Genomic DNA, 72,089 nt, shown 5'->3' on the forward strand with positions numbered 1-72,089 from the left:
TTTATAAAATAATTAAGAGCCTTCAATAAACGAGAAATTTATGACTATAAGCAGAAAAAATAATAAAAGCATGAGCAGCGGAAATTTCAGTGTTTCAAATAACAACTTCTTGCGTGATATCTTGGAAGCAATACGTTAAACAATAATGACATAAAAGTTTGAAAAAAATAATAATAATAGATTGCAATTTTGAACATTTGAAGTTTAAAATTGACCTTTAGATCTGCAGATTTGATGACGTCATCGCTGGAGGAGCGAGAAGTTGAGAGGTTCTCGGAGACGGAATCAGATGTCGATGACGTTTTGTGTGGCGAAACGACGAAGGAGTCACCGTTTTCGAGCGAAGGTAACTTCACTTCTTGAGAAGTTAACTTTGTTTTCTTTGATGATAAGCTTGCGTTTGAAGCTTCTGCTTCTACTGCTGGCGCTGCTTCTTCTCCCGTTTTCACTACATTTCCTGCAATTCGCTTCGTACTTTTCGTACAATCTTCCATATCTCTCTGTCTCTCTGATTTTCTTCTGCTTTGTGGTTTTAGCGTGAGCGAGGGGGTGGGGGGGAAGTGGGGTTAAAAGGAGGGATTTTGGGATGAAGATACGGTAAGAGCCGTTGATTTACTGGACGGTTGAGATATGTTTTTAAGGAGGATGTGTTTGTTATTTGTTACTTGTATACGTGGTCCCTACACTAACGAACGGTGACGTACAGTGTGGTTACTTGTGTGCAATTTTTGACTACGGATCTTAACCAAGTAATTTGAAAATATTAATGTAAGGTTAAAAAAATCAATATTGTGGCTTAAAATCAAGATTATGATTAATGAAAGTACGAAAAATTAGAATAAAAACAAAGAAAATTTATTTGCAGATGTGAACTCAACCCGTAATTTATGCAATCGATCTAAATGCGATCGCATTATCTATAGATTCGATCGAAATGCGATCGCGTTATCTGATTGGATATTTTTAGTCAAGATACTATATATGCGATGTTGGAGAAACTTTTAGGTATTTTTGTTGTATAGATCTCATTTTCTTAAATTCTTGCCACGTGTGTTTCTTAAATAGTTATATAAGTATGAATACTCGTGAAATAATAATCTAAGAAACAAGATAACACACATCGAAAACGACTAAAATGTTTAAAACAATAATAAATGGTATCGAAACAGGAAGACGGTAATAGAAAATTAGAATTATTAGTATTAAGGATGAAGAGTATAACAATATATACGAATACTACGTATGAGTTAGGTTTGTTGAATTGGTTCTTCATAATGTCCAAACCGTAGGGGTCCGTTGAAGTGTTGATGTTGGTGAAATTACAATAACCGTTGTACGTATATACGAGTCGTTGGAGTTAGTTACCTTGGGAGATGTGTACATTTTTTTTTTTAAAATTCAAATCAAGGATACTTATTGTGTATATTTTTATATTATCATATACGGTTGCCACATAAATGGAAATAATTATTGTATATACTGACTTCATTTGAACCACAACAAGCGCCCCTCGTATTCGCCGTTTTATTTTTATGTATCGTTTTCATCATAAGATTGTGTATGTGCTCAGCAGGATCAGATCAACGGACCAGATGACGAGGTCTAAATCTGTGTGTTCATTACCAAAAATGAAAGTAAACAAAAGCAGTTAGTTAATAAGTTTTAATTACTAGCCAACCAAACATTACACACACACACACAAACGCACACATATATATGGAAAACGATACATTTTAGTTAACCAACAACTCATACAACAGCGTTTATTTTGCTTTCATGAAAAAAATTCATTAACTTCTTTCCTTCTCCCTCTTTTTTATCACACAAGATTTTAATTTGTTAATTAATTTATTGCAAAATTTAATCATTCAACCACCTGCGCAACTCTTTATTATTATGGTAGTGCTAACGGTCATTTTTAAAATTAGGAAAATTTGTAATGTTCAGAGGATTTGTTTGAATTGGTGTCCGAACAAGCACAATCTAAAACGACGTCATTTTAGCTTGTGCCCGTTCGGGGCGAAATAAGACTTTTTTCTGATCTGAGCTCTATTGAACTTTTAAAAATATTTTGTCATGTGTTTTTTAGTGACAATGTATGGGTAAAATTTAATTTCTTTTACTTTTTTATTTATTAACTACCAATCAGCAATTAAATTATTTGCTCAAAACATGATCAGATCAGGAGAGAATCCTGATCCGTTCAAGGCACCAATACGGGCAAATCCTTTAGGCATTGTGGCAATGCTTCAAAATTTTATCCGACTAGTTCATTTTTTCTTTAATTATTAAAAAAAAAAAGGAAAATTAAGCCTCAACGCAATTGAGGCATCGATTACCATTCGACAACTAGGTCTAGTGGCCTATTCCACTCTTTATATGATAAACGTCATATCGTTTGAGATGCATTTTTTGGAATAATTAAATTTTACATGCTTGTAATCTATCTAAAATAAGTTAGAGACACTAGAGAAAGTACTTGCCTAAATTAGTTTCAATTGCAAGCAGTAAATGTCTATCAATACACTTCCCAGTTTCGAAATACCCACTTTCCAAATTCCACTCATGATATCACAATGATACCATAACAGGAGGTTGAGCAGCAGCTAGCTAAACGTAAAATGGAAATAATTAGCTTTAATTTGTTTTGTTCAAACATTTATGTACAAAGAGTAACAAAGCAATTGCTTATTAGATGATGGCCACGGGTGGTGAATAAATGGCAGTCTCATTATGTTTTGTGCAAGTATCGAAAAAAATTTACCAACTAGGGCCAGGGTGATGGGCGAATTTGATTACGGTAACATTTTGATTGCTGTCTATTCAGGTAAATACTAAATACTAGGGTTGGTCCTAAGTAGTTTTTGCAAGAGCAAGGACCACGTTGCTCGATTCGCAAATTATTACCCTATTATTGTTAGTTGGCAACAACAAGGGTCGTGCCCCTACATCATGGTCCCCCTTCTTTCTGTATATGCCTAGCCATTTCATTTTCACTTTCAAGTTCCCTTTTGTTTTTAATCTATATTAGATGGGAAAAATGGGACACTTCTCTCCCCTAATAAAATGTAGAAACAGTACCGTTTTTTAATATCAGTAAATTTTAGTATAACAAGCCATGAAAAAGAAGCCAATATTAGAGTTACTATATGTATACATAAAGATTGGGTTTTTTAGAATGTTGGTAGAATAATAAATGAGCCCTATAGTCATAATTGTGGAACGACTCACTGGGGAAATTGAGCGTTGTAACCGCTGTTACAGTTATTGATCATAATTGGTAATGAAATTACATATTTATGAGTTTCACAGATTTGTTAACGTATGGAGCTAACTTTTCTTGTGAATTTTAGTACCACGTTCACAATTCACATATAAATGAAGAGAAACAGAATCGTTAAAACCTCTCTCTCTATATATATTTTTATATATGCTGGGTGATTCATGAATGTCTAGGGCAGGCAAAGACACTATATCTTCAGAGCTTGTGTTTTGTTTTCAGTTTTTAGTAGGTATTGCCGTATTGGAAAATGCTGTAAGAACTAATAATCTGAAATTTGAGGTATGCTAGCTGCTGCTTCAATGACAGTATTATAATGGTTAAAATATGAGGGTAGTTGAAGTATCAATACATACACTAATTTAAATTATAAAAAAAAAGGTTACATTAGGTTCACCAGAAAACAAAGATAGTTACATTGTTGCCCTTTTTTGGTTTTTGTCAAATGAAAAATGATATTTGGACATTACGGCAACACTGAGCCGATAGAAATGATATCATTATGTAATAAATATGGGAAAAGTTATTTACCCCGAATTCTGGCCCGAATTTGCACCCGAAAGCCAAAACGCACCGTTTGATTTGGTTTCATTTGCTTTCCACTTTCCCTTACCAAACCAAACAGTACGTTTTGGCTTTCGGGGCACAAATTTGAAGCCAGAATTCGGGATAAATAGCAGCACTCAATAAACATTGCGTAGTTTTGGCTGTTACATTGTTAATGTGCACTCAACAGTAACACTAATTTGGTTGCATTGGGGTCACTCCACTGTTCAAATATCTGTACTCCTTTAAAATAAGTATAGAGGTACTTAAACATAATAAATTATAATATGATGCACATGCAAAACATATGTATCATTGAATATTTATCCATGATGATTAGAATTCAGAATAAATTTGCTGGAAAAGTTAGGTCGAGTTTATTAATTCTTGGTATGGTAACTTGTGGATTCAACTTCGTTTTAACACACCTCCAAAGTTCAGAAAACTATTGGAAGTTTCAAGGTTTTTACGGACTCTGAAGAGGTCTTTCGGTAAACTATCAATATTGGTAAGAACAGTGTGAATATCGTATGGCTTTGAGCAGTTGAGCTCCATATCTTGGGCTTGATTTCAGCACCCTTTTTGTCGGACTGAAAATTGTTTCTGCAAAATCTTTATGTTCGGGTCTGGATTTTTTTCTAGGTCGCATGGATTGAGAATGTACTTCGGCTTGAAAATGTTTGATGTCTGAAATAAAAAGTCAGTTAACAAATAAATAAACCAAACAATTAATGCGGATTATAGAACAAAATTTACCCAAACCCAATTCAAATATATATCCGGAATCATCATCACATATGGTGAACACAAAAGCTAGCTAATTCCAATTATTGAGGATAAAACCTTTTTACTTTTAATTGATTGAACATCAATACTTTGGCTAATTAATTATGTTATATATTATCGCAGTATTTAAACTATACAATTTCGCCTTGTTACGAATAAGTGATGACTCGTCACTAAGCTGCCACGTTGGAAGGTCGTTATGCAAGTTGATCGGCTGTTGAGGGTTTGTTAGTTTCCCTCCAAAAGTTTGTTGCTTGTAGCTGGATGTGTGCGCACGAGTTTATTGCTTCAAGGAATATTCTACACACAGCTATACATATAGCATTGTAATGTCAATTCATTCTGATGAAAAGATAAATGAATTCAGTTTTCAATTTTCTCTCCGAGTCAATAAATTTTCTCTTTATTTTCTGATCAAACAAACAGAACATACAGAACATATTTTCTTTAACTCAACTTTTACCTTTCAAAAAAAAAAAAACTCAATTTTTTTTTTCCCTTTTGAGCCGGTGGCAATAGCATCATATACTGCCACTAGCATCACAAGAGAATGAAGATGGATATGGCAGAGAAATTGGTGCTGCTACTTTGCCTATGATACCTATTAAGTTGTGTCTTACATTGGGTAGTAAAAGGGAGTGTTATTAAGGTTTATAAGTAGCATAAGTTCTTTCACCCAATAAGTTAGTCTTTTGGATTGAACGTCTAAAATTCCTAAACCTAGTCTCCTAACAAGTGGTATCAAAGCTAAACCTTAGTAACCAGAATGTGATAGTGAAAAACTTTAGATGTGTCACACGAAAGGAATGGACGGTGGTTTCATCTAAGGAGAAGATTGTTGAATTGTGTCTCAAATTGGCTTGTAAAGGGGAGTTACTTAGGTTTATAAGTAAGATGGATTCCTCCACCCAATATGTTAGTCTTTTGGGTTGAATATCTATCTAGTCCGGAATTTTAAAATACGGAAAAATTCAGAAAATCTTTAAATTCATAGGGTTTAGGAGGCTTAAAACTTAAACCCCATAAACTTCACATTTTATATGTTTTCTCGAACTTTTCCATACTTTAAAATCTCGGGCTACATATATATATATATATATATATATATATATATATTATCTTCGATCTCTTTTATTCAAAATATTATCCAGCATTTTCTTCATGCTTTCCTTCCACTATATATTATCCTTAACAAACACCTAGAAAAAAGATATTAATGCAATAGAGCCTAAGAAAAATTGATTGCCGACTATTCTTTTAGCAATCTTTTTGGGTAGAAATTGCTAATTAAGGTTTAAATTATGAGGTCGGCTCCTAACTACTTAGAGTAAGGACCAGAAGCTATAAGCTGATCACAACATGCATGGGCCATGCATGCCAGTAGTTGTCGTAGTCATTTCATTTTTTTTTTTTTGAAAAATAGAAAAATTTAATGCTAAGGCAAGCAACGATCAATCAACTGAATTTGAGATTCTGACATACGCTGCTTACAGCTTCACTAGTGTTTGATAATACAATGTGTGGGTCTAACGAGAGTAGATGAAAGCTTAAATATATATTAAGGATTGTTTGGTATTAACATGCTGTAATTTTTAAGTTATATGGTTAAAAAAAAATTATAATTATGAAATAAAAGTTAATAGTATGTAGTAAATATAAATTTTTTAAATCATAAATTTAACAAAAATAATAATAATATTATAGGTTTTTCATCGTACAAACAATAGATCAAATTAACTTAATTTTCAAGTTATAACAACTAGCGTTTACCAAATACTTTAGAGAAGTTACAACTGTTTAACTTCAATACTAAATAGGGCCTAATATATTTAGTTGATCGGAAAAAGACTTAAATCTTACTTGCCATGTATATTTTGTTACACTAAAATTATTAACTAATCAAAACATTGCAGCGAAGCCAAAAATATATAAATAAATTGTTTAGTGTTATGAGCATCAGACTGTGTCCTTCGTGCATTCATACTGCCCTCATCTACGTGCGCTGCGGTGCATTCATAATTGATCATATTTTCAGAATGAGATTATCACACTTTAATTTAGAATGAGATTTAGCAACAGTTCAGATGAGATATATTGTTGTTTGTGACGATATGAAATTACTACAATATCATAGTTTTTTTGTTAAATCATTATTCCCACTTTTACTTTTTATTTTATTTCAGTAACTTAAATGAGACACTAGAGAAAAACTGATAATTTAATGTCAATGTTATTTAAAAATTATAAAACAATCAACAGTTGGCTGCCAAGTTTTCATCTTGCTTGAATTGAAAACCTCCATTGATGCAATTTATTTTTCATATAACAAAAAGTATTTGGAAATATTTTGTTGGAAGTCAGGATTCATTATTGGAAACGAGATGATGCCCCATTAGTAGGGATGACAGCAGTATCCGCGGGCGTGCAATTAATTTGGCGTAGGTATAGACCCTCGGAAAACTTGAAAAATAAATTCTGGTTCATTTTAGGATGGGCCCAAACTTTTCGATTAGGGGATTTTGTCAAGGGATCATGATTATCTCATTATCTGATCATGTCCTGAGTAAATAACTCAATTACTGATTGGTTGTTAATAAATAAAAAAAAATAAAAAAAAGTTAAATTTTACTCATACACTATCACTAAAAGACACGTGGCAAAAAATTCTTAAAAATTTAGTAGTGCTCAGATCAGAAGAGAATCCAGTTCCTTTGTCAAGGCCCTGAACCCGACTAAAAAATAAATTAAATATATCTATTATCTAATATTTTAAATTTCTAATGCCCAATTCCCCTTGATGAGCCATTAGCAATATACAGGTTAATACTTTGTGAAAAATAAAATGTTACTTGTGAAACAAATAATATTTACTCATTTCATAATTCACGACCAAAACAATGCGAAAGTTTAAAAACCGTTTATATATATTTAGGCAACATATTTCATTAGTAGTTTTTTTATCAGGGATTTTAAAGTGTGAAAAAATCCAAAAAAAACTTTAAAACCGCACAGCTTTTACGGCTTACAATTTTAAACCTTTAAAACCGTATGGTTTTAAAGATTTTTTGCATTTTTCCGTACTTTAAAGTTTTGGACTGAAATATTTTTACATATTTCATTTTATCAGCAAACTATGAATCTAGGCGTTACTTGAATATGTAAAAACACTTCGTCATCGTTGAAAATTGAAGTTAGCTTTGGAGTTCATTTCTAAAAGAATTTTTGATAGGTCTAATTAATTCTGCCAATATAGGAAAAAGATGTGCCGAACTTTAATTTTCACACCGTTGTTAAATAATAAATTTAATCTTAACAACTAATTAAATATTTTGTGGTTTCAAGAAATGCATAATAATTTGTTTAACTGGATCTTTTCACAAAACTTTCCTCCAACAACTTTTCATCTTTTTCTTACCAAATCATTGGCGAGGGAGTTCCTTTTCTCCCTCTCCAATGGCCTTTCTTTTCTTTTTTTTTTTTCGTTTTTTTTTTGCAGCCTCCTCATCTATATGTATTGAAGATGGTCGTCTTGTTTTAGCTTCCTCCACCTTCCAGTGTGAGGATGGAAGATCTACTTCAGTTTCTGCTTCCTTTAGCTGTGAGAAAGCTTGCTGTGTGGGATCAAGTTATACAGTAAATCTATTTTGGTACCAGTCAGAAAGCTCGACAATATTGATGGAGATTATGTCAAAAGAGCCAAGAATTCCCGATTGACAATCGAACCATCTGTGTACTGTGAATGAAAGTGTTTACTTTCTGGGTACAATTGTCTCTTCTTATTCTTCAGCAGGAATATTCTATGAGTTAATCCAATTGGTTTCTGTAAAAGACTTTTGCATCTTGATCCCTATAATATGTACTGATGATATACTGCAAATTATTGTACTGTTGTTATTTGTTTAATGAAATCTTATATCTTCCTTTAAACAATTTTTTTTTTTACAATAGGTTAATAAATAGAATTACATTAATTAAAATTTTGATAAATTTTAAGATTTTTTATACAAACTATTAAAATAATTAAAATTATCTATTTTATTTATTTAATTTTATGGTATTAGTTAATTTTGAACTAGTCAAAAGTAGTTGCACTTATTTTGTGGAATTACATGTAATTAGGGGAGCATTATGTGAGAACATGCTTAGCGTTACTAATTTTTAGGTTGTAATCCTAAATAAACTTTTATTATATAAAGCTTGATTTTATTCAACAAAAAGTATCATGAGTTTATTATTTTGGCAACATAAAAGTTGTAATTGAGAGTTTATTGATTTCTCGAATAACCAATACTTATTTGGAGGTTTGGGTTTTCTCGAATTAACCTCATTTGTCATCTAATTTTTCTATTTCATTTGATTTCTTCTTATAAACTTTAGTGTTCATATCATTGTCGTACATTAATTCAAGTTTTGATAAATTTTAACATTTGTCGTAATTTACACTAGTCTCTTCTCCTCATTTGCATTGCAAAAGCAAGATAATAAAATTTTCTTATTTGTTAAAAGACTTAAACGTAAAATTATTTTTAAATACATAAATTAATTTAATATAAAGAACCTCAAAATATATAATCAAAATATGCTAAATATATTTGATTTGTGACAAATTAAATGCAAGTAATTTTTTTTGCATAATATTTTTATTTTTCTGTTTTTAATATCTAAATACAAGTGGCATCGTTTTTATTTTTATAAATTAAAAAAGAGTTAAGCTATTTGAACCTGTTAAATTTTTCTCCATACCCTTTTTTAAAAAATCAATTCATTATTAAAGATTTAAATTTTTAAAATTTCAAAATTACCTTTTTCTATTCTCTTTCTCTCTCTACCGTACAATTGCGTGTTCTCTCTTCACTTTCATATTATGCAAATTAAATGCTTAATTTCATTTTCTTTTGATTTTTTTTTGTTTTTCTTAATATATCATGATCTTTATTAGGGATGACAAAAAAGTTCAGGCCAGCCCACCCCTTCCCATGGGCTTTGGCTTGGACCTCCGACGCGAGGGTCTGGACAATGAGTTAGGAAAAAAAGTCTAAGCCAAGTCCAAGCCTTCTATTTTTTTTAAAAAAAAATTATAAATTAAAAATAAAAAATAAAAAATAAAGCTTAAATCCCTAATTTATGTATTAATAATGAATCAAAAAATTTAAAATTATAATTCTAAACTCTCTTTTAAGTGTTAATTAATTAAGAGAGTGGTTGAATTAAAGAATTAAGTACTAAAAAATTACATCTCTAAATTTTTATTCGATTCATTTTATTTATTTATTATTTTATTTTAAAATATTTATTTCTTTAATTCATTGTTGATTATAATAACTTAATTATTATTATTAACTCATTTCAAGTTTACGATAATTTTAAAAAATTAAAAAAATAAGTAAAAGTCCAAGCCCAGCTTAAACCCAGCCCAAACTCGCAATGGGCCCAACCCTTGCACTTCTACTCTTATGGGCTTGGGTCTAGGCTTGAAAAAGCCCGACCCAAGCCCTTAATTTGCCGACTCTGGTTTTTATTTCATACTTTCATGGTTACTTGATTTTGTGTTTAATAAGAATTAATTTCTGTATGCATTAACTTTCATGGTTGATAAAAGTTTGTTGATATTTTTTTTTAAATGATAGATTTTGTTCCTCTTAGTGATATTATTTGTAGTTAAAAGAACATATCTAAATGACTGATGAGAATTTGCGACATTGAGAAGAGCAAGAAAAGAAAATGGTTAATTAAGTAAATTTTTTCCAAAATTACATAATTAAATTCTTAACTAAAAATAGGGTTAGATTGTAAAGAGTAAATTGGTGAATTCAAATAACTCCTCCATAAAAAAGAATAAAAAAACATTTTAAACATGGTTACTTGACTTTTGTATCCTTATAAATCAAAACAAATAAAATGATTGCATTTTATAGTATAAGAAATAAGTATATTTAATTTAGATAATTTTAGAATATAATATTTATTTTTCATTTGGTTCATTCAAATAGAAGTAAAAAAAAAAATTCACCTTTTCTACTTAAATACAAATGTCTAAAAACCACACATAAAATATAAAAAGCAAACAAGTAACTTTTTTGAAAAAAATGTGAAATTCAAAATATTTCAGATTTACGAACGTATGACAAACTAGCCCATAAGATAAGCGCATCCTTTAAATATATCAAATATTCAAAATTAAATTGTACAATTTCATGATCAAGCTGCCCATAAAACATAATTCAATTTTAATGTCATTCATGTTCCCACCTCTTAAAAGAATAAACTATAATTCATTTCAGAATAGTCATTCATACTCTATACCCATTATGCTATGCAGATCAATCAGTTATCAAAATGTAAAACCGAAAAAGGTTTAAAAGCAGACTTTCAAGGGTTAATATATTAAACTCCTTTTAACACCACTGAAATGGAGCATATATCTCATGCTGTAAACACTTGTTTCCTCTTTCCCATTATTTTTCTACTGATTGCTGTGAAAAATTTGGAAATGCTTCAAGCATTTCGTACCCGATGGGAAAATATTGGGGTAAGAGCATCACTTGCCATCAGAGCAATTTTCCAGTCTTCCAAAACCTTCCAGGGTCTTAGAGGGCTTTCTTCACTTCAAACAAATTGGCACGCTCTTTGTTTGCAGCATCAACATCATCAGGAGACGCCACCGCAACTGCAACTCCTCTATCTTTTATGGCCTCCAATACATCAGCAAATTCCTTGAAGTCCTTCAAACTGAGGTGAAAGAAAGAAAAATTACATATATTTCGAAAAAGGTTGATGCAATCCATTCAACCAGAGATTAGATTTTTTGTCAATGAGCCACAGACAAACAAATGGTCAATTCAGCCTTATGTAACGTTGAATTGCACTTAAAAGATCCTGACATCAGACTTTTATTTATAGAAGACCTAATAACTCTGCATTATGTAAGCACTTCTGTACCTTTCCGATGCTTTTACAACTTCAATATCTAAGATGTAAAATAATAGCAAGTTTTTTCTTTACCTTGTAGATAAGATCTCTTCTCGCCTCCTTTGTCTTTCTTCTTCTGTGATTCCTAATAAATGGCGTAGCAAACTGAAAACAGAAAAAGAAAAGGTGAGTATTATATTTGATAATATCAGTAAAACACAAAAAGGCAACAAAAGTAATCATAAGATACATTCAGAAGCCAACCCCAAGGCTTATAACTAACTGTGCCACCATCAGGTTGTGAACTTATTGACTCATAAGTCAAATAAAATTCAGAGTGAACACTTGAAATACTGGGAAAAAAATAAAGAAAGAAAATTTGTGAGGTTTCTCCTTTCTAGCAATTCTTCCCAAAAGTTTAGAATGACACTCATGTCAAAGGTCTACGACATAAATATTCAAATGATTTAAGGTAAAATAAGGGCCAAATTTTGTCCTGATAACGGAAACAATAAGGAAGAGAATAACCATAAAAAGAAAGAAAGCAGACAATTCCATGAAGAAGAACAAAACCAGCCGCCCACATACCTACTATAACCTTTGGCATCAGGCAGCTGGTATGCATCTACATCTCCAATGGTCCCAATAATTGCTTTAGTTAATGTATCATCATCCATTTCCAACTCCCGCAAGAAATCCACAGTTCCGTCATATATGTCGAGTGTTTTTAACAAGTTGGGGTCCCGATAAGATAAAAATGAGAATACTCCTACATAAACACATCAAGAGTTTAGATTCAAAATATTACAACTAGAGCTGGGTGCCAAAATAAATAGCATTACAACACACCTGAATGAGAATCAAAGTCGCAGAAACCTCCATAAGCCCCACCACTGACACGGACACGGTCCCACAACCATACATTGCTAATGTGTTTTGATATAACATAGGCACTCCCGTTGAGTTTGTAACCAGTCTCAAATATGTTAGCCGCTTTTCCAACATAATTTACCTGCAATAGGAGAAAGTTAATATGCAGCTCTTTGGAAAATGGGCATAATTATTTTATTTTTCAAATTTAAAAATAAACTTGTACCTGTGTGGGTATCACAATAGCTTCATTTGCTGAAGGAAGATGAGCTTTCCACTTAACTCTTTCAACAGGAGAGTTGGTAGGAAGCATATCAAGAAATTTGCCAACAAATCTTTCTGAATTTTTGAGATTTTTCCCATCAGCGGTAATATTTATCAGGCAACCTTCCCTTGAAAGAAAGGATCTGCGAATCTCCTCAAGAGATGATGAAATCCCAGCCCAGTCTTGATCAACCTTTTCTTCGAGAGCTTGTAGGAATTCTAAGTAGCTATACGCACACAGAAATACAACTTATATCAGCCAAATCAATTAGGCAAGAATAATAATGTCAAAATGGCTTGTTCTAGAAATGGATCTAGATACACAATGAGACCTCTAACAAACCAAAAGCAAAATTGTAGTTCATTATTGCAAATATCAATTCAAGACAATGTTTCTCATTTTGTTGATAAGATACAGTCCACAGAGAGGGGAAAAAAAAGCATTTAGTGCCATCCAATTATTCCAACCTGACACCACCCATTTGTTCTGAAATCCACCCAGCTGTATTTAATTTTGCATCCATTCTTGCTGCTGCAATTCCATGCCCACTGCCTCTTAATCGATTCTGAAAACAAACATGAACTCTGAGATTCAATAAAGATGGATTCCTGATTTTACATACTAGTAAATGTAATTATTACAAAACCTACCTCCATTCTTGCTTTGCTTTGGGAAACAAACTGCTTGAATCGCTGCTGGTCCGTTAGCTGGACTTCTTGAAGAACACAGTTAAACTACATTTATATATCATGCATGAATGGATCAATCAGTCAGTGACGAAATCATAACAAAATAACAGGGTCAATGGTATAACATTAAAAAAATTAGCTTCTATCACAAAATCACTATACTGAGAGAGGAAAAACTTTTCCTAGTTTACACTAAAAGCAACAGAGGTAGAGAGGGGTACAGAGAGGAAGAGAGAATAGAAACAATATCAATAATTTATACAGCGTAATAACACAGGTCTCATAGAAGAGAGATATTTTCATGCTTCTTAACTAAAATGACTCCTTTGAATCATTTCCCGACAGACAAACTATATCCTTTTCAAGGTACAAGACACAAGCACATGCCAGTTTAATGACAAACAAAGCAAATATCTAAGAATAGTGAAGAAATAACATGACTAAAAGCATCATTAAAAGTGATCCAAAAACTTTTAAAAAGTGTGTGCTGACTTTTCCTGATTATATGCGGAAAGAACCAAGTGATAAAACAGAAAAAGTATCTCTGATGTCTACATGATGAGGAATTTTGAAAGCAATTCTTAAGAGTCACCATAATGTCCCATGGAATGGGGACATAAAACACAAAAAGTTAAATAGAAACATAATAGATTCATTAGCAAATTCTGCCAAAAGTATTACCAGGTTAAAAAGATCTTCAGCTTGCCCTGCCATGGCCTTGCCTCGAACAACCATGCAACAGCAAGGATCCTCTTTGCCACGTATGGAAGATGTGAATGGATAAACTGAAATTCCTCCAGTCTTTCTTCCAATCAACTGATCAAGTTGCACAAAACTCAAGTCTTTGGTACCCATCTCCTTCAATGACTGACTGTGAAGTTTATTGTAGAAGTCAAAAGGTGTTAGGTCCATCAACTTGGTAAGATACACATAAAGAGAAGTAAATATTTGATATAACCACATAATTCATAAACACAACAGAACTTTGCCACTTTAGCAAGTTATAAGATTTGAATATAGGTTTTTCTCTTCTTTTCAATGAGATGATAAAGCAGAAAGTTTTGGACAGGAAACAGAAGTACCAGGATATCAGTTGGAATTCTTGCAACAGAGAGTGCCAAAGAAGCTATCTATGATAAGATTTACAAACAAACATGCAAATCTCTAGATGACATGTAGCATGTGAAGCAGTTGTAAAAAATATACTCTGTGTCAGAAGATTTTTGAAGTTAAAATAAATAACAATGATTGGGATCACAACAGTTGAGTCCCAACTTAAGTCCCAATTGTTATGTGGCATTCATTTATTGGTTAGTGAATTTCATTATTGATAAAATTAATATTCTACCATCCACTAGATGACTGTCATATAAATTGGGATTCAAGTTGAGACTCAATTGTTACGATCCCTAGCATTACTCTAAAATAAAACCAATTAATGAGGTAGTAAATTAGGACCACAAAAGTGTTCAATATCAATGTATAAAATAAAATAAGCAAGTTTACAGCATAATATCAGTGATTTAATCTTTTCCAAAATAATATAGAATAGACTATGGAGTAGAGGTAGAATTGGGAATAGGTGGCATTGGCCGGCAGATACAAAAAATGAAAGGGCACAGCAAAAGAAACAAAGTAGAATAGATGGTAGAATGCACTGACCATCTGAACACCAACCAAATCCCCACACACAAAAAACCAAATCCGAACACCAACCAACCTGATCTTTCCTCAATGTAGCATTCAATTTGAAAAACATCTTGTTACATGTAGAATTAGAAGGTAAGAAGAAGAGAACAGGAAATGCATAACAAGTAATTGGCCAGTACCAGAAAAGTGGTATCAAAGGAAGAAGCTCTTGCTTAAGCGAACTCATATCGAAGACAACTTCTGTATAAAGGACGTCATTTGTGAAAAGGTCATGCTGCAGAACTTTTACTCCATTGATATCTCCAACCTACACCAAATCAATAATAAAATGAGACCAGCTCTTCAACTCAAATGGAATACCAGTCAAACTTAATTAAAGCAATGATAACCTCTGTGGGAACACGTATAGGTTCTTTGGGAATGTCACGCAAAGATAGACTTGGAACACTTCGCAAAGCTTCTGGAGGGTCAGGAGTTTCTTGCTTCAACCTTAGCTCCTCAGTAGCACGTGCTAGCTCAGCCAAATCTTCCTTTGTCATGCTTGATTTGACTTTAGCCAAAATTTCTTTTTCAGCTGCTTCATCACGAGAGGCTTTCTCTGGATCAGGCTGACATGAAATAAGAAAATGTTGAGCATCTGATAAGATACAATAAAAACCATAAATGACAGATGGTAAAATACTTACCTGCATTTCTACCGTAACACAGTGGGGATTGTTTAAAATATATTTCTCAATTAGAGGAGAGAAAACAGCTTTGGGGCCCTCCTCAGCTAATCGTGCTTTAAGGGCCATCAAGGGTTTCTCATACTTCAATGGCTCAAATGGATTCATATCATATATCCATTTACCCTACATAATCAAAACAACATCAACTATGAAAAAAAAAAAAAGTGCATTCACAAAAAAAATTTAAGAAGGAAACGTTATCCAATATCTAAAACAGTAATAAACGGAAGTACATCTTACCATGGATCGAAGCATCAGTGATAAGCCACGAGGAAATGACCCAGTATTATTTTCCCTGAGAGAAAACTCTATTGTATTCATGGATGCCTCTACAGCATCACTATCAAAACCTTCGTCTGCTAGTTTTTTTAGTGTATCCATGATTAATTCTTCTACCTTTTGAATGTCATCTTCAGAAACATTCTTCAATCCGATACTAAATTGAGGCTGAAGGAGTTCATCTTCAATCCCACCACCAACAATGGCATCTCCAAGACCACTTTCTAGTAAAATTTTCCTCAAGGGAGAAGCAGGAGTTCCCAGCATAAGATGATCCAAGAACCCAAGGGCAAGTTCCGTTTCCAAGTCTAAGGGCTTATCTGAGAGCAACCAATTAAGGCATACCATGTTCTTCTTCTTAATATCACCAGCATCACCAGCAGGGTATTTCTCAATTATCCTGACTGGTTCTGAAAATAGTTTCTGTTTTTCAACTATTGATTCATTTGGGGCTGAACTTGCTTCAAACATATTCAAATACTCTGTGACAGAGAGAGTGCAAGTAAGATGGTAGTGTACAGAACAACTTGAATTAAGACCTTATCATTCAACTTACTATCAGAATGGTAACATTTTGACATGCATGTGCACAAGAAAATGTTGGATTTGCATAGACAAGTGAATATTGGATATGCATTGGATTTTGGACCAAATATAATAAAAAAGTTGCAAATCATACTGGATATGAAAACTTCCAGTTTTGGTTATATATTGGTCTTTTGACTGAAAATAGTAAAATACTTCATATACCAAGTAAAGATACGAAGACAAGCTATAATTATAATGCATCTTTGTACCGAAACTAGTTCCTCTAGAGCAAACTCAAACAAATCCATTTTAGGAAGGATTTTAGTTTCCATTATTTAGTTGCTCAACCAGGCATAGTTTTCAAGGACCACTCATGTATATGCATCACTCTGGGACCAGCACCCATAAGCTTCGGGGGACAACCGAAAGTGGTAATCCAGTGAGAAAAAAGAAAAAAAAAATTAACAAAGAGCATGGATACTCAATTCATCATCAATAGAGATGTCATTTATTACCACTCAGGATGCGTAAGCGTTCATTTGGATCATCGTCTCCATAGAACCATATCCTGGCATTGCTGGGGTGGTAATATTTACGGTGAAATTCCTGCCATCAGAAAGACACAGCCTGAGAAAAATAACTAACACAACATTTAAGTTAAAAAATCCCCATACCAACATAAACTGAAAAAAAAAAAAAATATCAAAATGCAGTAAAGAATATACCTTAAACTCCTCAAATGTCAGCTTTGGAATAACTTTTGGATCACCTCCGCTATCTACACCATATGCATTGTCGGGAAATAAAGCCTGTGAAGAAGTTTTGTAACTCAGTTGCAAGAGCAAACAAGATAGCTTTATCAGAAGCATTCAAAAAGAATGAATTGGAAGCATCAATAAATGATCCATATGGGTATGCAATCATAAGATTCAGGCACTTTGTGAGTGAAACTTCAGAGGAATAAACTATGAACCAGTTTTCCATTGTTTCCTGATTGTAAGGAATCTGAAAAGATATACAGTCAGAGGAATGGAGAACTTGCCTGTTGAGCAGCCCGCCCTAATATATTATCAGGCTGTGAATAGACACCTTTCATCTCATTGAAAACAACACCTTCAATTAAGAACAAAAAAAGGAAGGTCAAAGAACTTAGTTGCAAGTTGGATGAATCATCACCAGGGAAAACCAAATAACAGCAGAAGTTTAATACATACATATATATATATATAGAGAGAGAGAGAGAGAGAGAGAACAAATATCTGCAGATATCAAACCTTTATAAGTTATATCCTCTGAAGGATTATCCAGCTCAAAATGCCAACCCTCCTGTTGAAAAGTCTGGAAGTCCTCCACACACTTTGGGAAAAAGACAGCATCTAAGTAGACATCGACCAAATTATAAAAATCCTGTTTAGGAAAACATCTCAGCGTAAGTAAAATCCAAAAAAGATGTAAGAGTTTCCAAGCTTAGGTTCCCGTTCCTCATAACTCCAACTCATTTTCTTACCTTTGTATTCGTAGAAGCAACCGGGTAACATGTTCTATCAGGATATGTGAATGCATTCAGAAAAGTATTCAAGCTTCCTTTCAACAATTCAACGAATGGTTCTTTCAAAGGATACTTTCTTGAACCACACAACACACTGTGTTCCAATATGTGTGGAATCCCAGTTGAATCCTTCCTGCATTATCAAATAGGTAAGGCATAATGATAAGACCTTTTGCAACCCAAAAACGTGTCCCGTTGTCCAGAAAACTATAACTGCCTGAAAATTATTTTCTTGTATTCTTAGCATTTCAATGATAATATCTAACAATGTATCTGATTGAAATTAATATAATCAAATAAAATGAAAGAGAAAAAAAAAGACGTTATCAAACAGTGAGACAGAGTACATTTACAATACTTACGGAGGAGTTCGAAAGACAATGCCGAAGACCTTGTTCTCATCATCGTTGGATACAGACATGACCTCAGCACCGGTTTTCTTGTGCTTGAAAAGCACAGCCTTTGATTTACACTCTCCAATGAACTCTTCCGAAACCTTCTCGAATCCAAGCTTCTCCGCCACTTCATTGCTGACTTCAGCAACCTCTACACACACAAAGAAAACCAATCACAGAGCTCAATTCAACACACCAATCACAATAACTTAAAAGAGGAGTTTCAATTTTTTTTCCAAATAATAGATCATTTCTAACGATTAACAAACACAAATTTACAAGAATTGAAAATAATTGTATTATTTTTTTTGCCGGTAATCATTCAATGAACCAATAAAATTACTGCTTAATTAAACGTAGGAGATTAATTAAATAAATAACGGGAAAAGAGCTGAAATTTAGAAAGAATGAAACGACAAATTTGCACCTGGAGATGAGGGAGTGGAAGGAGAGGCGACGGCGCGAGGAGAGAGAGAGGAGAAGTGTTTGTTGAATTGAAGAGAATAAGAGGATAAGGAGAAGCGTAATCTGCTGTCGCCGCGGAGGAGGGAGCGCCTGGTGAGGTTGTTGATCAGACGGTGGTGATTCCTCCTCGCAACAGCAACTGATGATGATGAAAATTTGGCGCGAGGTACGAAAGAGCGAAAGTAGAATCTGTTGGAAGCGAGGGAAGTACAAGAGAGAGAACGAAGCAACGCGGCTCGCTCCATTGTTAGAAGAAGGATAGATACTACGGAGAGAGAGCCCGAAGCTATATAGAGCGCTGAAGCGTTTGAGATTTCGTGATGTGGCAGTTTTCTATTGGTTGGGTTTTGTGGGGGGTTTTTTTCGATAAAGTGAATTGAAAGGCATGGGAATGGAAAAGAGGGAAAAATATCAATCCATCAATCAACTGAAGTTGAGTGCTTGTGTGAGCGCCAAGTAAGTTGTTTAATTTCTGCCCTTAAAAACTTGGATAAAAAATAAACTAAAATTATGTGGGCAATTGATTTTTTTTTTTTTTCCCCATCGGTGTCAATTACTTGAGTTTGCTTGTCGTGGAGATCCATCATTTGTTTTTGTCAATATGAGAAATGAAATTTAGTTTTTTTTTTTTTTTTGAAGAATCGAGATAGGTAGCCAGAAAAGGCCAAAATTTTTCAAAGAGAGTATTAAATATTTAAGATGCAATTAAGACACATTGAGATATATTTTTATAAGAAGAGAATTTTGTTTCTCATATTTGGTGGACAGTAATAATCATTAGCATATTTTGTAATTAAATGTGATTGTAGTGACCAAGTTAAATATAATATCTGTTTGGTATAACTTATTATTTAATCTTATAAATAAAAATATACTAAACAAATAAGTTTTATTTACAAAAACTCTTCTAAGAAAATTTCTAATTAGATAAACTCTATTTAAAAAATTATATTAAAGAAACAAATATAGGAGGAGTATTATAAGTTTATTTGATATATAATCACTACTAGTCTAAAAGCAAAAGCTCTAATTAGATAAGATTTATTTAAAAAATTAGACTAAACAAACAAATATAGGAGGAGTGTTTGTAAGTTTATTTGATATATAATGACTACTAGTTTATTATGCTAATGTGTCACATGAGCGTATACACCCATATTTAGGGTGCGTTTGTGATTAAGGTGTTGTACCTTTTAAGCTGCATCTGTTGTAAAAAAAAACTGTAACTATGACACAAAAGTTAATAATATATAGTAAATATAAATATTTAAAAATAATTTTGATGAAATTATTAAAAATATTATAGATTTTTCATTATACAAGTGAAAAATCATATTAACATACCTTCCAAGTTACAGCAGCTAATGCTTTCCAAACACTTTAGTGCTGTAGCTTTTAAACTATAACTATCCAACCTCAATCTCAAACGCACCCTTAATGGTATGATTTTGGAAAGTTATGGCCCTAGTCATGGACGGATTAGCATAGAGATGAGTAGCAAGGGCGCGACACTTGTAAGAAATTAAAAAATAATAATAATATCCAAATATTAGGTATTAAATTATAATAGAAGTTGAAAGACATTCCTAAATCAATTAGTATTCTCAATATATTTAGTCTTTTGTATCCTACTTTTATTGTAAATGGTTTAGTCATTAATATCTCTAAAATTCTATAAATTTATTATATTTAATACAATTTATCTTGCCTCATAGGTAGTAAAAATCATAATTCTCTTCCCTAATTTAATATTCCATTCAAAAATATTTTTTTCTGTTTGTTTTTAAATTTATTGTTGTTACAATCTTTGACAAAATTAACTCATTATTTAGTTTGTTTCTTTAATTTCTCAAATAATATTTTCTTTCCTTTTTATTGTTTGTGGGATGATAAACCCTATCCATTAACCGCGAGCATTTACTTATATTCTAACTTGAACTAGTGGGCACATGTACATTCACAGTCAGTCGAGCTACACCTAAGGGATAAGAAATAATTAATTTTAGAAGTCAATAATAAATAATTCTTATTTATTAGAAAGACATCAAATTGAAGTTTAAGATATTTTTTGATGTTTGTTTATCTTTTTTGGTGTATATCTAAATCTTATTTGATTAGATTATTTCATAGACTATGAATAAATTTATTAAAAGATGAATAAACTAACATATTTTCATTTTTTTAAAGTATATTATTTTTAAATGATGTCAATAAATTGTTATATTATTTTATTTTATTTTTTTAGCACTTTTCACGCAGCTCCTGCAATTCCACCCCTAGCTTTAATGTATTTTATGTTAAACTTATGTAACCAAACAACTCTTTTAGTCTTTATATATAAGAAGGTCTGTATTCTCACTCTATATACAAGTGAGGTTTGGTTTATTAAATTTACCAAACACATATACACTGATTTTTAAACTCATAACAATCACAACAACACAATTTACTAAATGACAAGTTGTTTTTTCAATCAGTAGGTTATTACCTTACAACAACCACAATAACACAGTTTATCAAACGTCAAGTTGTTTTTTCAATCAACAGTTTATTACATTTGCACAATAAAAACAACTTATTTTAATCAGCAACCGCAATTCCAAACTAGCCCTCAATACATTTTATGTTAAACTTATATAATGAAATAGCTCTTTTAGTATTTATACATAAGAAGGTTCGTATTCTCACACTATATACAAGTGAGGTTTGGTCTATTAGATCTCACTCTTCTAAACTCGTGTTTTGCATGAGCTTCGAGGATTTTGTGTTCTATGTTTATGAGTTTTTCCATTAATACATGCACTAAAAGCGGATAAAACTAGCTATAAAATTATAATTGGTGCACTGGATGCCATATCGTATGCAAATTTAAGAAAATTTTACTCAGTAAATTCGTTTGGAGATATGATGAAGAATTCGATAATGATACATAGGTAAAAAAAAAAAAAAAAATTGAGATGCCACATTCAATCCCATCTCACAAATCTTTTGTGTATTATTTCCATAATACATGCACAATTAAGTCCAGTAGTTAAAGTGGATTGGAAATAAAACATTTTTAAGTATGAAAAAGGTTTTTTTAAAAAATATTATAACAATCATCATTTTTTTAGTGATAAGATATAAAAATGATTCTAAATGGGCTATTGCGATCTGATTATTGGTTCGTTGCTTCGTTGCAGAAGGCCTGGTTCTTGAACCTGAATACAGACTACATAATTCTGAGGACCAATTATTTCCATAATTTAAAATATCACTTTCCGCTCAGCATGAAGACGTGACCCATCACAAATTATGTCAAAGAAAAATCAAATGAGAAATTGTCACGAAACTCACAACCGGACACGGTAATAAAATTTCTCAGGAAAAACGTGGGGGGTGGCTTTCCATACTTTAGCCTCTATTACCAACCCACTTTTGGAATTCCCTTCAACCCGATTACTACACTTTTATTATTAAATTCCATCCATTCAAAAGAATATAAGAGCTTCATACTACTTTAATCTTTAAGGTAGTTGGGGATTGCTTTAGCTTTTCAAAAAATCAATTCTAAAATAGATTTCGAAATAATCATCTTTACAAATATTTCGGTAAGGTGTTTGGCAAAATAAAATTAATATTTTATTTATATAACATAAATAAAATAAAATCACTAGGTAAATAAAGTGCATCAATTTTTTTGTTTGTTTGACTTATAAAACATAAATATTTTCCATCCTAACAGACGAAATTCACTAGTAGAATATGGTATATGTGGATGTTATTTTTTCAATACGATAAGATATATGTTAGGATCTTATGTTCCGCATGGCGTACATGGACTAAAAAATATGACAATTTAAATGAATATATAAAACTCGCGAACTCAATTCTTTTATAAACCAATTTTTAAAAGTGAGTTCTATCTACGAGGTCTTATTGTTCATTTGTGTATTGAGTGGAACTTTAAATCCCACATGAACTATAGCCATGGGATTTTAACTTGTTCAGGATATTCAATTATACGAACGACACCTAGTTGGTTTTATATTTTCTTTTTTATTAAAAAACAAAACAAAACAAAATGTTTTGTATCAAACCTTTTTGAACAACTACATGAGAAAGCACTACGAAATTTTGCCTTTTTTTCATTAAAAAAAAGATATTTTTTATGGGGTAAAATTGCGATATGTAGGAAATGAATTGATGGGATAGCTGGAAATTTATCCTTTTTTATACCACTATCTTAATACAAAGAACGACCAAACTTTAGCCCCATTTTTGTCTCGGACGAAGAAATAAAAAAGAAAAAAGAAACCAATAATCAGACTTTAGTCTCGCTCGCAAACCGAAGAAACGATTACTGGCAATATATCTTACTACTGTTACTCTCGTTATTTAATCATCATCACTAGAATTAATAATATGCAACAAGCAATAATGGATTCAGAAACAAGAGCAATTGCGCATGAGTTTCTTCCATATTTTCGTGCATACAGAGATGGGCACGTGGAGAGATTCTTTGGCAGCCATAAAGTTCCAGCATCAATGGATTCCTCAAATGCTGTCTTCTCCAAAGATGTAGTTATTGTGCCAGAGAAAGGCGTATCAGCAAGAATCTTCATCCCTTCAGCCGCCATTAAAACAAACCAAAAGCTCCCTCTCCTCGTCTATTATCACGGCGGAGGCTTCTTCATGGGCTCACCATTTTGTTCCACGTACCACAACTATGTCGGCTCTCTTTCAGCCAAAGCAAATGTTATTGTAGTCTCAGTTGATTACAGATTAGCCCCCGAACACTTGGTCCCTGCTGCTTATGAAGACTCATGGGCTGCCCTCGCATGGGTAGCTTATCATTTTAATATCAATGGTCATGGCTATGAAGTTTGGTTAAACGATCATGCTGATTTTGCTCGTGTTTTCTCGCCGGTGACAGTGCTGGTGGCAATATTGTGCACAACATGGCCGTTCAAGCGAGTTTGAAGACTTAAATGGGATAAAACTGGCAGGAATTTGCTTGGTTCAGCCATATTTTGGGAGAAATGATGAAGTTGTTGATAGGTGTTGGGTATTTGTATGTCCAAATACAAGTGGGTATAATGATGTGAGAATAAACCCAGCTGCTGACTCTAGGCTAATGAGCCTGAGGTGCCCCAGGGTTCTCGTTTGTGTTGCCGAGAAGGATAATTTGAGAGATAGGGGATTGCTTTATTATGAGACTTTGAAAAATTGTGGGTGGGCCGGAGAAATTGAGATTGTGGAGACAGAAGGAGAGGATCATGTGTTTCATTTGTTCAATCCAGGTTTGAAAAGGCTGTGGCCTTGATGGATAAATTAGCTTCATTCCTAAATCAAGATAATGTTTTCTGATGTGATCACCAGGAACTTAGTAATCTGTGTACTGTTAAATTTAATGTTGTTCAGCATCATATTTCTCTTTGGTTTCACATTATGGACATCATTTCTTTTATCAGAAATTTCAATATGTATATATAAGAACATTCAAATACTCCATCGATGGGTGTATAATTTACAAGTGATATTGTGTACCTTACCTTAAGAACAATAAGGAAAGAAAATGAATAGAGTTTAATTGTAGGAGCCATTGTTACTGTTGGATCCAATTCAATGTGATTATCAAATCAAGAAGAGATCAAGAAAGAATTCAGGATCTAAATCTAAAGATTAATCAATGAGATCATAGGGACATGCAAAATCAAATCAAAAACATCACAAGAGCAATTTATGTGGCTTGACAAGCTTGCTTATATCTGCAAGAGAAAACAACCACGGCAAGCATCATTAACAGATGCCGATTAAAAGATTACACTCAGCACTCTGCAAAGAACAAATCCCATGTTTACAATCTTGGCTAACTCTCTCTAAGTTGCAAGAAAATTTCTCAGAAACAACTGTTTCAATTCTGTTCAGCTGGTAACCTCAATAAGCTGCTAGCTCATCTGTGCCCTGTCAGCAGCCTAGTAATATCACTAGCAGATTGTAAACCATCATTTCAATAATGTTACCCTGTCTGGAAAAAGCACGACTTACCTGAATTTTACTTGCAATTAATAAAATAGCACTAAAAATAAAAATCATATTTCACCTTTTTTTTCCCCTTCGGAAGTAAAAGACCAAAAGTTCGGTAAATAACTCGCAAAACATTTGGGGTCTTTCCAACATTTCAATCATGCTCTTCTAGCTACAAAATGAATTTGTTGAATATATATTTGCTGTTAATTGAGTGATATTATATTCAGTCAAATTTATGGAGGCAAAGAATCTTGTCAATTATTTACAGAAAGCACTAATTAAGTTTATTATCAATCCCATTGACGTGTATATGAGACCGAACCTGAGCAAGATCTTTGTTGACTGTTGTTATTAATATTTTATTAGAAAGGCTAATTCAGGCTTGCCGGCGCTCTGCCGACATTTTCTGCTTCAATGGGTTCCACAGAGCCATTATCAGAAATCGCCCACGATTTCTCTCCTATGATGATAATATACAAGGATGGCACAATAGAGAGGCTTGTGGGCAATGACATCGTTCCCCCATCATTTGATCCAAAAACAAACGTTGATTCCAGAGACGTTTTGTATTTACCTGAAAATACTCTATCCGCTCGTCTTTACATTCCGAAAAACCCAAAAGATCAAAACCGAAAACTTCCTCTTGTGGTTTATTTTCACGGTGGAGGCTTCTGCGTCCACACTGCCTTTTCTTCTACTTACAATAATTACCTCAACAACTTAGTTTCTGAAGCTAACATCATAGCAGTCTCGGTTGATTATCAGAGAGCCCCGGAGATTCCGGTCCCCTGTGCTCACGAAGATTCATGGACTGCACTCAAATGGGTTGCTTCCCATGTTGATGGGGATGGCCAGGAAGACTGGCTTAACCATTATGTTGACTTTCAGAGACTGTTTTTCGCTGGTGACAGTTCTGGTGCTAAGATAGCGCACCACATGGGAGTAAGACATTGTCGAGAAATTCTCGACGATTGGGATTGTTTTAACTCATCCATCCTTCTGGGGCAAGGACCCTATTCCTGACGAGACAACTGATGTTAAAACAAGAGAATGGCGTGAGGCAATGCGGCAATTTGTTTATCCTAGCATGATTGACTGCGATGATCCATTGGTTAATCCAGCGGTTGGTTCGAACCTAACGAGCCTGCAGGGATGCGCCAGGATGCTGGTTTTTGTTGCGGAGGAGGATATGCTAAGATATAGGGGATGATTTTATTGTGAGAAGTTGAAGGAGAGTGGGTGGAAAGGCGATGTGGAGATTGTTGACTCTCAAGGAGAGCAGCATGTGTTCCATTTGCGCAATCCAGATTGCAAAAATGCTGTGTCTATGCTCAAGAAAACTGCTGCTCTCTTTAGCCACGACAAGGCTTGAATTCGAATTTATATGGGTTGTTTTCGTCTCTTGTACTCTTGCTCCAATCTCCTAGCTTATCTTTACTTTGTATTACAGAAACTATCATCTCGAATCGATTTGCACAAATTTTTATTATGAATTTGAAAAAATATGTATGCCTGGAATTAAAAATAAAAAATAAAAGATATAGTTTAACTAGGTGTTTGATGAAAGTAACTAAATGTTTGATGAAATGCTTCAAAAAAGACATTTGGCTACAACTACGGAATTTTGAATATTACAGGCAGTCCTTTTGTAGCACATGTTCTTGCGGCCTTAGAGTACTACCCAATAAAAAGCCACACATGGCTTGATTGATAAGAAGTAGCTAGCCGCATGCTTCATTGAATTACCTGCAGCTGGCTCACATGCATGTTTGGATTCGGTTCGTACATAAAATCTAAATTTCAAAGTTTCTTGACAGTTTGAATCATTTTGCATACCAAGAGCGAAACAGAAGAGAAAAGCAGAAGAAATAAGTAGATCTGAGAATGCAAATGTTAGTAAAGAGAGAGAGATCTAGAAGGAAATTAAGGGTGCGTTTGGTATTATTTTTCACCAATCATTTTTTCGTTGTACAAAAACATAAAAGAATGCAAAATGCTGTTGGCTTGAGAATATATTTTGTGTGTGTATGTACAGTAGAACCTCCGAATATGAATACTCTATATAAAAATAACCTCTTCATATTAATAAAAAATTGTGGTCCTAACTTGGGACCGATTATAATTAGGAATAAACTCTACATTATAATAAGTTATATTTTGTTTAGTTTCATCTTAATAAACTTACCTTCACATAGTAATAATATTTCAAAAATATATAGCATGTTACATTAAATAATTAAGATGGAACAAAATATATTTCTAAAGTTCCTTATGACAATGATTTGTTCTTTAAAGTTGCAACCACACCTTTCAACTTGCGGGTATATATTAATTGGTCAGCATATACATCTTTTTGTTGAAGTCAAAATATTTCTAACTTCTTAAGTATGTTTGTAGCTTCTTGGCATGAAACTTTTTGTATTAATTTTTTGAAACTATATATCTTTTTTTATTAATATCTATCCATTGAATTTGACTCACTTACTAATTAATTTATTAATGTCTATACATTGAATTTGACTCACTTATTAATTTATTAATACATGACATAATTTACCTCTATATCACTTGCATTAGGGATAATTAAGCAAAGACAATAATTTTTGTACTATACCTCTATTGAATTATAACATCTTTATAAGAATAAATTTCTTCAGTCCCACCAATATGACTATATAGAGATTTTACTGTATATATAATCATTATGCGGGGGCCCTAATACATATACTTTCTTAAATCATGGGGTTTTATAAACTTATTTTTTAATGAGTTATAAAATCATATGGTTTAAGAGAGTTAAGATCTTGACTCTAGTAAACTCTATGCTTTAAAAGTGTGTTCACATAAAAAAAAAAAAAAATTAGGACGACACATGAATTAAAGAATGAGTGTATATATATAAAGTAAACTACCTTGTTGTAAATTGACTATCCTTAAATTATTATTTTATTTTTTACAATCTCAAGGTACCCTATTTTTATTCAAAAGGTAAGAGAATAATGAAGTTGAGTTGATTTTTTTTTTTTTTTGGGTCTTCTTAACAAAATAGAAGGTAAATTGAGATTTTTCAAAATAATGGGAGATTTGAAGACAGTAAATTTATGAGGAGATAATATGAAATTATCCCTAAAAAGGAAAAAAGCAACAATTGATTCTTCGCTTCATAAACTAGGAGTATCGTTAAAGATGCCAATTTGGTTGGGTTCTCTTTACCTTGTTCTAGGCAAGCATTTGCTTATTTTTCAAATTCATTATATACTATTTGTTCGCAATGTTTTGTCAACATTTAAATGTGTTGAGCAATAGTTTGAAAATTTACCCTCACAATTATTAGGGAGAAATCTAGGAAAATTTATAAAAATATCCCAATAAATTTATAGAATTTCAAAATTAACGCCACAAAATTATATCTATCATAATTAGTCAAACAATATCCTTTTAGACTTAAACACCCCTACATTTCACGATCCCTATTCCCTTTGTTCTCTAACTTAACAAACCAAAACTTAGTTTCACAACATTAGCATTGTCGGTGATGGTGACGAAGTACGGGGAAGGAATACATCATTGGTGATGGAATAGAGCACGTCTATGGCAACAATGATGGGAAAACCAAATCCGAACAAGTCCAAACGAATCCAAACCTTACTTTATCATTATTCATTTTTTAGTGACATTAATGAGCTTGAATGGAATTGTAGGTGAACTGAACTCAACCTAAACACACTCAGTTTAATTCTGAAGGCATCGATTCACATTTATAATGTCTTGGATTTGGAGACTCCTCTAATCCAAATCTAGATTGAGTTACTTTTCGTTTTGGAGTGACATCAAACGCATCTCAGAATCTTACACTCCTTTTTCATCAAAGCATAATCTTAGAAAACCCGCAAAATTTCCATGATGAAAAATCACTATTGGCTGACCAACATGACCGCGACACAAATTATTTAGGGGCTATTTAGTATTGTTTTCGAATTTGTATTTTATGAAAACAAAAAATGAGAATGAAGATAGTGTCTTGCAGTTGCTGTATTTTGAATTCTAGTATGCATCTAGAATCATTTTCTGCATCCTATATTTTAAAACTAAAATCACTAATATGCATTCGGCAGACACAATTAAAAATGATAAAAACAATGAATAAGTATTCGACAGTACCATTTTTAAAAACAATTTTTACTAAATATTTAAGTCATACTTATAGTTGGAAAATAATTATTCAACTAATACATACACAAACATACCATAAATAATTTAAACAAAAACAATTATAAAAAATTAAATGATGATAAAGTTTTAATATTAGAATTAATAAAGAAAAGTTTTACATTATTTGTTTTTACACTATAATTAAGATATATATTATAACACATATGATTTAAATAAAATAATTATAAAAATTACGTGATAGGCATCATGCCACAAAATGTAATTTTATCTTTTGTAGTATTCATCTCTACAACACTTAATATTAGTAAGTGGCCTCCTAATATCTCCTTTATTTGTAACCATATCTTATACATCAAAGTCCTCAAACAATCTATCACTGGCATTTTTTCGTCGAATAAAATTATGTAAAACGCAACATAAAATTGGAATTAGATGTTGCTTACGTAAACTATAATTATGCTCATCAATCAACATCATGTGGATCCATATCTTGTTACTAAAAAAATAGGAAAAGAAAATCACATATATCAAATATTAATCAAATTAAAGAAACTGCTCCTACACATACATAGCTCAAACTTTTGGAATTAATCAAATTCAACATAGCATGAAAGCCATTTCAGCAATGTGTCATAGATTAAAAATTGAACATATCAAAATCAAATATATTCTACTACAAATTGACCAATTCAAATTAAGACCAAGCTCTTGTCAAATTTTTTTTATCTTTAACTCATTTTTTTGCAGCACAACAAAAAATTAAGAACAATAAAATCATACAAATTCAAGGCAATGTACACTAAACCAATCGCATCTAAATGAATGCAACATGATATTATTACGGTCAATTCATGCTAATCTCTATAATTTTTGCATTAATATGTTTTCGGTCCCTAATATATTAAATGAAATGACAATGGAATTAGACAAAACAACCAATACTGTCAATAACTCACAACACCCACATGCTTTGCTGTGAAACTCTGCATCAAAATGGTAAATAATATGCCTTTGCACGATTTTCCAGCACAAAAAGACAACCAATTCCAAATAAGAACAACAAAATCATATCTACAAAATAAATATTTAATCGGTCTCTATTTTATGTTCCATCTCCTAGAATAGAACTGATGAAATCTTGGCTAGCAATACAATCACGCTAGAGATGACAAAAAAGTCCGACTCGAATTTTGGTCCGATTGACCCGACCCAAATTTAAGGGTCAAAATTCGAGCTCGGGCTAAAAAATAAAAGCCCAATCAAATTCGGGTCAAGGTTTGGGCCTTAGCCGACCCAACCCAACTTGACCTGATTACTTTATAATTAAAAAAAATTGTGTGTTTTTATTTGAATTAGACATGGTTTTTTTTGTTTATTTTTAGTTATTTATATGATTTTATGGTTGAGATATTTATTACAGTAATTTTTATATTTAATTTTAATATATTAGGTGAGGTAAATTTAAATTATTTAAATATTAAAAAATATGTTAGGGCCAACCCGAAGATGAAAATTTAGGCTTTTTATCGGGCTCGGGCCCTTAATTTATATTGTTGGGTCGGGATCGGGCTTTATTATCTATACTTTTTATTTCACGATCATGATCACAAAAGAAAACAAAATAGTATGATAAAATACCCAAAATACAAAAATAAAATTTAATTTGATATTCTATATAGGTAATGTTTTATTTTTTTATAACATAATATTTAATTAACATACTAAATTATTTAATTATGTAGTAAAAATATTTTAATTTACTAATAATAATAAAATGTTAGTTTATGAATTTCTAAAATTATTTTTGTTTGTTTGAGTAGTGAGTTTTGTATTTTTGGTTGAGTTTTTGTCCTAAAATAAAATGAGTAAATTTAATTGCACACTTAAATAAATTTAATTGAGTTTTTGTTCTGAAAATTGTGGCTGCCGGAAGCATTAATACAACTGAAAATTTGTAGGTGTGGGACTAATATGTAAAAATTAAAAAATTTAATTTTTTTTGTTTTTATAATAAATTACAGGACTCCATTATAATTGATTTTAAAAAAGATAGAAAAGATATCAAACTCCTGTTGCAAAGTAGTTTTGCCCTTAATCATATTATGTTCTAAAAAGTAAAAACAAAGAGAAAGGTGAAAATTTTTATGATCGAGACCAACAGGAGATTTGGTTTCTTTCATTAGGGAATTCAAACAATTCATAAAATTGAGTTAGGTCAAATCCGCAATAAAACTCAGAACAGTTCCTTCACTCTTACAAATTTTTTAATAAATCTTTATCTTTTTTTATGAAAATAAATCTTTATCTTAATCGATGGACCATTGGGTGGGTTTTTGTGAAAATTGTCGGTTTTTCTTTTTCATTTGTGTGGTTGTTTTTGAGTGTGTATGTTACATTAATTGTAACATAGGGACTCCTTAAAAGTTATCGTAGTGGGGGCCATCCACCTCAGAAAGCCACAACAAGAAGAGCTGTGCTGGCCAGCTCAGCACAAGGTTTCGTGTCTCCCCTTTCTACTATTTTATTTTGTGCTTAAAACTTTTGTTATTTAGTCTTGTCCTCATGATAAATTAACAACGCAAAACAAAATTAAGAATCTATGTGGCTCCGTAAGGTTGCCTGCATCTATGAGAGAAAACAGCGTAATGTCACGCTCACCGCCTGCTCGAATTTGTCACTAACAAAAACTAAATTGACTCACAAGGATTTGTTTAGTAAAAGTTTGTCCAAAGATAGGATGCGCTCAACAGTAGGTATGCTAAATAGTGGGCCGCCTCATACAATTAGCGATCAGTGGTGTGCCAACAAATTTACAAACTAAAGTGAGCGAGTCCGGCCTCATTTTAGAACTCTTTATAAATCTATACAACTTGTATTGTCTAAATAATTATATACTTATGTATTCTAGAATCTACTAAATTTTTAGGCGACTTACGAAACTTGTATGGAACCATCTAGACCTAGGCAAGTCACTCTATAAATAGGGTATGTCGTCAACCATTTTGCTCAACACCACAACACAAAACACCACACCACACCACACACAACACACCAAGCAAGCAACTCAAGCATTCTTGTAAAGCTCTCTTTCAAGTAATAAAATTTATTTTGGCCATATGGCTCTCTTCTCTCTAACTTTCTCTTAAGTATCCTTGTTTGGCTAACTTGAGAAATTCTTTAGGCTTACTTAACAATTTTTGTTCTAAAAATTATCTAAATACCACATAAGTTGCTGCGCAAAATACTTGTCCAGTAACAATAAGCATGCTTCATCAAGGGATGCCAACTAAAGATGATATTATACACTCTTCAGAGAACAAGTTCTTGGTTTGCAATCTTCTTTAATCTCACTCAATAACAAGAAAATTGCTTAGAAATGTGCACTGGTCACCAACTTTTAAACCCATGTTTCAAGTCTATTTAGCGTGTAACTAAATCACTGTTAGCCCTAGTAAGTTGCTAGCTCAGTATTGTCATGTCAGGAGTCGAGTAATAGAATTGGAAAATGATGTTTGATCAGCCCGAACCCCTTATGTTAACGGAAAAATAAAAATAAAAATTAAGAATAATGTTATTTACACACAAAATTACGCATAAAATTGCATATGTCAAATAGAATGAGGAACTTATAGCAACATATTATTATGACTATTATTTATTCAATTATTTTTTTAGCTTTGTATTTTCTAAATTTTTCTCAATTGTAAATATCACAGAACTAGTTTTTTAGGGTATGTAATAATATTTTGTCAGCCTCATATTGCACATATATGTTCATTGATCAATGAGAAATGTGAGTCATTCCCCTAAAAATTCAAGCTCTGTTATGGTATCAGATCAATCTTAAGTGGTAGCCAATCCTCTCTTCTTTGTCTTTTATCCAGTCACCACGACCAATCCTTCATCCTCCACCACCATTCACAACACCAATGAAACTCAGAACACCAGTATCACTATCAATGTTACTGCTCAAACTCCTCTTAAGCTCACATCCGGTAACTACATCTCATGGAAGTTGCAATTTAATATCTTATTCATTGGCTATGATCTATTTGGTTTTATTGATGGATCTAAGTTGGGTTTGCTATCTCTTATTTGATCTTGGTGTTAGTTTTTTCTGTTGTACAATGACATAAACTGTGTGACAATACTAGGGCCAATCAACTCTGTTAGAGTCCCATTTTTCGTTCAAGAATGAAGCATGTTGCAATTGACTTTCATTTCATAAGAGATAAAGTCCAACGTGGTGCTCTTCATGTCACTCATGTGTCTTCTGCGTATCAGATAGCTGAAGCTCTCACCAAGCCTCTTCCATGAGCCAATTTTCTCACTCTCGAGGTCAAGATTGGACTTCTCTCCCAAGCTCCGTCTTTAGGGAGCATAACGGCAAATTATTTTCCTTAGCTGTAAGTATTATTTATTCAAATATTTTTTAATTTTGTATTTTCCTATCTTTTCTCAACTATAAAAATCACAACACTAGTTCTCAGGATCTGTAACAATATTTTGTGAGTCTCTGATTATACTAATCAATGAGAAATGTGAGCCATTACTCTAAAAACTCAAGCTCTGTTAAATTGTACATGTGGATAAAATTAAAGAGAGTAGTGTTATACATCATAAAATTTCACCTCAATTAATTTGACATTCATTCATTATTTGATGAGATAATGTAATTAATTTGCTTAAAATTTATGAAAAATCATTAACAATTTAATGAATGAACATCATATGCCACATTGTTTAGAATGAAATTTTGGGAGAATATTTTATGTCTATGTAAATGAATTTATTTTTTAGTGAAATGTTTCTTGTCTTTAGTGGTGACGTGTAATTTTATGTACAAATAATCATTCTATGTTGAGCTTTTTTCTTTTTTCTTTTTTTGACTTTTTAGACGTATCTCGGTCCCTCCGGCCATGCGGTGATTGTACCATCACTCAATAGAATTAGGAGAAACCAACAATTATGATACCTTGCACGAAGCAAAGCAGAATAAAAAATACATGAATTATTGAAAGGACTCAAATGTCTTGCATTTCATTAGCAATAGAATAGTGATATGTGCACAAAAAATAGCACAGCATTAGTATAAGCAAAAAAATAAAAAAATAAAAAATTTCAGTGTTAGACAATATTTATTTATTTTAAAGTCAAATATATATTTTTTGTCTTTTGTATTTTTGTGTTTTTTTCCCCCGAGTATCATTATTCTTTATGATAATAGATAACAATAATGTAAAAACTGAAAATGTGCCAAAGCTATAAAATGGCTTGCAATTAAAACCTGCATTCATATGGGTCTTCTTTAACATTTTGGTCATACTGATTGTAGTAGGGCAAAGTAGCATTATTGCCATCATTTTTGTTATAGAATTATGTTATCATCGATTGAGTTCTATGATTAATAACTATCGTTTTAGTCTCCTCACCTTTTCACTCATTGCTCCCCCTTCATTGTTAGGTGGTAATCTACAAACGCCAATTCAATATCTTACCTATTTTGATCTATTGCTTCAATTCATATCAAAATCATAATATGTGACTATTCTCAATGTGTATCAACACTACTTTTGCTCGTTTTACTAATTGTTAGTCATAATTTTAATAAATGAGATTTTTTGGGTTGGCGGGTAAAATTACCATGCAAGAGAGTGATCCATTAAAAATTGGGAGTCTCTAAATTGCATTTAATGTAACATACACAACTTATCTCAACCACACAAATTTTGAGTCCCATAATTTTATGTGGTTGAGATAAATTGTGTAAGTTACATTAAATGTAACTTAACACTTACCTAAAAATTGGGTACATAATTAAATATTTAGATAATGTTTCATTTAAGACTTTTATTTACACCAACCCTAGAGGCTACGCAAGTAAACACAAAATTCTAGCCCATGGACCTTTAGCTGGTGCCTGGTTGTATGCACTGTTCAACCGGTATAAATATGCTCACCAAACTTTCCGTCCTCAAGTTTCTTTTATTTTTTAAAGGATAGGATGAACAAAATACAAATTAATTTGTAGTCCCTAATATTTTTTTCCGATTCGAAATTTAGTTGATTAGTACAAGAAAATTACTTGAAATTATCAAATTGAATGACAATAAAATTAATTTTTAATTTATTCCCGACAATGAAACGAAGAGTGATTAAATATGCACATGTAATCATCAATAATGCCAGGATCTTGACATTTGATAAGATCTTGACATATTTGAACATATTCAACTGAATATCTCATTCATATTTTCTTTTTTTGTCATGAATATGACATTCATATTTAATCACTCTTTATTTGATCACCAACCCAACATTTGCTTATCGTCATGCTAACCAACTGGACTGTCATATATTATGAGCTATATTCAAAGTAGCATTATTGCCATCATTTTGGTCATAGAATTATGTTAGCATTGATTGAGTTCTATGATTAATAATTGTTATTAGTCTCCTCACTTTTTCACCCATTGCTTGCCCTTCATTGTTAGGTGGTAATCTACAAACACCAATTCAATATCCTGCATATTTTGATCTAAACTATTGTTTCAATTCACACTACAAGAAAAATGATATTTCATTACAAAAAATTTAGTCACTAAAGATAACAAATTAGTTACTTTATATTTTCTACGACAAAAAATAAATTGTCACATTTTAGTCATGGAAAGACTATCTTAAAATGTTTTAGTGACCACAATTATTTTGGTCATGATAAAAATATATTTTTATGACAAAAATTATTGTCTTAAAATTAACTTAAAATCATCACAAATGGTATTCAAAATGGTCAAATTAGAGATTAAAAAATGCAATCAATGACACTTGACATTTGTCATGATAGATGATTTATAGTGACTATAATATTTATCTCAAGATTATGTAAAATATAGTTGCAATAATTACTAAAAGTCATCATTTTAGAGGTTCGAAAATGTAATTAGCAACACTTTTTTCTATTGTTGAAGTTTATATATCACAACATTACATAATCATCCCAAATAATTGTCGTTTGTGACCATTTTTATAGATACAGTTGGTAACAAATTTAGTTTTAAATTTGTTTTAAGGACAATTTATTTTGTTATTTCATGACCAGTTACATTGTATAAAAAATATTTATATGACCTTTGCAACAACTACATTTAGTCATAAAAATTAACATTTTGTGACAGATCCATTCATTGCAAAATATATGTTATGGAGTCTCACATTATTTTTAACCACAATATATTTTATTGTTTGACTACTATTTATATCGTATCCAAAAAATTGAAGTGACTTCTCTCAATCATCATTAAAAAAAAAAAAATCCACAACATATTGTAGTGGCATAAATTGAAATTTAGTGACCAAAAAATTTGTAGTCACGTGAAAAAAAATTTAAAATACGTAATTACAATCCAAAAGATTCAAATACAAAGTATGACATTGAAATCCAAATAAATATTGTTCCTTGCAAAGAAATATAAAGATAAAAATCATAAACCAAAGTCTCTATTGTTTTAAGTACCATTTGATTTAATGTTGCACATGAGAGTTGATCAACCACGATAAACAGAAGACAATTTACAATGATTCTACTTGTTTTTCCATGATCGTTTCTGTAAAGTAGCTGCAATAAACAAAACTCGGCAACTATAAAAACCTACGATAGTAGGCTACAATAAATCACAACTAGCAACTGTAGTGATCCAAAACCAACATAGAAAGATCTAGAAATAGTAAAAAGTAATGCACGAAATTAAGAGAAAATAGTGCCAAAAAAATGCAAAACTCAATAAATAAAAATAAAAGTGTGCAGGAATACAACAGTAAATTAAAGAAGATTAATTCATTATTACTGTGTTAACATAGTTTTTTTAGTAGCAATGTTGCCTCCAATTGATTTTGTAGGGGCTACACGTAATTGATAATTTCATCCAACACGAAGGCCTTTCAATTACCTAATTTTATGCCAAACCATATGAAGTTTATAAGAATTATTATAAGCATGAAAACTCATTATTTGTTTTAAAACAGGAAAAAGTGAATAAATAAATAAATATGCACATCAAATCATCCATCTACTGCATATGTCGTTCATATATATATATTTTCTTTTATTGTGTATGTCATTCATATTTAATGACTCTTTATTTCATCACCAACCCAACATTTGCTTATTGTCCTGCCAACCAACTGGACCATCATATATTATGAACTCTATTCAATGTTATTTAATTATATATCTACTTGTACTCCAATGTTCTCTCTCTATCTCTTTTTTTTTTGGCTTTTTAATAACTATTTTAATTAATCGAGCTTATGAATAATGAGGATTGAATATTAAAGAGTTGAATTGTATAGGAGCCAATTTGTGAAAAAGAAACTACAGTTTGATTCGATTTAACCTAGCTCTAAATTCACATTTCATTGTTATTCCGCCGTCTGCAAGATGGATGGATACCCCATGCCCATTATTTCAAAAGAACTGACTTAAGCGACCACACTGCAAAGTAATTTGCGACGAGACACAATTAAGCATAACTTTTCAACATGTTTCTAGATGTCAAAAGTGTCTATCAATAATTGAATGACACTTATCACGTCATCAGTTTTCATTAGGTCACATCTGTGATTCGCGAAAGCCCTTGCATATGGACAGGGATTAATTAAGTTTTGTTTTCATCGCCTCCAACGTTACTAGGGATGGCAATGGGGAGGGGAGGGGAGGGGACCGATCTCTCCGTACCCATCCCCGATATTTTGCATATGTCCCCGTCCCCTCCCTGTCCTCGTCAGAATTACTTGAGAGAATCTCCATCCCCTCCCCGAATAATAACAGGGGATCCCTGAGGATCTCCGATCCCCGAATAACTAATACATTTTTTTTTAATTTTGAGTTAATCATATATTAAAATAAAAAATTCAAATAAAAGTAAAGTTCGAAATATATCTTACATTAATATCTATTACAAAAGTCACATACATTAAATTAGTAAGTAACGCAACATACAAGGAATACAAACTTCTTTTACAAACTATCATGAACAAATTAATAGTTTAATACAAAATTGTTACAAATAAAATCAAATTTAGATTCAAAATTAACTTTTTCAATGGTGGCGTGGGTACTTTATAAATGTGGACTATTCCCTTTACAATACAATAGTTAAATCGGAGCAAATCAAAAGCAAATATTAGATTAGATTAGATTAGATATTAAAATTGTGATTCGCTGTGGGCAATTATAACATCTAAAAATAAATAAAAAATAGATTTAAGTTTAAAATATTTAAAGAATATTAAAATTATAAAAAAATGTTTGGCTAATAGAATCTACTCGGTCTTTTTAATGTCCTAAATAAAAATTTAGGACTTTAATTAGTTAATTAGGCCTAAAAGTTTAATAATATAAATATTTTGATATTTTTTATTTTTACCAATATTTATAATTTTATAATTTAAATTTTATTATTTATTTACTAGTAATTTTAAAAAATTAAAATGGGGAAATGGGTAGGGGATGGGGATTCCACCTCATCCCCGTCCCCTCCCCGAATAAGAAATTGGGTATGAAATTATCTCCATACCCTCTCCGAATGGGGAAAATCCCCGAGGGTACCCGTCCCCGTGGGGATTTTTGCCATCCCTAATCGTTACGTACCCAACGCCAATCGAGCGAGCTCCCCCTACTGTACGCGCACCCATCCCATCCCACCCAATATTGGGTTCACCGTTCACGGATTCGAGTTCCATTCTTATGATAGGATTCTTGATATTTTAAGTAAGAATAAACAATTGAACACACACACAAATTATATATACACACACACATTTAAACAACTTTTACTTCTTAGTAATATTTAAAGATAATATTAATTGAGATATTTATATTTACAGATAAATAATAATAATTTTTTATTTTTAATTTAAATAAAATTTTTTTATCCTTAATACATTAATTAATATACCAACTAAATATCTCAAATTAAAAGAAATTTTAGAATACGTATCATATCAGTCATATAATAAGAATAAACAATTGAATACACACACGTTTGTATGTATTATAATTATATATATATATACACACTTAAACAACTTTTACTTCTTAGTAATATTTAAAGATAATATTAATTGAGATATTTATATTTACAGATAAATAATAATAATTTTTTATTTTTAATTTAAATAATAAAATTTATCCCTAATACATTAATTAATACACCAACTAAATATTTCAAATTAAAAAAAAAATTAAAAATATATATTATATCAATCATATAATAAATAAATAATGTGATAACACGTGTATATTTATTTAAAAAAAATATCATATAAATAATAATTATATTAAATTTAATTAGATATATCGTTCATTAATTAATTGTAGTACATCAAATAAAAACGGTAATTCTGTCCTGCAAAGGCCAAATCCTTTCGTTATCACCTTTACAAAAACGAACGCCCTCCACATTTTGTGCTCTGCTTCTTCTCCATGGATTCCACCAACCCATCATCAGAAGTCGCCCATGACTTCTCACCTTTGCTAAAAGTACGCAAAGACGGCAAAGTAGAAAGGCTTATGGGCACCGATATTGTTCCCCCATCACTTGATCCCAAAACAAACGTTGATTCCAAAGACGTTGTGTATTCTCCTGAACATAATTTATCTGCTCGGCTTTACCTCCCGAAAAACACAAATCAAAACCAAAAACTTCCCCTTCTTGTTTATTTTCACGGCGGAGGTTTTTTCATCGAGACTGCTTTTTCACCAACTTACCATAATTACCTCAACGACTTGGTCTCTGAAGCTAACATCATCGCAGTATCGGTCGACTACCGAAGAGCCCCAGAGCATCCTCTTCCTATCGCTTATGAAGATTCATGGGACGCAGTCAAATGGGTTGCTTCCCATGTTGACGGAAATGGCCCCGAAGATTGGCTCAACCGTAATGCTGATTTTCAGCGAGTGTTTTACTCTGGGGACAGCGCTGGTGCTAATATTGCTCATCACATGGCGATAAGAAACGGTCGAGAAATTATCGACGGCTTTAATGTTGTTGGTATTGTCTTGATTCATCCATACTTTTGGGGTGTTGAACCTGTTGGTTCCGAGCCTACTGATGTTAAAATAAGAGCTGGAACGGAGAGATTTTGGCTATTTGCTTGTCCAAGCACAAGCGGGCTCGATGATCCGTGGGTTAATCCGTGTGCCGACGGTTCGAGCCTCGCGAGCCTGGGGTGCGCCAGGGTGCTGGTGTTTGCTGCGGAGAAGGATTTCCTGTGCCCTAGAGGATGGTTTTACTATGAGAAGTTGAAGGAAAGTGGGTGGGGGGGCCATGTGGAGATAGTTGAGTCTAAAGGAGAGCAACATGTGTTCCATTTGTTCAATCCCACTTGTGAAAATGCTGGGTCTATGCTCAAGAAAATTTGTTCGTTCTTCAATCAGGATAAGCCTTGAAACTGAAGAGTTATTTGCTTTGGTTCGGCAAATATTTGGGAGGAAAGATGAATAAGGTAATTATAATAACTCTAGTGTGTGTGTGTGATTTTCTTTCCTTTTTTTTTTTTTACAAGTGGGATTCCGTGGAATCAGAATTCGGAAAAGGTTTTGGCATTCTGGAATCATTGATGTATTAATAATTAGAATCAATCGTAAATCAATTAAGACAACTTGATGTAATAGTAGTACTGTTCACGGAGTCCATCGATTTCTCTTTGATTTCGGATCAGAATATATCCAATATGAGCTCTGTTTCTTTCAATTTTCAGCAACTTCATTCATTTCACTTAGCAAGTTATCCTACTAATCCGGTGATTTGCTGATAAAAGATGATCATGCTAACGGTCGGACACAGTTGACTGCCGGTCTTCATAATTGTTTTATTAATTGATAAAAATAAGTTAAATAAAATTAAAGTATTAAATAAATATGACTTGTATGAATGTCAATAATCTATAATACAAAGATAGAGAAATAAATATTTCTGCATGCCAACGTGAGGAAGATGAAAATTTACTTTGTCATGTCTGTCTTTCAGAAGAAAAAAAAAATATTGTGATTTCTATTGGATGGAGCAAGAAAAAAATTATCAATAGTTTTATATTGGAAATGCCACAATTTCTATGAAGTCGAAAAATATCTACACAAATATTTGGAGACAGCAGAGTCTAAACGAGAGCCGCACGCAATGCTGTGGCTATGCTCAATCAAGATATGTAATGCCTAAGCATAAAATATTCAATAATTTGGTTGTTGATCAGAAGGATAATTTGCTTGCCACTTATTCAAGAGACGTGGAGCCAAGCCAAATCAGAGTTGGTGAGAAATAAAGAGCGTGGTTTAGATAAATCCACAAAGAAGGCAGTCCTTACCAAACAAAATTTTCTACTATCTTCAACAAAAACTGATACGATTTTTGAAATTACAGTTTCGGTTATGATAATTCAAGGATTAAAATCTTACCAATCCTCATATTATCTTGTCCCAAAAAACAAAAACAAAAAATTGAAAGAGTGGTTTGGTACTTACAAAACTATTACAAGGTGACGTGTCAATAATCAACTCTGCTAACTCTTTTAATTTAATTTGCTCAATTATTGTTAATTATTTAATTATGTATTTCACTTCAAAACTCCTTTTTCATTTTTTTCTTAATGAGTTATCGTAACATTTGTCTTGATTTATATGGGCCTAATTGTATTTGTTTGGACACCATTTTTGTCCCTTTATCATTTTTTTTTTATTTTTTAAATTGTAAACGTTATCCACTCTTGCTGCCTTCCACATACCAAATCTTGTCTTCATCTCTGCATATTTTTCTGCTTCATTTTCCTTTCTCCTTCTCCTGGAGACCAAACAAAGCCCGTCAATATTTTTCTGCACTTTTTCTCTACACATGGATTCCACAGAGCCGGCAGCAGAAATAGCCATAGACCTCTCTCCCACGATAAAAGTATACAAAGATGGCAAAGTAGAAAGGCTCAAAGGAAACGACATCGTTCCTGCATCATTTGATCCCAAAACAAAAGTACATTCCAAAGACGTTGTGTATTCACCAGAAAACAATCTATATGCTCGGCTTTACATTCCAAACCAAAGACAAAACCAAAACCAAAACCAAAAACTTCCCCTTCTTGTTTATTTTCATGGAGGAGGCTTTTGCATCGAAACCGCCTTTTATCCCACTTACCACAATTACCTCAACACCTTAGTCTCTGAAGCTAACGTCATCGCAGTCTCGGTTGATTATCGGAGAGCCCCGGAGAATCCTGTCCCTTGCGCTCATGATGATTCATGGACTGCACTCAAGTGGGTTGCTTCCCATGTTAACGGAGAAGGCCCTGAAGATTGGCTCAACTGTTTCGCTGATTTCCAGCGAGTGTTTTTTTCGGGTGACAGTGCTGGCGCTAACATAGCTCATCACATGGGCATGAGACATGGTCGAGAAATTCTCGGTGTTAATTTTATTGGCATTGTTTTAATTCATCCGTATTTTCTGGGCAGAGAAGCTGTTGGTAATGAAACAGCTGACTCTAAGAAAAGAGACTGGGTCGCGAGATTGTGGAGATTGACTTGTCCAAGTAGCACAAGTGGGTGCGATGATCCGTGGATTAATCCTGCCATTGCGGGTTCGGACCTAGCGAGCCTGGGATGCGCCAGGATGCTGGTATTTGTTGCGGAGAATGATTTTCTGAGATCTAGAGGATGGTTTTATTATGACAAGTTGAAGGAGAGCGGGTGGAGGGGCAATGTGGAGATTGTTGGGTCCAAAGGAGAGCAACATGTGTTCCATTTGATAAATCCCATATGTGAAAATGCTGTGGCCATGCTTGAGAGAACTGCTTCTTTCTTGAATCATCAGGAGAAGACCTGAATTCATGTGCCTCTAACTATATTTATAATTTTCAATTTCCTTTTTTTTTTCTGTCAGCTGCTATTTTTACGGGTATATATATATATATATATATATATATATTTACCAACTTCAACCGTTCAAAGGAAATTTATTAATTAAAAAAAGTATGGCAATTCTCAGAAAATCAATTGAACACAGAAATTAATATTGGGTTGGACTATTGTCATCCCTCGAATGTCCTCGTAAAACCACTTTTAAGAATAATCTCTATTTAATTCCACAAAAAACCTTCCAATTATTTTTCTCAAGAAAATTTCAGTGAACCTCATCTCTCTCTCTCTACGAAACTCTTCTAAACTCAATGACATTTTTCTTTCATTTTAAATTTATAATGATTGCTCTTATTCAACACCGCAAGTCCAGAGCTTGAACTTATCAAATTCAGTTTTTGAGGGATTTCTTTTCACACCACTAAATCCATATTTTTATTCTTTTAACAAGAATGAGACCTTTTTTTCTTTTTCTTTTTTATCACAAACAATTGTATACTTTTAGAGTTATTTTGTTTTACATTAGTCTTTGTCTTTTATTTAAAATTGTTCTTTTGAAGAATTCGTTTGATGATAGATAATGAATGGTTTGTAACTGAAATTCTATATATGGGTCATAAACAACAAATCTGATTGCTGCCAATATTCTTGAAGAAGATGATTGCATTTAATTAATTTTTTTTTATAAAATAACTCAAATGAAAGGTTTGATAAGATTTTTAAAGGGTGCCAATAGCTCCATTGCTTATTTTTATAAAAGGGTGTCTGTACTAGGAAGGATATTGTTTAGGGGAAGAAATTGAAGATTAATAATGTGGCGCTGTGCGTTGATGAAAAATTTTATGATTAAAAATAATCACAGAGGGTACCTAACTTACACTGGGTACACTTGATAATTGAGCTGGCACGTGGAGTATTCCATACTAGAAGTAAGATGGTAAAGAAAAGTCTCTAAAATATCAACCGTGAGAAATGCCTCCATCACCCTGAGAGAATATTTGATTTGACAAGATCAAATAGGAAATATCTTGCTAGAAAAGAGGGGGCAGCTTGCTGTCACACCTATAAAAAGCAAAAGAAAACACACCAAGACAATGGTCCTTAGCTGCCACGCATAGAAGCTATCAAGACAACCTTTGTAGAGGTGTCCTAGACTACTCTGCAACGCACAACACGTGTACAAGAAAACAAACCATACCAAATGATGTCCTTATTGCTCCTCAAGCATGCTACTAATGGCTCAAAATCATGATACTGGTGAAAGGATAAAATAAACTTGAAAATGACAGCAAATCACCACTGTAATATATGCCGCGTGGCAGGGTAGTCAAGGTGCTCTATATATAAAGACACTAAAGTTTTATTTTGCTCAGGTATACAACAAACTCACACATAAAAGACTAAGGTTTTCTCTAACCTCCAGCAATCATTAAAGAGAGCTTACAAGCTCTCAAACGCTAGATAACCCAACTCTGACTTAAGCATCGAACCATGGTCGCTGGCCACTTCCGGCTTCACCTATGATATCCTTTTTATTGTTTTGCTAGTTTAAGGTGTCCTTTCAAGCTCTTTCACTCCAGATTTGGACCTCTCACCATTATCATTGTCTTCTCACTCTTCTTCATTTTTTTAAAATGCACAAAACAACGCACAAATTGCAATTAAGTGAGGTACCTTATATCCCGAAAATAAATTTATTATTTTAGCCAGGTTTTCCTTTTTTCTTTTGCACCCAAAATCTACCTGAAACAATCATCTTCATCTTTATCAAGACTAAACATCTCTATATAGCTATCTAGCTTATTTTATTCATCTTGTATAATGTAGAATCTTATATAACATTTCATTTATATAACGAATTGATGATTACTTGCTCCTATAGACGTAGGCTAAATGGCGAACCACGTAAACATTGTGTGTTATAATGGATTGATGATTACTTACTCCCGTGGACGTAGGTCAAAGGCTGAACCATGTAGACATTGTGTGTTCATTGCCTTTATGTTTATTTTGCTGTATTTTCAATTTACAGTCGTAATTATGTTCATGTGTAAGCATACTTGACGTACCCCAATTACACTAAGTATTTGGTGAGACACTTGAGCTATCCCTCAAGTATACTTGAGCTACCCTAACTACGCTAAGTATTTGGTGGGACACTTGAGTTACTCCCTAAATTAACTCCTATATATTATTTTGGCTCACCACCTAGGGTACCTTAGTTAAACCACCTATCACAAATATCAGAAAAAAACATCTAAGCCCAAACTTAGCACAAGCTCCCTCAAATGTAAATTTATTTATTTGAGACAGATTTGATCTGGTAACTAGTACGAATCGGATCCTAATGAAAATTTGGTGAAAACGGGTATTATCAATAATCTGCCCTACTAACATCTAACTATTTATTAAGATAACATTTATTCTTTTTATTTGAAATTTAAATTAGTTTAACTGAAGTTTAAATAAATCTAAATGCATTTGTCTGTTTTCATTTTTTGATGCCTAAGTATATAAGTGGTAAGTTGTTTGCTTTTATAAACTCAAAATATCTTAAATCTAGTATTTTATACTTATATCCTTAGATGTATTATACATTTGGAAGTTTAAATAGGTATATGTTTACCGGGTTATTTAGTATAGTAATATTTATATGTTATGAATAATTATAAGCTAAGCATTTGATATACAGAAGAAATAAACTATGAAAAAATAATTTTGATAACAATAGTTTTTACAACTTACAGAATATTTCCACATAAAAAATTGCTATCTAATAATAAAAGAATAGTGTAAAATTCAAATTGAATGTATGTTAGGTATTTAATAGCAAATAAAAGTTTAGATCAAGAGAAGTTTTAATGTAGGATAAGAAACTTAAGACTCTAAATTTGAGTTGTCCTCGGACGTACACCTGCTTATGGCACCTCGGAATTATAGACTTACTATGGTAAAAGACTTAGACCCAACGTATTCGTTGGAGTCGTGGGAGCAAAGCAAGGCTTGTTAGACAGAAAATATGAAATATTCTAAAAAATTCCTTCGTCTGCTAGTTTTTTTAGTGTATCCATGATTAATTCTTCTACCTTTTGAGTGTCATCTTCAGAAACATTCTTCAATCCGATACTAAATTGAGGCTGAAGGAGTTCATCTTCAATCCCACCACCAACAATGGCATCTCCAAGACCACTTTCTAGTAAAATTTTCCTCAAGGGAGAAGCAGGAGTTCTCAGCATAAGATGATCCAAGAACCCAAGGGCAAGTTCCGTTTCCAAGTCTAAGGGCTTATCTGAGAGCAACCAATTAAGGCATACCATGTTCTTCTTCTTAATATCACCAGCATCACCAGCAGGGTATTTCTCAATAATCCTGATTGGTTCTGAAAATAGTTTCTGTTTTTCAACTATTGATTCATTTGGGGGCTGAACTTGCTTCAAACATATTCAAATACTCTGTGACAGAGAAAGTGCAATTAAGATGCTAGTGTACAGAACAACTTGAATTAAGACCTTATCATTCAACTTACTATCAGAATGGCAACATTTTGACATGCATGTGCACAAGAAAATGTTGGATTGCATAGACAAGTGAATATTGGATATGCATTGGATTTTGGACCAAATATAATAAAAAAGTTGCAAATCATACTGGATATGAAAACTTCCAGTTTTGGTTATATATTGGTCTTTTGACTGAAAATAGTAAAATACTTCATATACCAAGTAAAGATACGAAGACAAGCTATAATTATAATGCATCTTTGTACCGAAACTAGTTCCACTAGAGCAAACTCAAACAAATCCATTTTAGGAAGGATTTTAGTTTCCATTATTTAATTGCTCAACCAGGCATAGTTTTCAAGGACCACTCATGCATATGCATCACTCTGGGACCAGCACCCATAAGCTTCGGGGGACAACCGAAAGTGGTACTCCAGTGAGAAAAAAGAAAAAAAAATTAACAAAGAGCATGGATACTCAATTCGTCATCAATAGAGATGTCATTTATTACCACTCGGGATGCGTAAGCGTTCATTTGGATCATCGTCTCCATAGAACCATATTTACGGTGAAATTCCTGCCATCAGAAAGACACAGCCTGAGAAAAATAACTAACACAACATTTAAGTTAAAAAATCCCCATACCAACATAAATCGAAAAAAAAAAAAAATCAAAATGCAGTAAAGAATATACCTTAAACTCCTCAAATGTCAGCTTTGGAATAACTTTTGGATCACCTCCGCTATCTACACCATATGCATTGTCGGGAAATAAAGCCTGTGAAGAAGTTTTGTAACTCAGTTGCAAGAGCAAACAAGATAGCTTTATCAGAAGCATTCAAAAAGAATGAATTGGAAGCATCAATAAATGATCCATATGGGTATGCAATCATAAGATTCAGGCACTTTGTCAGTGAAACTTCGGAGGAATAAACTATGAACCAGTTTTCCATTGTTTCCTGATTGTAAGGAATCTGAAAAGATATACAGTCAGACGAATGGAGAACTTGCCTGTTGAGCAGCCCGCCCTAATATATTATCAGGCTGCGAATAGACACCTTTCATCTCATTGAAAACAACACCTTCAATTAAGAACAAAAAAAGGAAGGTCAAAGAACTTAGTTGCAAGTTGGATGAATCATCACCAGGGAAAACCAAATAACAGCAGAAGTTTAATATATATATATATATAGAGAGAGAGAGAGAGAGAGAGAGAGAGAACAAATATCTGCAGATATCAAACCTTTATAAGTTATATCCTCTGAAGGATTATCCAGCTCAAAATGCCAACCCTCCTGTTGAAAAGTCTGGAAGTCCTCCACACACTTTGGGAAAAAGACAGCATCTAAGTAGACATCGACCAAATTATAAAAATCCTGTTTAGGAAACCATCTTAGCGTAAGTAAAATCCAAAAAAGATGTAAGAGTTTCCAAGCTTAGGTTCCCGTTCCTCATAACTCCAACTCATTTTCTTACCTTTGTATTCGTAGAAGCAACTGGGTAACATGTTCTATCAGGATATGTGAATGCATTCAGAAAAGTATTCAAGCTTCCTTTCAACAATTCAACGAATTGTTCTTTCAAAGGATACTTTCTTGAACCACACAACACACTGTGTTCCAATATGTGTGGAATCCCAGTTGAATCCTTCCTGCATTATCAAATAGGTAAGGCATAATGATCAGACCTTTTGCAACCCAAAAACGTGTCTCGTTGTCCAGAAAACTATAACTGCCTGAAAATTATTTTCTTGTATTCTTAGCATTTTAATGATAATATCTAACAATGTATCTGATTGAAATTAATATAATCAAATAAAATGAAAAGAGAAAAAAAAAAAGACGTTATCAAACAGTGAGACAGAGTACATTTACAATACTTACGGAGGAGTTCGAAAGACAATGCCGAAGACCTTGTTCTCATCATCGTTGGATACAGACATGACCTCAGCACCGGTTTTCTTGTGCTTGAAAAGCACAGCCTTTGATTTACACTCTCCAATGAACTCTTCCGAAACCTTCTCGAATCCAAGCTTCTCCGCCACTTCATTGCTGACTTCAGCACCCTCTACACACACAAAGAAAACCAATCACAGATCTCAATTCAACACACCAATCACAATAACTTAAAAGAGGAGTTTCAATTTTTTTTCCAAATAATAGATCATTTCTAACGATTAACAAACACAAATTTACAAGAATTGAACATAATTGTTTTTTTCTTTGCCGGTAATCATTCAATGAACCAATAAAATTACTGCTTAATTAAACGTAGGAGATTAATTAAATAAATAACGGGAAAAGAGCTGAAATTTAGAAAGAGTGAAACGACAAATTTGCACCTGGAGACGAGGGAGTGGAAGGAGAGGCGACGGCGCGAGGAGAGAGAGACGAGAAGTGTTTGTTGAATTGAAGAGAGTAAGATGATAAGGAGAGGTGTAATCTGCTGTCGCCGCGGAGGAGGGAGCGCCTGGTGAGGTTGTTGATCAGACGGTGGTGATTTCTCCTCGCAACAGCAACTGATGATGATGAAAATTTGGCGCGAGGTACGAAAGAGAAAGTAGAATCTGTTGGAAGCGAGGGAAGTACAAGAGAGAGAACGAAGCAACGCGGCTCGCTCCATTGTTAGAAGAAGGGTAGGTACTACGGAGAGAGAGCCTAAAATAGGTAGCTTATCCTTTTAATATCAATGGTCATGGCTATGAAGCTTGGTTAAACGATCATGCTGATTTTGCTCGTGTTTTTCTCGCCGGTGACAGTGCTGGTGGCAATATTGTGCACAACATGGCCGTTCAAGCGAGTTTTGAAGACTTAAATGGGATAAAACTGGCAGGAATTTGCTTGGTTCAGCCATATTTTTGGAGACATGATGAAGTTGTTGATAAGTGTTGGGTATTTGTATGTCCAAATACAAGTGGGTACAATGATGTGAGAATAAACCCATGTTAGGGTGCTGTAATTCGAGTCAATCTTGTACTTAACTGGCATAATATTCTTGTGATATTCTCTCTTCCATTCTTGGTATGTAAATCAATTAGTTTAGGAAGGTTGATTGATTATAGGAGGTCTAGCTTGATTTGTGGAGAATACTCGAAATATAATCTTGTATATATATGTATAGGATGGAATAACAGAGCAGGGTTTTTCACACCAAAATCAGTTTGTTCATGGTATCAGAGCTTTGCCATGGAGACCAAATCAGACACATCAAAGGTGAGTGATGAACATGTGAAAAATCAGATTTCACCATATTACCTCTCGGCAAGTGATAATCCTGGGAATATTATCACACAAGTTCAACTAAAGGGAGACAATTACGATGAATGGGCACGAGCGATAAGAACGGCGCTACGAGCCAAAAAGAAATTCGGCTTTGTTGACGGAAGCATGAAAGAACCTGCGAAGGAACCTGAGCTAGACGATTGGTGGACAGTCAATTCCATGATAGTGTCATGGATCTTGAACACAATCGAACCAACCTTGCGCTCCACCATAACCCACATGGAAGTGGCGAAGAAGTTATGGGATGATATAAAAGAGCGGTTCTCGGTTGGAAACAGACCACGTGTTCATCAACTCAAATCTGAACTGGCTGAATGTAAGCAATGAGGAATGACCATCTTGAGTTATTATGGCAAGCTGAAACTAATTTGGGAGGAATTGGCAAATTATGAACAATATCCGATATGTAGCTGTGGAGGATGTGCATGTGAATTGGAAGCCAAGCTTAACAAGAAACGTGAATAAGAGAGGCTTCATCAATTTTTAATGGGCCTGGACGATACAATATATGGGTCCGTTCGTTCTAATATTTTAAGCACCGATCCCCTATCGCCATTAAACAGAGCATATTCCTTGGTTGTTCAAGAGGAGAGGGTGCAGACCATAACTCGGGGAAAGGAAGGACGTGGAGAACCAGTAGCATTTGCTGTTCAAGGAGGAGTGAAAGGGCAAATAGAGATCAGAGAAAAATCTAGTGTAATCTGTAAACACTGCAGAAAAACGGGGCATGATGCGGATTCGTGCTTCCAATTGATTGGGTATCCAGAATGGTGGGGAGATCGATCACGGACTGGTGGGCGTGGAGCAGGTCGTGGTCAAGGTGGACAACGTCAGGGCATAGCACAAGGAGGAAAAGGGAGAGGAAGTCAGATTAAAGCCAATGCAGCCCACGTGACAAGTGAAGGAAGTGGCATACAGGGCCATGTCTTAGATGCAGATAAAACTGGACTCAAGGGGCTGAGTAACGAGCAATGGAGTATGCTTCTTAATCTTTTGAACTCACAGACGGAAAAGAATCAAGAAAAACTAAATGGTAAGTATAATATGAGAGCTTGGATAATTGATACCGGAGCCTCTCATCATATGACAGGGAGCCTCAAATTGCTATGTGACGTGAAGACTGTAATCGCATGCCCAGTTGGTCTACCAGATGGGAAAGAAGTAATGGCAGAGAAGAAAGGGAACATTGTCCTTGATGGACGTCTAAAATTAACCAATGTGTTATATGTGCCTAGTTTGAATTGTAATCTGATTTCAGTGTCACAATTGGTCGAAGAATCAAATTGTATTATCCAGTTCACTAATAAATTTTGTGTTATACAGGACCGCACTTCGAGGATGCTGATTGGTGCGGGTGAACAACGCGGGGGGCTCTACTACTTCCGAGAAATTGAATCTACAAGAGCATTGCAGACTGTTGCAAAAGGGACAATTGATCTTTGGCATCAGAGGTTGGGCCACCCTTCTGAAAAAGTTATTAAATTGTTGCCAATGGTTGATACTACGAAAAATAAGGCATATCCCAAGAATTGTGATGTTTGTTTACGTGCAAAACAATGTCGTAATGAATTTATTTCTAGTAATAATAAAGCTTCTGCTGTTCTGGAAATGATTCACTGTGATTTATGGGGTCCATATAGGACGCCGACTTTTTGTGGTGCTTATTATTTTCTGACTATTGTGGATGATTTTTCGAGAGGATTGTGGGTTTATTTGGTAAATAACAAATCAGATGTGGGATGAATCATTCGCAATTTCTTGGTTATGGTGGAAAGACAATTTAATGCTTTTGTGAAAATAGTTCGTAGCGATAATGGTACTGAGTTCACTTGCTTAAATGGATTTTTTGCTACCCGTGGGATAATTCATCAAACCTCATGTGTCGGAACACCCCAACAGAATGGAAGAGTTGAACGAAAACATCGTCATATTCTTAATATTGCTAGAGCACTTCGTTTCCAGGCAAACTTGCCACTTGAGTTTTGGGGAGAGTGTATATTGACAACAAGTTATTTGATAAATAGAACTCCAACTCTTATTTTAGAAGGAAAGACACCGTATGAAGTTTTATTTGGGAAGACACCTTCATATGACAATTTGCGAGTGTTTGATTGTTTGGCTTACGCTCATAACCGTGGGAATAGAGGAGACAAATTCGATAGTCGAAGCCGAAAATATATCTTTGTTGGGTACCCTTTTGGGAAAAAAAGGGTGGACCATGTATGACCTGGAGACAAAAGAGTTTTTTGTCTCTCGGGATGTGGTATTTGTGGAGCATGAGTTTCCTTATATGAAGGATGTAATTTGTGATGAAGAAACAAGGAATATGACAGGATATAATGATGTTTTTGTAGACAATGTAGAATGTAGAGCATATGCAGGTGAGCAACCTGTTAGGGAGGAAAATAGCATAAATGGACAAATAAAGGAAACAAGGGAGGAGCCTGTTGATAGTGTGGCTCCTGAGGCAAGGGGGGTTGCTGGTATAGAACCACAATTGGGACGAGGACATCGACAACGCCAATTGTCTACAAGGCTGAAGGACTATGTGATCCACACCACACAGGTGTTGCACCCCTCTATTCGGCCCCTTGCATGTTCACTTGGCCATATGCAATCCTCAGGTAGCCTCTATCTTATAGCACGTTATGTGAACTGTGATAAATTTTCTTTGCGATATTGTGCTTTCTTGGCAGCCATAATTGCAGGTGTTGAACCCAACTCATTTGCTAAGGCAGTCAAAGATAAGAAATGGAGGGAAGCAATGCAACAGGAGATACATGCACTAGAAAATAATGGCACATGGATAATGGAACCATTGCCAGTTGGGAAACGAGCTATTGGGTGTAAATGGGTGTTTAAGATCAAGTATCAAGCTGATGGGACGGTTGAACGTTACAAGGCTCGTTTGGTGATACTTGGCAACAAGCAAGTTGAGGGAATTGATTATAAGGAGACGTTTGCACCCATGGCCAAATTGGTGACTGTTCGAACCTTCCTCGCAGTAGCTGCAGCTCGAAAATGGGAACTTCATCAAATGGATGTACATAATGCTTTCTTACATGGTGATTTGAATGAAGAGGTGTACATGCGTATGCCTCCTGGCTTTCATTCTCAGCAACGAGGAATGGTGTGTCGCTTACGAAAGTCATTATATGGTCTTAGACAAGCTCCTCGATGTTGGTTCGCTAAGTTAGCTGCTGCGCTGAAAAATTATGGCTTTTCACAATCATATTCCGACTACTCTCTCTTTACTCTTCATCAGCATGAGCGGCAGATTCATGTTCTTGTCTACGTTGATGATATCATTGTAACGAGAAATGATCATGCTGCTATTCAGAACTTTAAAACATACTTGAGTGATTGTTTTCATATGAAGGATTTGGGGGTGCTGAAATATTTTCTTGGGATTGAGGTGGCTCGAGGTCCAGATGGGATTTTTCTCTGTCAACGCAAATATGCTTTAAACATCATTACTGAAACTGGTTTGCTCGGGGCAAAACCTGTTTCCTTTCCATTAGAGCAAAATCACAATCTCGCTTTGACAGATGGACCTTTTCTTGATGATCCTGAGCGCTACCGGCGTCTGGTGGGTAGGTTGATTTATCTTTCAGCAACTCGTTCGGAATTGTCCTATGCTGTGCATATGTTGGCTCAATTCATGCAACAGCCATGAGAAGCTCATTGGGATGCCGCCTTACGGGTTGTACGGTATTTAAAAGGAAATCCTGGGCAAGGTATTCTGTTAAGGACTGATTGTGACTTGACCTTGTATGGTTGGTGTGACTTAGATTGGGCGAGCTGTCCGTTGACACGTCGGTCCTTGACTGGATGGCTTGTTATGCTTGGTCATTTTCCTATCTCTTGGAAGACTAAGAAACAACACACTGTCTCCCGGTCATCAGCAGAAGCAGAGTATCGTTCTATGGCTACCACTACATGTGAGTTAAAGTGGCTGAAAGGATTATTAATGTCATTGGGTGTGCATCATACCACTCCAATGAGACTTTATTGTGATAGTCATGCAGCCTTGCATCTTGTTGCCAATCCCGTGTTCCATGAGCGAACAAAGCACATAGAAGTTGATTGTCATTTTGTTCGCGATGAGATTCAAAATGATTCCATTCGCCCATCCTATGTTCCTACTCAATCTCAATTGGCCGACATCTTCACTAAAGCATTGGGTGGTCGACACTTTGATTCATTTCTTCGCAAGTTGGGCATACGAAACTTGCATGCTCCAACTTGAGGGGGGGTGTTAAGGTGCTGTAATTGGAGTCAATCTTGTACTTAACTGGCATAATATTCTTGTGATATTCTCTCTTCCATTCTTGGTATGTAAATCAATTAGTTTAGGAAGATTGATTGATTATAGGAGGTCTAGCTTGATTTGTGGAGAATACTCGAAATATAATCTTGTATATATATGTATAGGATGGAATAACAGAGCATGGTTTTTCACACCAAAATAAGTTTGTTCAACCCAGCTGCTGACTCTAGGTTAATGAGCCTGAGGTGCCCCAGGGTTCTCGTTTGTGTTGCCGAGAAGGATAATTTGAGAGATAGGGGATTGCTTTATTATGAGACTTTGAAAAATTGTGGTTGGGCTGGAGAAATTGAGATTGTGGAGACAGAAGGAGAGGATCATGTGTTTCACTTGTTCAATCCAGATTCTGAAAAGGCTGTGGCCTTGATGGATAAATTAGCTTCATTCCTAAATCAAGATAATGTTTTCTGATGTGATCACCAGGAACTTAGTAATCTGTGTACTCTTAAATTTAATGTTGTTCAGCATCATATTTCTCTTTGGTTTTACATTATGGACATCATTTCTTTTACCAGCAATTTCATATATGTATTAATGTCTATATAAGAACATTCAAATGCCCCATTGATGTGTGTATAATTTACAAGTGATATTGTGTACCTTACCATAAGAACAATAAGGAAAGAAAATGAATAGAGTTTAATTGTAGGAGCCATTGTTACTGTTGGATCCAATTCAATGTGATTATCAAATCAAGAAGAGATCAAGAAAGAATTCAGGATCTAAATCTAAAGATTAATCAATGAGATCATAGGGACATGCAAAATCAAATCAAGAACATCACAAGAGCAATTTATGTGGCTTGACAAGCTTGCTTATATCTGCAAGAGAAAACAACCACGGCAAGCATTAACAGATGCCGATTAAAAGATTACACTCAGCACTCTGCAAAGAACAAATCCCATGTTTACAATCTTGGCTAACTCTCTCTAAGTTGCAAGAAAATTTCTCAAAAACAACTGTTTCAATTCTGTTCAGCTGGTAACCTCAATAAGCTGCTAGCTCATCTGTGCCTTGTCAGCAGCCTAGTAATATTACTAGCAGATTGTAAACCATCATTTCAATAATGTTACCCGGTCTGGAACAAAGCACGACTTACCTGAATTTTACTTGCAATTAATAAAATAGCACTAAAAATAAAAATCATATTTCACCTTTTTTTTCCCCTCCGGAAGTAAAAGACCAAAAGTTCGGTAAATAACTCGTAAAACATTTGGGGTCTTTCCAACATTTCAATCATGCTCTTCTAGCTACAAAATGAATTTGTTGAATATATATTTGTTGTTAATTGAGTGATATTATATTCAGTCAAATTTATGGAGGCGAAGAATCTTGTCAATTATTTACAGAAAGCACTAATTAAGTCTATTATCAATCCCATTGACGTGTATATGAGACCGAACTTGAGCAAGAACTTTGTTGGCTGTTGTTGATGCGAGATTCTGGTTACCCTCCTTACACAACCAGGATCTCTGCTCGATCAACTCTACCAAGATCAGGATCTCTCCTCGTAATGCTTCTTTTCTAGAAGTTCCTGCGTACACAGAGACAGGTCAGAGCATGCCGGTTGTTTTTCCGGCGTAAATCCTCCGACGCTCAAGTCAGAAATGAAGGTTTTTGTGTTCCTGGGAATGCTAGCCACAAATCTTATGGCGTATCAATTCTTTAGAGCTCTTTTTTTTTTCTCAGTTCTAATCTCAAAAATTCTAACCCTTTTACCTTCGTTGGCTGCCTTTTTATAGGCTTCTTCTGAGTTCAGATCTTCCCCACCATCACGCCCGTTACCTTCCCACCTCTCGAAAATGGATGCTCCGTTTCTGCAATCGTGGGTGGTTGCATGGCCTTCGTGCCTTGATTCTCGGATTGGAGAGGACGTCTCGCTAACTGTCGTTGATCGAGTCTCTTTGCCTCGACCGTTAGCAGGAATGGCTTTATGCCTCTAACAGGAGTTCGACCTCGTGGATGGCATATTCGTGGACGAACAGAATATTCCTGCTCCTGTTCCCCTACTACCAGACTCTTACAGGATACACCTGTTCGCAGAACTCTGCCACCAGATATCTGCTCATCACGTCTGGTCTCGTCGAAGTACTTCCCCCAAACACCGGTCCCCCAGTTTCTAGTGTTGGGTAATGTAGTGGACCAGCAGTAGAAACTCATTAGTTCTGATTTGCGCGGGATAGGAAGAGGTCTTGAGGAGTCGTGTCGCATTAAATTGTGGGTGAGGTGATGTGGTAGAGATTTGTCCCTCCATTTGAATTTCAAACCGGTGGCTATGCAACCCTTGGAACTCGTGCCCTTAAATGTTGATAGCCCGTGGGTTTATTTCTCATTAAGGAACCTAAAAATCCCAACGACGAAATTCATCTCTCAGCCCTTTTTTACTTCTCCGGTGACTGAATAACTTTTTTCCTTCGACGTAGAAGCTATCATCCCTGCCTCTACTTCGTCGGGCCTCTACTTCGTCGGGCCTCAACTGCAGGTATTACCTCTATTTTCTCGTTCCTAGATTGCTATAGAAAATTTCCTTTCTCTTTGTTTTGTTTGGGTAGTGTTTGGTGATATTGCTCTGGTCGTAGCTTAGGAGATGTCAAAAGGTAAAGAGAAAGTCATTGAAGTTGATGACGACGAGTTAGATTTCCTGCCTAGTCTGCTCACTGATCCTGCCTTTGACCCCGGGATCCCCTTAGAACCCATTAGACATAGTGTTGGGACTAGCGCTGGGAGGATGTCCCCCCAAGCAACCTCTTCAAGCGGAAACAACGGTGAGGATGGGTCTTCTGGCTCAGAAAACACCCTGAGTGAGGATCAAGGAGGTGATTCTGGTGAGGTGTCCCCATTAGGAACATCGTGACCAGAAGGGCGGAATACAGTAGGAGGTAGAGCCCTATCACGGGATTACGCCATTGATTACATGACGTGCACGACCACGTTTGACGAGCTCACTGACCTCCGGCTTAGGTATAGTATTCCTGGTGAAATACCTCTTAAGATCCCAGGAAAGAAGGATACCCCTAGCCGGCCTCCTAGGGGATATGTTACCTTATTTTTGGAGAGTTTTAAGTATGGGCTGAGGTGTCCCTTGCAACTCTACTTTGCCCGAATTCTTAACGGGCTAAATCTAGCTCCTGGTCAGCTGAACCCCAACGGGTGGAGAGTACTCTCTGGTCTGTTCATATTGTGGGACATATGTTACCAAAGCAAGCCCACAGTTGATGAGGTGAAGCACCTGTATCAACTGAAAAGCAGCCCCAAAGATGCTGGCTGGTATTACTTCCAATCAAGTACTAAGACCAGAAAATCCATAACCGACCTCTCTACTGGTGGTGGTGCGAATTGGAAGAGAAAGTTCTTTTTTGCTGGGGGTCCCTAGGGTCAAGTGGCACAGATTGACGGGAAGGATTATTGCGTCCCACCCCGTTTCGTGGTCCCAGGTTGCCTGCTCGCTTTAGATGTCTTGTATCCATAATTGTTCTCGCTTTACTGGTTTGTCTCTAACCAAATGTCTGTTTGTATTGTAGGTTCTTAGAGTATTCACTTCCCACTCAAACCTGACCAGCTCAAACAGGTCGAGGCTATACTGGCCAATTCCTGCTCGAGCCAAGAGCTAATAATTACTTATAACCTGCTCGAGTCTTGTTTGGTGCCCTCCGGCCATAAGATGGAGGATGCTGTGATTGGGGCTCTGACTCGAAAACGTCCTCGACCTCAAACTGTAAAGAGGAACCAGAACAAGGACGCTCCCACTGTGAAGCGGGTGAATATTGTGCAGCATGTTCCTTCATTGAAGACTCTACCTCCTCTTCCTGCCAAAGTCAGAGAAACTAGTGGAGCAGCCATTGATCCTGCTTCCTCTTCTCATCCGGTCGGGCCTAGATCTCGTTTATCTGACAATCGAGCAGAGCACTTGGTCCATTATCTCAACGAGCTATCTAAACTCGTGAGCAAGAAGGACCTGGAAGACTTTGATGGCTGCGTCCTAGGTGAGCTGGTGGGGGCCATGTAGTATAACGCTTTCCATCTCAGCTGCATGACCATTTACTATAAGGCCAAGGTTGGCCGTTTTGACCGGAAGATGAAGGAGGACATTCATTCAGCGATGACCCGAGCTGACGATGCCGAGAAGAAATCAGGAGACCTGAATCTCGAGAATCTGAAGCTGATAGAGCAAGAATCTCTTACTCAAGCAAAGACCATTACTCTCGAGGAAGAGCTGACTAAGGTCAAGGAGGATCTGCAAAGGCAGAAGATTATGTACGAGGCTCAGCTCGAATCTCTCTGTGATTCCTACCGGGTTCAGGTCGAGAACTTGGAGAAGGAGGCTGACAACCAATACGACCAGGGACTCCGACATTCCTATCGTTGCATCATGGCCGTCCTTGGGAAGCAGCACCATGATTTGAAGATGGATGACCTTGCCGCTTGTGTTGCTCAACACATGGACGAGGAGGCAGCAAAAAAGAATGCCGAAGAGGTGGAGCCAATTCTGGTTGAGGAGGAAAACTCTCCTCCTCGTACAATCCCTGCTGATGTTGGTGAGGCGAGTACCCCCCCGGATGCAACTGGTGATACCCCCTGTACCTGAGGTGGACTAGCCAATTGAGGCTGCTCGGCTTACTGACCCGCTGTCTTCTTAAACATGTTTCTTGTGTTGTAATGAACTTTGTATGTGAAAGTTATCAGCCTTGCTAGTTATTGGCGGATTAATAAAAAATGTTTCTTGATTGCTTTCTTGTGTTGTAGTTGCGAGTTATTATTATTATTATTTTATTTTTGAGAGTCTGCTCGCCTTCGCTTGGTTGAGCATGTCCTGGTAGGCTTGGCCTCTGGTCTCGCCATAAGACAGGCTTTGAGACTTGATGAGCCTTGACATGCCTTAGTAATTTCTTCAATGCTTGGGATTCTGCTCGTCTTCGCGTGGTCGAGCAGATCCTGACACGCTTGGCTTCTGGTTTCACCATAAAACAGGCTTTGAGACTTGATGAGCCTTTGCATGCCTTAGAAATTTTTCGATGCTTGGGAGTCTGCTCGCCTTTTCTTGGTCGAGCAGATCCTGGCACACTTGGCTTTTAGTCTCGCCATAAAACAGGCTTTGAGACTTGATGAGCCTTTGCATGCCTTAGAAATTTTTCGATACTTGGGAGTCTGCTTGCCTTCTCTTGGTCGAGCAGATCCTGGCACGCTTGGCTTCTGGTCTCGCCATAAAACAGGCTTTGAGACTTGACGAGCCTTGGCATGCCTTAGAAATTTTCGATGCTTGGGAGTCTGCTTGCCTTCTCTTGGTCGAGCAGATCCTGACACGCTTGGCTTCTGGTCTCGCCATAAACAGGCTTTGAGACTTGGTGAGCCTTTGCATGCCTTAGTAATTTCTTCAATGCTTGGGGTTCTGCTCGCCTTCGCGTGGTCGAGCAGATCCTGGCACGCTTGGCTTCTGGTCTCGCCATAAACAGGCTTTGAGACTTGGTGAGCCTTTGCATGCCTTAGAAATTTTTCGAACAGTACAGTTGACTGGAATTCCTCATTGATTCACTTATTATTGAATTCGGCTTTACATGAGATTGCTTTGAAATAAGAAATAAAAAATAAAAAACAAAAAACAACGAGCACGAACAGAAATAACTTTAAAACATGAACAAGTCTTACTAAAAATATTTCCTGAGTTGTGTCGCATTCCATGGGCGTTTCACCTCGTGGCCATCCGTGCGAACCACCTTGTAAGCTCCGGGTCCAACTAGCTGCTTGACCCTATATGGCCCCTCCCAATTTGGTCCGAGTACTCCTTAGACTGAGTCTTTTGTGTTCTGATTCACTCTCCTCAACACCCAATCTCTGACCTTGAACTGTCGTACATTCACCTTCTGGTTGTAGTACCAAGCAACCCTCTGCTGGTAAATGGCTGATCGCCTCGATGCTTGTTTCCTTTTCTAGGTTAGCAGATCCAAATTCAAGCACGTCTGGTCGTTGTTCTCTTGCTTATCGAAATGATCTGTCCGGTGCGTGGTTGTTCCTATCTCGGCTGGTACAACCGCCTTGTGTCTGAAGGCCAAGGCGAATAGAGTTTCCCCAGTTGCTGTCTTATGGGTTATCCTGTATGCCCATAGTACAACTGATAGCTCATCAACCCAAGCACCATTTTTTGGTGCCAAGCCTGATTTTTAAAAGCCTCTTGATCGTCTTGTTGGCTGCTTCTACTTGCCCGTTAGACTGTGGGTGATCAGGCGAGCAATATTTCAACTCTATCCCGAGATTCTGGCAAAAATCCCTGAAGCTGTGATTATCGAACTGCCTGTCATTATCCGTTATTAAGGCATAGGGGATCCTGTACCGACAGACCAAGTTTCTCCACATGAAGTCTGTTGTCTTCTTCTCTGTGATCCTGCTAAGGGCTTCTACCTCTATCCACTTCGTGAAGTAGTCTATCGCAACTATTGCATGTGTTGCTGCTCTTCGTCCCTTTGGCAACGGACCGATCAGATCAATTCCCCATTGAGTAAATGGCCAAAGGGAGGCCATAGAGGTGAGCTTCTCTAGTGGTTGGTTGGAGAAACTTGCAAAACTCTGGCAGCTTACACAGCTCTTGGTCTTCTCCTGCACATCCTGGTGCATTGTCGGCCAGAAATATCCCTGCCTTAGAACCTTGTGGGCCAAGGACCTCCCACCAGAATGGTTTCCGCAAATTTCTTCATGTACTTCTCTCAGTACGTAATCCGCGTCGTCCTCATCTAAACACCGAAGGAACGGTAGCGTATACCCTCGCCGATATAGTACCCCATCAATCATTGTGTATCTCGAGGCCTGGGCTATAATTTTCCGAGCTCGCAGCTTATCTAGTGGTAATACCCCATCTCTAAGGTATGAAATTATCGGATCCATCCACAAGCATTTTTATTCTATCCGCAGCACCTTCAGATTTTGCTCGATACTCGGGTTGGACTTCACCTCCAGAGGGATCGACTTTGGCATTTTTGGGTCTGCTACCGCTGCCATCCTGGCCAAAATATCTGCTCGACTATTCTGCTCCCTGGGGATTTATATCACCTTTACCGCTTCAAATTTTCCCATCATCTGCCTGACTATCTTCAGGTATTGCTCCATCTTCTCTTCTCTCGGTTGAAATCTTTCACTGACATGATTCGCAACCAGCTGGGAATCATTTCTAATCTTCACTCTATCTGCTTTCACGGCCTTAGCCAATTCCAAACCTGCTATCAAGGCTTCGTACTCTGCCTGGTTATTTGTGGCCGCAAATTGTAACTTTACAGCATAAGAGATCTCCTCCCCCTCTGGGCCTTCCAAGACAATTCCTGCTCCTGATCCTTGCTCCCCTGATGACCCATCTACAGACATCTGCCATACTCGGGCTTCGCTGCTGTCTGTAGCAATATCTAGCTGGTCCAAACATATTTCAGGCTCTACAAACTCTGCTACAAAATCGGTCATTGCTTGTGCCTTTATCGCTGGTCGGGGTTTGTAATCAATGTCGAACTCGCTCAGCTCTATAGCCCACTTCACGAGCCAACCAGAGGCATCCGACTTGTGTAGGGTTTGACGCAACAGCTGGTTTGTTATTACCGAGACGGGGAATGCTTGAAAGTACGGTCTCAGCTTCCGAGCAGCGACCACAAGAGCGAGTGCCCATTTCTCCAAAGGTGGGTATCGAGTCTCAGCGTCAAGCAGGGCCTTGCTGGTGTAGTATATCGGATACTGAACCCCTTCTTCCTCTCTCACCAGAACAGAACTTGTGGCACGATCTGATACCGCCAAATACAAAGATAACTTGTCCCCATCCCTTGGTGTGGACAGCAGGGGTGCTTGCTGCAAGTATTGCTTCAAGCTTTGAAAGGCCTCTTCGCATTCTGGGGGCCATTCTGTTTTTTTCCCTCTCCTTATCACTTGAAAGAATGGCTGACACTTATCTGTAGCCTTGGATATGAATCAGCTCAATGCCGCCAGCCTCCCCGTAAAGCTCTGCATCTCCTTCAGGTTACGAGGAGACGTCATCTGTGTTAACATAAATATGTTAATAATATTGATTTTGATGATAAAAAATTTTAAATGATTTTTGATAAAAGTATTGGAGCTATTTCTTAATAAACGAGAGCCTTAGTAATCATTCCATTCATGCTTCATAAAAGATGGACTTTAAAATTAAAAAAAAAAGATTCTCTGCAAAAACTGGTTTAAAATGCAATTCTGGTTATAAACGGTTCACCGTTTATTTAAACGGTTAATCGATAACAGCCAGAGAGCAAACATTTTCCCTAAACCTCTAACCGTTTATGAAAAACGGAAAACACAAAAGATAGGGAGGCTACTGGAAATTAACGGTAAACCGTTTTTTAAACGGTTAACCGATTATCACCAGAGAGCAACATATTACCTAAGCTCTAACCGGTTATGCTTAACAGAAATCACCCAAAATGGGAAGGCTACTGGAACCTAACGGTGAACCGTTTATTTCAAACGGTTAACCGATAATATCCAGAAACGTTACTTCATGCAAGTCCTTAACCGTTTAGTGTAAATGGATAACAAATGCTCTTCTTGCAGGTCTCTGGAAGTTAACGGCGAAGGGGCAATCCTAAACGGCAAACCGTTTATTTGAAATCTGGCCTAACGGTAACTTTGACCAACCGAAACGGTTAACCGGTAATGGTTAACGGCGAACCGTTTTCTGTCCGACAGTTTGTAACGGCTAGATTTTCAAATCCAAGTATAAATAAGCTCATTCAAATTCAAAGAAGATTGATCACAACACGACCATTTTGAGCTAATATTTGAGAATACAATCTTCATAGAGCTTAGAACACATTCTTGCTTCATCTACTCACATATTAAGCATCATTGTGTAATCTTATATATTGTGAGAGGCAAAACAGTTTGTAATCTTTTACTTTGAGTGATTGTAAGTGTTGGGATACATTTGGGTTAAGAGATTGGGGATAATCTCTTGTTGTAAAGGTCCATTGACACCTTGGAAGTCAAGTGTAAGCATTTGAAGCCTTGGAGGCTTGCTTAGTGGAATCCTCAAGCCCGGAAAGCTTGGAGGCGTGGACGTAGGCGAGGTTGGCCGAACCACGTAAAAATCTCGGTGTTTGAATCCCTCTTCCCTTATCTTTTTATATTGTGATCATCTTAATTGTTATTGCTTTGAATCTGATTTATAATTGTATTAAGTTTTTATTTAATAAATTGAATAATTTTTTAGAATCCCAATTCACCCCCCTCTTGGGTTGCATACTTGTATTTCAATTGGTATCAGAGCCTCGTTCTCTTATTAAGACTTAATCGTCTAGAGTAAAAGATCCATGGCAACCCTAAATGACTCAACCTTTAGAGAAGGGCAATCCACAACTAGACCACCATTTTTCGATGGTAATGACTATGCTTATTGGAAAACTAGAATGAGAATCTATTTGCAAGCCTTAGATTATGAAATTTGGGAAGTTGTTTGTGATGGTCCATTCATGCCTACTTTCAAAGATGAAGTAGGAGATGATATTCCTAAACCATCGAGTCAATGGAGTGAGTTAGAAAAGAGAAAGATGTCTCTAAACTCCAAGGCTATGAATGCTTTGTTTTGTGCCCTTGATAAGAAAGAATTCCATAGAGTATCTAGTTGTGAAAGTGCACAAAAGATATGGAACAATCTTGAAGTTGTCTATGAAGGGACAAATCAAGTGAAAGAGTCTAAAATCAGTAGATACACTCGTCAATATGAGTTGTTCCAAATGGAACAAAATGAAAATGTGTATTCTATGTACACTAGATTCACGGACATAGTGAACACCCTAGGTGCCTTAGGGAAAACCTTCTCAAATAGTGAGAAAGTTAAGAAAATCATTAGGTCACTTCCAAAAGAATGGAGACCTAAAAGAACCGCTATTGAAGAGGCCAAAGATTTAAATACTTTACCTCTTGATGATTTAATTGGTTCTCTTATTTCGTATGAAGAGGATTTAGCTGCAGAAAAAGGACATGAGGAGAAGAAGAAAATCATTGCTCTCAAAGCTTCAAAATATGAGAGTGATGGGGAGAGTGAACCGGATGATGAAGAGCTAGCCATGCTAGCAAGGAGGTTCAGAAAATTCTTCAAGAAAACCGGAGAGCGAAGAAATTTCAGAAACTTCAAGAACTATAGGGAGAAGAAGGAGGCAATCACTTGCTATGAATGCAAGAAGCCTGGACATATAAGATCGGAGTGCCCACTTATCAACAAACTTAAGAAGAAAGCAATGGTTGCAACTTGGGATGATAATGAGGAAGAATCAAATGATGAAGAAGGATCGCAAGAAGTATCAAACCTAGCACTCATGGCAATAGGAGGGGATGATGATCTCAATGAGGTAAGTGATCCTACCTATGATGAATTATATGATGCTTTTCAAGATTTGCATAATGAGTTGATGAAAATTGGTAAAAAGAATGTATGTCTTAAAAAGGAAATGAAAAAGCTTAAAAATGAAAATGAATCTCTAAATGCAAGAATTGTATGCCTAGAAGTAGGAAACAAAACATTGCATGATGAAATTGCATTATCAAATGAGAAACCTAGCATTTTACATGAGCATTTGAAATCACACATAGATGAGTTGAAAAATGAGAACGAATTGCTCAAGAAAAAGAATAATGAATTGAATGAAATTGTTTTGAAATTTACAAATGGGCAAAAGATGTTGGATAATATGCTTAACTCACAAAAATGTGTTTTTGATAAAGGAGGACTTGGATATAAGCCTAACTTGAAGCAAAAGTATTATAAGAATTATTTTGTTAAAGCTACCTCCACACATGATCATAAGATTGTATGTCATTATTGTAATCAAAATGGTCACATGAAATTTAGATGTCCCGTGAAAAGGAATGCATATTATGGTATCAAATGCATTTGGGTTCCAAAAGGAACCGTTGCTAACCCTCAAGGACCCAAAAAACTTTGGGTACCTAAAACTTGAGATTTTTTCTTGTAGGGCTTGAAGAAGAAAAATAAATGGTACTTGGACAGCGGTTGTTCAAGGCACATGACCGGAAACTATGCATGGTTCTCAAGCTTCACCAAAATTGAAAATGGTGGAGACGTATCTTTTGGAGACAACTCAAAAGGAAAAATTCTTGGAATTGGAAATGTTGGTAAAGTCTCTTCAACTCTAATTGAGAATGTATGGTTGGTTGAAAACTCGAAACACAACTTAATTAGCATTAGTCAATTATGTGACAAAGGCTATAAAGTTATTTTTGATAAATTTAGTTGTGTTATTGAGAACTCATGTGATGGCAAGACCTTATTTGTTGGAAATAGATGTGGTAATGTTTATATCATTGACATAGAATGTGTATCTAATCTTGATAAATGTTTTTCGGCATTGCATGATGATTGTTGGTTGTGGCATAGAAGGTTAGGACATGCAAGTATGGATTTGATTTCAAAAATTTCGAAAGATGATTTAGTTAAAGGTCTTCCGAAAATTGGTTTTCAAAAGGATAAAATTTGTAAAGCTTGTCAATTTGGAAAACAAATTAAAACTTCTTTCAAGAATAAAAACCATATTTCTACTTCAAAACCACTTGAACTTCTTCACATAGATCTTTTTGGGCCATCTAGATATTCAAGTCTAAATGGCAAATATTATGCTTTTGTGATAGTGGATGATTATTCTAGATATACATGGGTATTATTCTTAGCCAATAAGGATGATGCTCTTGATGCATTTAAAGTGCTTTGTAAGAAATTACAAAATGAAAAAGGGCATGGTATTGTATGCATTAGGAGTGATCATGGAGGAGAATTTGAAAATCATGCATTTGAGAGTTTTTGCAATAATCTAGGCATTGAGCATCAATTTTCTTCACCTAGAACTCCACAACAAAATGGAGTTGTTGAGAGAAAGAATAGGTCTATTTAAGAAATGGCTAGGACCATGTTAAATGAAAATGCATTACCAAAATATTTTTGGGCTGAAGCCGTCAACACCGCTTGTTATGTTTTAAATCGGGTGTTGATTAGACCTAATCTTAATAAAACTCCATATGAGCTTTGGAAAGATAGAAAACCCAACATTGGCTATTTTAAAGTTTTTGGATGCAAATGTTTTGTTTTGAACACAAAAGACAATCTTGGTAAATTTGATTCAAAATCCGATGTTGGTATTTTTCTTGGTTATTCAAATTCAAGCAAAGCTTATAGAGTCTACAACAAAAGAACTTTAGTTGTGGAAGAATCTATGCATGTCTCATTTGATGAGTCTAACCTCTCCTCTACGGAGAAAGTTGTTGTTGATGATGATGCAGGAGAAGAAGAACAAGAAGAAGAAGCATCAAATGACAATCAAGAGAATGCACCACATGGAATTCAAGAGGAACATCATGAAGAATCAAATGTGGAGCAAAATGAAGGTACTTCTCAAACACTCCCCAAGGAGTGGAGGTATGTCTCTTCTCACCCTAAAGATGTAATTTTAGGAGATCCCACACGAGGTATAACAACTAGATCATCACTTAGAAATACTTGTGAGCATAATGCATTCATCTCTCAAATTGAACCAAAATCCTTTGAGGATGCAGAAAATGATGAATCTTGGATTATGGCAATGCAAGAGGAGTTAAATCAATTTGAAAGAAACAATGTGTGGGAATTAGTTCCTAAACCTGAACATCAATCTATAATAGGTACTAAATGGGTGTTTAGAAATAAGATGGATGAATCCGGTGTGGTTGTAAGAAACAAAGCTAGATTAGTGGCTCAAGGTTACAACCAAGAAGAAGGTATTGATTTTGATGAAACCTTTGCTCCTGTAGCAAGGTTAGAATCCATTAGGATGTTGTTAGCATATGCATGTCATAAAGATTTTATTTTATTTCAAATGGATGTGAAAAGTGCTTTCCTAAATGGGTATATTATGGAAGAAGTGTATGTAAAACAACCCCCTGGTTTTGAAAATGAAAAATTTTCAAATCATGTTTATAAGTTGCTTAAAGCTTTGTATGGTTTAAACAAGCACCTAGAGCATGGTATGATAGACTTAAGAATTTTCTGTTGGAAAATGACTTTTCAATGGGTAAAGCGGATACTATTCTATTTGTTAAGCATAAGAACCAAGACATACTTATTGTTCAAATTTATGTTGATGATATCATTTTTGGTTCTACTAATGAGTTGTTGTGTAAAGAATTTTCATCATGTATGAGCAAAGAATTTGAGATGAGTATGATGGGAGAGTTGAAATACTTCCTTGGACTTCAAATCAAACAAAACGAGGAAGGAATTTTCATAAATCAAGCCAAGTACGTAAAGGATCTACTCAAACGATTCGGCATTGATGATTCAAAAACCAAGAATACACCAATGAGCACAACAACCAAGCTGGACAAAGATGAAAAAGGTAAAGAAGTGGACATCAAAATGTATCGAGGTATGATCGGATCCCTACTTTATTTGACTGCAAGTAGACCGGATATCATGTTTAGTGTATGTTTGTGTGCAAGATTTCAGTCTTGTCCCAAGGAATCTCATTTGCTCGCTGTTAAAAGAATTTTCCGTTATTTGAGTGGAACCATAGATATTGGCCTTTGGTATCCTAGGGGAACTCACATAGATTTAACATGTTTTTCGGATGCGAATTTTGCTGGTTATAAAGTGGATAGGAAGAGCACTAGTGGAACTTGCTATATTCTAGGACACTCTCTTGTTTCATGGTTTAGCAAGAAACAAAATTCTGTCGCACTTTCAACTACCGAGGCTGAATATATAGCTGCCGGAAGTTGTTGTGCACAAGCTCTTTGGATGAAACAAACACTTAGAGATTATGACATTAATCTTGAACAAATTCCTATTAAGTGTGATAATACTAGTGCTATAAACCTTTCAAAGAATCCCATTCAACACTCTCGAACCAAGCATATAGAAATAAGACATCATTTCTTGAGAGATCATGTTCAAAGGGGGATATTGCATTAGAGTTTATTTCCACGGAAAAACAACTTGCCGATATTTTCACAAAACCCCTTTGCGAAGAACAATTTTCAAAAATTCGGCATGAACTTGGGATGATGAAATTTTTGCATTAACATCTCTATTCATGCTATTGAGTGTACTGAATTGATTGATTACTTTTTATAAAGTGCTTGAGCTTGGTAGATAAATGATGATTTTGCGTTGATAACTCTTGATTATATGAATTGATTGGTTGAAAACTTGTCCATGAATCATGCATTAAATTGACTCATAAAATATTTTCAGATCAATTAAATGATCTTGGAATATATTATTTGCTAGCCAAAAATTAAATCAAATGTGCGAAATTGCAGATAAAATAAACGGTTAGCAGTTTCCTATAAACGGATCACCGTTTAATTCCAGAAACTAGATTTTGTGTTTGTCCATTTACCCTTTCACCGTTTTCCACAATCGGTGAACCGTTTTTCAACAGAGAATCCTCTTACAAGTTACTCCTTAGCCGTTAAGCACTTAGGCTTTCACCGTTTCCCGTTCTTCAGCCGCTGGAAGTTACCCTTTAACCGTTTCAATAAACGGTTAACCGTTTTCGCAAAGTATAAAACTGTTCAAAGGTTTTCTTCTCCTTCTCCAGTTACCCTCTCACCGTTTCCTCCATTGTTGCGCAACCGAAGGTCTCCTTGTCCTCAAATCCTCATTTTTCTTGCTTTCCGTGCCCAATCAAATCCTCAAAATCATTTCTTATCACCGTTAGAACATTTCTACCGATTCAAAACTTCAAATCGAGCCCAAAATTTAAAAATCCCAAATCTCAACCCTAACTGTCGCGGGTCGGGTTTCTTCGTTCTTAATCCGATTTCCACCTCTCTTCAACCAAATTGAACATCCTCTACTCTTTCTTAACCCTTTTATTGGTTCATTTTCGTCCCATTACGCATTGCCATGGCTGAACCCCCTCGGAGAAATATCAGGCGTAAATCTGTGCCTCCAAGGAATCCCATACCACCTTGGGAGGTCTCTGAATTTTCAAGGATTCACTTCCCCACACCTTCCTTGGCCAAGCGGTTCGAAGAACGCTTCGATGGTCGAAAGGTACTTGAATCCTTCTTTGTTGACATTGATGATTTTCGTAATTTGGTTGTATGTGGTAGAAGTATTCGGGATATGCTTCAGCCTTGGGAGTCTGGCATTGATTTTGATGACCGAGTTTATCCAAACTTAGTGCGAGTCTTTTATTCGAACATGGAAATCTCTGATACTCGCCCAAATAGGATAGTCACTCAAGTCGGCCGTGTACCCATAGAATTTGATGATGCGGACTTAGCTGACTTTCTAGGTATCCCTTGTGAGGGGCTTGACATTTATACCTCTAGGAAAACCCTCTCCTTTGATACTTTTTCTCATACTCATGGCGTCCGTAATATATGTCGTCGTAGAGACTTATCGGATGAGATTTGTATGCTTCCATTTCGGTCTCAACTTTTACCTCTCTAAGTTCGTATTCTTCACTCTATTTTACAGCACATAGTGACTCCTAGGAAGGGTCACTCGGATGAGGTTACGAGGTTGGACGTTGCCCTATTGGATAGCCTTCTTATAGACCGTCCCATTAACCTCGGGTATATTATTGTGCGACATATGTTGAGTACTCCAGTGGTCAACCACCGCTTGCTTCCTTATGGCAGTATCATCACTAAGATACTGCGACGCTTTGAGGTTCCACTTCTTGATACTGGTCACATGGAGACTAGGCGGATTGGTCCCGAGGCCATGACTAGTATCGGTTTCTCTAGGAAGAATGGAGAGTGGATAAAGACAAGCAACGCCAAAAACCGGGATACCTTGATTGCTCCAGAGGACGATCGGATGCTCAATGATATCTATCATCCCGATCAGCTTCCTGACTTTAGACTAGGCGCTCATCCTCATCCTCTGCGTCGCCGTTTTGTTCCTCAGCCTCCAGCTGACTCAGACTTTGAGGAGCGTGCGATGGATGCTGACATTCCCTCCTCTTCCGAGCTGCCACCTGCTCCTGAGCCTTCTGCTGTTCCCGAGCAGCCATCTACCTCTATGCCGCCCCCAGCTCCAGTTCAGCCCCCTGCTTCAGACGCAGTGCAGCAGCTGATCACTGATGTTCAGCGGATTTCGGAGCGCCAGCAACTGATTCTTGATCGGTTGGACACTCTTTCCCGTGACCACCAGCAGCTGCGTTCTGACTTTCAGATATTCCAGCGGCAGAGCCTTGATCAGCAGATGGAGCTTATCGCTGGACATCGCACTATTCTTGGCTATTTCGGCTATGATCCGGGGAGCACGTCTTCTCCGCCTCCGTAGTTTCTGAGCTTTGTCTTCGCACATACATTTTACATTTTGGTTGCTAGCATTCTTATTATTATTTTGATTTTGATGCATATGTGTGTGATGTTCTTGATGATTAGCTTATTAATGCTCTGTGATTGCCTAATTGGTTGGATATTGTAGAAATGGTTTCTTTGTGGATATTGGAGTGTTGGTATATTTGTGGATATTGAAGTGTTATTTTGTCTTGTTTATGGAGTTGTTGGCTTGTTGAAAGCAGAAGTTAATGTTGATCTAATTTTGGAAGTGTTTTATCTCATTTTGTATTTATGGTTTTACTCATTTTTAAGGGGAAACTCTGCCAAAATTTTCGCTTGCCAAAACCGGGCACTTTCTTTAACGGATTTGCGTATTTCTTATTTCCTCTTTTCTTTTTGATGATGAAGGGGGAGATAATTATGGTTTTTAAGATAGTTTTTTAAATGGGGAGATATTCTTTTAAGATGGATTTAAAATGGGGCGATTTAAAGCAAAAATCCTTTTATTCACATTTCTCAATTTGGCCATACATTTAGGGGGAGCACATATTAAGGGGGAGCTAAACATTTATTAGAATTTGTCATCATTAAAAAGGGGGAGATTGTTAACATAAATATGTTAATAATATTGATTTTGATGATAACAAATTTTAAATGATTTTTGATAAAAGTATTGGAGCTATTTCTTAATAAACGAGAGCCTTAGTAATCATTCCATTCATGCTTCATAAAAGATGGACTTTAAAATTAAAAAAAAAAAAGATTCTCTGCAAAAACTAGTTTAAAATGCAATTCTGGTTATAAACGGTTCACCGTTTATTTAAACGGTTAACCGATAACAGCCAGAGAGCAAACATTTTCCCTAAACCTCTAACCGTTTATGAAAAACGGAAAACACAAAAGATAGGGAGGCTACTGGAAATTAACGGTAAATCATTTTTTAAACGGTTAACCGATTATCACCAGAGAGCAACATATTACCTAAGCTCTAACCGGTTATGCTTAACAGAAATCACCCAAGATGGGAAGGCTACTGGAACCTAACGGTGAACCGTTTATTTCAAACGATTAACCGATAATATCCAGAAATGTTACTTCATGCAAGTCCTTAACCGTTTAGTGTAAATGGATAACAAATGCTCTTCTTGCAGGTCTCTGGAAGTTAACGGCGAAGGGGCAATCCTAAATGACAAACCGTTTATTTGAAATCTGGCCCAACGGTAACTTTGACCAACCGAAACGGTTAACCGGTAATGGTTAACGGCGAACCGTTTTCTGTCCGACAGTTTGTAACGGCTAGATTTTCAAATCCAAGTATAAATAAGCTCATTCAAATTCAAAGAAGATTGATCACAACACGACCATTTTGAGCTAATATTTGAGAATACAATCTTCATAGAGCTTAGAACACATTCTTGCTTCATCTACTCACATATTAAGCATCATTGTGTAATCTTATATATTGTGAGAGGCAAAACAGTTTGTAATCTTTTACTTTGAGTGATTGTAAGTGTTGGGATACATTTGGGTTAAGAGATTGGGTATAATCTCTTGTTGTAAAGGTCCATTGACACCTTGGAAGTCAAGTGTAAGCATTTGAAGCCTTGGAGGCTTGCTTAGTGGAATCCTCAAGCCCGGAAAGCTTGGAGGCGTGGACGTAGGCGAGGTTG

General features: G+C 35.3%; 6 protein-coding genes and 2 pseudogenes across 6 annotated transcripts in view; 5 read left to right on the top strand and 3 right to left on the bottom strand.

Moving 5' to 3' along the window:
• Nucleotides 1-536, bottom strand: part of LOC18033657 (cyclin-dependent kinase inhibitor 7) — a 1,306-nt gene extending 770 nt beyond the window's left edge. Inside the window, exon 1 of the mRNA XM_006422983.2 lies at nt 216-536. Coding sequence (XP_006423046.1) covers nt 216-494 — 279 coding nt within the window. The 5' untranslated portion in view covers nt 495-536. The remainder of the gene's footprint in view (nt 1-215) is intronic.
• Nucleotides 537-10,752: 10,216 nt separating this feature from the next.
• Nucleotides 10,753-19,334, bottom strand: LOC18033980 (presequence protease 2, chloroplastic/mitochondrial). The gene is made up of 19 exons (XM_006422984.2): nt 18,902-19,334; nt 18,442-18,625; nt 18,038-18,212; nt 17,805-17,937; nt 17,573-17,643; nt 17,256-17,339; nt 17,046-17,136; nt 15,964-16,484; nt 15,682-15,846; nt 15,385-15,603; nt 15,175-15,302; nt 14,027-14,216; nt 13,307-13,390; nt 13,124-13,221; nt 12,618-12,882; nt 12,371-12,533; nt 12,110-12,290; nt 11,615-11,686; nt 10,753-11,341 (listed from the first exon to the last, which is right to left on the bottom strand). The coding sequence occupies exons 1-19, from the start codon at nt 19,182-19,184 to the stop codon at nt 11,200-11,202; spliced, it is 3,249 nt and encodes a 1,082-aa protein (XP_006423047.1). The 5' UTR covers nt 19,185-19,334; the 3' UTR covers nt 10,753-11,199.
• A 4,009-nt stretch (nt 19,335-23,343) lies between these two features.
• Nucleotides 23,344-24,288, top strand: LOC112095746 (annotated as a pseudogene).
• Nucleotides 24,289-25,343: 1,055 nt separating this feature from the next.
• LOC112096232 lies at nt 25,344-26,323 on the top strand (annotated as a pseudogene).
• Nucleotides 26,324-39,532: 13,209 nt separating this feature from the next.
• LOC112096174 (probable carboxylesterase 12) lies at nt 39,533-40,880 on the top strand. The gene has a single exon (XM_024179218.1). The coding sequence runs from the start codon at nt 39,611-39,613 to the stop codon at nt 40,574-40,576; it is 966 nt and encodes a 321-aa protein (XP_024034986.1). The 5' UTR covers nt 39,533-39,610; the 3' UTR covers nt 40,577-40,880.
• A 977-nt stretch (nt 40,881-41,857) lies between these two features.
• LOC112096209 (probable carboxylesterase 12) lies at nt 41,858-42,997 on the top strand. The gene has a single exon (XM_024179371.1). The coding sequence runs from the start codon at nt 42,015-42,017 to the stop codon at nt 42,990-42,992; it is 978 nt and encodes a 325-aa protein (XP_024035139.1). The 5' UTR covers nt 41,858-42,014; the 3' UTR covers nt 42,993-42,997.
• A 4,090-nt stretch (nt 42,998-47,087) lies between these two features.
• Nucleotides 47,088-48,732, bottom strand: LOC18034473 (presequence protease 1, chloroplastic/mitochondrial). Its single transcript, XM_024179076.1, has 7 exons — nt 48,699-48,732; nt 48,408-48,591; nt 48,001-48,175; nt 47,768-47,900; nt 47,536-47,606; nt 47,219-47,302; nt 47,088-47,135 (listed from the first exon to the last, which is right to left on the bottom strand). The coding sequence occupies exons 1-7, from the start codon at nt 48,730-48,732 to the stop codon at nt 47,088-47,090; spliced, it is 729 nt and encodes a 242-aa protein (XP_024034844.1).
• A 319-nt stretch (nt 48,733-49,051) lies between these two features.
• Nucleotides 49,052-54,543, top strand: LOC112096146 (probable carboxylesterase 2). The gene is made up of 3 exons (XM_024179077.1): nt 49,052-49,069; nt 49,191-49,467; nt 54,293-54,543. The coding sequence occupies exons 1-3, from the start codon at nt 49,052-49,054 to the stop codon at nt 54,541-54,543; spliced, it is 546 nt and encodes a 181-aa protein (XP_024034845.1).
• Nucleotides 54,544-72,089: the final 17,546 nt, after the last annotated feature.

This window comes from Citrus clementina, unplaced genomic scaffold (assembly GCF_000493195.1).
Source record: "Citrus clementina cultivar Clemenules unplaced genomic scaffold, Citrus_clementina_v1.0 scaffold_8, whole genome shotgun sequence".
NCBI classification, from domain to species: Eukaryota; Viridiplantae; Streptophyta; class Magnoliopsida; order Sapindales; family Rutaceae; genus Citrus; species Citrus x clementina.

Bases quoted from the DNA above. Each gene is read 5' to 3' on its own strand.
- LOC18033980 (XM_006422984.2), bottom strand. From the start codon at position 19,184: ATGGAGCGAGCCGCGTTGCTTCGTTCTCTCTCTTGTACTTCCCTCGCT. The intron at 14,217-15,174 runs GTACTGGCCAAT...TAAACTTCACAG, and splicing joins CCTTTGATACCACTTTTCTG to TCAGTCATTGAAGGAGATGG. The intron at 11,687-12,109 runs GTATGTGGGCGG...TTCTGTTTTCAG, and splicing joins GATGCCAAAGGTTATAGTAG to TTTGCTACGCCATTTATTAG.
- LOC112096174 (XM_024179218.1), top strand. From the start codon at position 39,611: ATGGATTCCACCAACCCATCATCAGAAGTCGCCCATGACTTCTCACCT.
- LOC112096209 (XM_024179371.1), top strand. From the start codon at position 42,015: ATGGATTCCACAGAGCCGGCAGCAGAAATAGCCATAGACCTCTCTCCC.
- LOC18034473 (XM_024179076.1), bottom strand. From the start codon at position 48,732: ATGTTCAATTCTTGTAAATTTGTGTTTGTTAATC. The intron at 48,176-48,407 runs GTAAGTATTGTA...TTGATAATGCAG, and splicing joins ATTGTCTTTCGAACTCCTCC to GAAGGATTCAACTGGGATTC. The intron at 47,607-47,767 runs GTTTGATATCTG...TCTTAATTGAAG, and splicing joins AGAGGATATAACTTATAAAG to GTGTTGTTTTCAATGAGATG.
- LOC112096146 (XM_024179077.1), top strand. The intron at 49,468-54,292 runs GTTAGGGTGCTG...TGTTCAACCCAG, and splicing joins TGATGTGAGAATAAACCCAT to CTGCTGACTCTAGGTTAATG.